The 72,089-nt window shown below is 45.3% G+C and overlaps 2 protein-coding genes across 3 annotated transcripts; one reads left to right on the top strand and one right to left on the bottom strand.

Moving 5' to 3' along the window:
• Nucleotides 1–53,500: 53,500 nt before the first annotated feature.
• Nucleotides 53,501–61,657, top strand: LOC109733180 (receptor-like serine/threonine-protein kinase SD1-8). Of its 2 annotated transcripts, none has more exons than XM_073507747.1 (7): nt 53,501–54,882; nt 59,171–59,287; nt 59,381–59,508; nt 60,150–60,363; nt 60,461–60,707; nt 60,825–60,957; nt 61,100–61,657. In XM_073507747.1, exons 1-7 carry the CDS (start codon nt 53,526–53,528, stop codon nt 61,409–61,411), a joined length of 2,508 nt encoding a protein of 835 aa, XP_073363848.1. In that variant the 5' UTR covers nt 53,501–53,525; the 3' UTR covers nt 61,412–61,657. The 2 variants fall into 2 exon arrangements, with proteins under 2 accessions (XP_073363848.1, XP_020147960.2); XM_020292371.4 differs by having other exon boundaries at nt 59,150–59,287.
• Nucleotides 61,658–67,173: 5,516 nt separating this feature from the next.
• LOC109733181 (uncharacterized protein At4g15970-like) lies at nt 67,174–68,628 on the bottom strand. Its single transcript, XM_020292372.3, has 2 exons — nt 68,379–68,628; nt 67,174–68,281 (listed from the first exon to the last, which is right to left on the bottom strand). Exons 1-2 carry the CDS (start codon nt 68,547–68,549, stop codon nt 67,409–67,411), a joined length of 1,044 nt encoding a protein of 347 aa, XP_020147961.1. The 5' UTR covers nt 68,550–68,628; the 3' UTR covers nt 67,174–67,408.
• Between the last annotated feature and the right edge of the window lie 3,461 nt (nt 68,629–72,089).

Here is a 72,089-nt window from a genome sequence, read left to right as displayed (position 1 = left end):
CGAATGGAACGCGCGTCATATTGCGTTTGCACACACATGTGGGACGGAAATTGAGAACCGACCATAGGCACACTTCCCGGCCCCGCAAGTCGGGTGACTTAATAGAAGAGGGAGACGAGCGATAGTACTAGAGAAGTGTTGCACTACGTTGGTGCCTGGATGATCCCTGCAAGACACGGAAGATTAGTTCGTCCACACATGTGACCAGACTCCAGCAGACACGCCTGGATTGGCTATCGTGTACATATCCTGCATGATGTGTTGTACATGGCTGTAGTTGTGGTGAGAAATCTAAAAAAAGGTTTCTTGTCATCTCGCAAAATTAGGTGTCATGTGCTTCGGATCACTGCGAGGGTTAAACAGCGACAACTGAGTTGGGCTAGTCATTGGGGGCACATGCACGAACAGTGACTACTCTACTGCCATCTAGGTCAAGCCGGCTATGTTAATTAGGACATCTATCGACGGACCCCTTTTCTACGAGTTTATCTTTAATTTGAGCTTTGTTCCTCGTCTAGTTTGTCCGTCGGGATTCATGTTGTCTCCTTTGGGCAGTGAGGTTATGATTTCTTGTCATGTGGCATTGTTTCGTGTTATATATTATAATCCGGCGCTTTAGATCAAAATGACAACTGCCCCTCCGGGCCACATGCAGGAAGACTTCTCGACAGTCATTGACGAGGTCAAGCCGGCTCCGGTAGACAAAAGAAAACTAGTACTACTCCACTATATAGGCAGGAGCCTCCGCGCTTGCTTGCTAGTGTTGCTCTCTTCACACTGTCTCGGCCTCTCCAGATCTAAACACGACAGCGGTGGCCACACTCTCTCTCTCTCTCTGCCCACCGCTGGTCACTGATCCAGCCGGATCCTCTCCACCGGGGAAGGTGAGAAGGTGCAACGTTCACGCGGGTCTTCCTTCGCGACGGCTCTTACCCACTGCTGGGCGCGTCCCGATCAGCCTGCCTTGCTGTTCTCTCCCAAGCACCGCTGGCGAGGGAGGGCCTCCGACCCCTTCTTCCTCGCTGTCGTAGTGTGGGCAGATCCGGCTCCCACCGCACACCTAGCGACATCCCGGCGACCATCAGGTATAACTTCCTTCGAAACCGGCCTTGCTCTACTTCCCGGGCTCCTGACGTCGCTGCATTTGTATCTTTTACTATTTCTCAGGCCCCCTCGTAGATAGGATCAATCGGCTGTTCGAAAACCACCTAATTTTTTTACGTTTAAGAGGTAAAACTAGTTCCTGCACTCGAATCTAGTACTACTTGGTTCAAACAAGGAAGAAAGGGGGTGGGGGTGGGGGAGGATTTGTTACCTGAATCTAGGACTTGGTCGAAAGAGGAAATAATGGGGGCGAAAAGTAGCAGAGACTGGCTATCCAACTGGTCTCTAGGTCTAATAGGGAAATAAAGGGAAACGCAATACAAACTCAATATAAACCCGATCTATTGGTTGAAAAAGGAAAGAAAGTGGGGACTGGGGGACAAGTCAACAGAGTAAGTCCAGCACTAGATTTGCTAGCCTCACACAGTATAAGGTGGCTATACCGAACAAAAATGGGACCAACCCAGATATCCTGTTCTGATGTTTGTTGCCCCGAGCCACTCTTATGTAATGCCACTGGTAAAATGTAGCAGTCACACTGTTAAAACTAAGGACACGTTAAACAAATGTTGTTTTCAATGTAATGCCTCCAGTAATATGAATCAATGGCACTTCTTTACATGTCCTGCTAAAATTTCCCATTAAGATAAGTTGCTTCTTTTCGTTAGAAATGCAACTGTCCCGGTCCGCCTACTCTCCCGTGCCCAAAGTAATGTCGTATTTAACGGTTGTCATAGTTAATCCTAATGCCCACACTAATATCTAGCAATGCCAGTGCTTTAGAAATTGCTATTGTCCTTGTAGGATTGCCATTCAGATAAGGAACATGCTTATTTTCATTTGATGCATGTTTCATCACTTGTTAGTCACCCTCCTTTCCACCTTTTTTGTGCAAACAGAGATATACATTTCACGCTCGATCTTAGTTGAACTGCACAAATGATATCCAAATTATCGTTGAGCATTCCAGGAGCTTCACAACCAACCTTGATGTTGCTCAATTTTATTGCAACTAATGAAGAAGAAGCTCTATGGGTTTCGTTTTCTGATGGAAATGGGACCGGGGCTGGAGCCCTTTTTGTAAAAAAAGTTGAAGAAGAAGCTGCTAGCTCACGGGACATTGCTTCATTTTAGGTGAACTGCACCAAAAGGTCCCATGAATTGAATCATCCATGTTGGTGACTGAAAGAGCCAGCTTCAGCATCCCAGTCTAAGCACCCCCGGCCTCCATCCTTGCGACGCACGGTACACCTCGTTTGCCACCTGCTCGACCCTTGTGTCACTGATAAAATGAAGTAATAATCCAGTTAAAATAGAGCGAGTGTCATCTCTATCATTTCATTTCCAATGTAGATAAAGTAAGTGCTTCTCTTTGTTAATGTATGTTTCATCAACTAGTCCCATTGTTAATGTTTAAGTGTTTCTGGAAACTGGGGTGCTTAATTTTAGTTGATATGTACAAAAATAGAGATTTGAATGTCTCAAGGCGCCTCCTTGTACTACCGTTGTACACTGATGTTCATCACTGGCAGAAGGTGTATCTGGGAGACTTGGGACGATGTCCAGTATGAGGCGTACCGTATGAGGCGTCGCAGGGCCCATCTCGCCCTCGCAGCATGGCATACTATGATACTATCGCAATATTCTCTTCTATTTATTTTGTGTGTTTCATCAACTAGTGCCACTATAATGTAATCATGCTTTTTCATTATCTGTGCAAACAGGGTTATTCAGCTGCATTTTGGTGGAACTGCACAAATGTACGTATGGAACCGGCATATATGCAGAGTGCGAGGTGTGCCAAGTAAAAATTACCGACACCAACCATGATGCATGCACGCATTGGCATCCACCACCACCAGTGGGATGTGTGGCACTCTCTGTGGACGGATCTTTCTCGGCAGCAAATCCCCTAACCAAATACTAGTAGCTTATATTGGCAGTTTTCTAGGGAGTACTCTTTTCTGAAAGAAGCACCAATCTATTTTTCTTTGTTTGTACACTGTGTCACAACTTTGACCCAAAGGTCTAGAGCTATTTTAGGGTGATTGGCGTAGTACTCGGAGATTGATTGTAAGCATGATTTTCATTAGCTGTCACACTGATTGTAAGCATGAGCAGGTGGAAGATTAGGTTAGTGCGAAGCCTACCTTAAATCCTACCGCCGTCGTTGAAACGAGGCGAGCGTCGAGGGAACCGTGGAGAACGGCGGGGAAGCGACGTCGTGCCATCCGGCCTCCTCTTGCGGTGGGAGAACGAATACTCCTGTGGCTCCGGCTGGCTCTGCACCCTCACGAACGGCACACCATACTCGATCGATTCGTTATCCTCTGGGTGCTCGACCTTCGACCTGTACGCCCACCACCTCCGCCTGACTGTCGCCTCGGGCGAATCAGTCTGCTCCATCGCCTAGAGGAGATACTCGATGAACTCGGAGGACTGCAGCATGACTGCCGCCGAGGAGTACATGTACATCGCCGCCCTCATCACCGCCTTCTCGCTCTTTCACATACATTGCCACATGGCCCGCACCGTCCTCGAAATCTCCCACTCATTTTCAAACCAACTAAGGATCTCCTTCAAACTGGCTAACTTTGCCTGGTCGCCGCCGGTGATCTGCCTGATTCGCTGTTGCATCCTCTCCATAGATGTCCTTCTGAGTGGTCCGGTGCTAGCTTTGGAAGATGGGAGGAGAGACGGTGGTCTTGCAATAGAGAAGAGGGAGAGGCGAGATGGTGGTTTTGGAATGGAGATGATGGAGAGGAGAGGAGGTGGTTTTGCAATGGAGAAGATCAGAAGAGGGAGAGGCGAGACGGTGGTTTGGAATGGAGATGATGGAGAGGAGAGAAGGTAGTTTTGCAATGGAGAAAATCAGAAGAGGGAGAGGCGAGACGGTGGTTTGGGAATGGAGATGATGGAGAGGAGAGGAGGTGCTTTTGCAATGGAGAAGAGGGAGAGGAGCGTGCGGCAGCGATTTAGGATTGGACGAGAGGGCCGGGGCGCTGTGACTGGATCAAAATCAAAATCAATTTACCCTTCAATTAAGAAAGCGACCCCACATTAACTAGTCTACCTTTTATTCTGGGTCATAATTGACCATGATTTTCACAAATAAAATATATGTTATACGTTGCAAAAATAATATAATTTGAAAGTACATTCGGATACGAGCCAAACGATACAATTTTTGGTGACATGCATTCACATTTTGCTTGTCAAATACAGTACGTGGTCAAACTTTGACCCAAAATACGCAAAACAACAAAAAAATACTTCCAAGACCAGCGCCGCTCTTCCGCTCTTCTCCTCTTAAACCACCGCCGCTCCTCTCCTGTTCCAATCTAAATGCAGCGCCGCTCCTCTCCTCTTCCATTTCAAAACCACCGCCCCTCCTCTCCTATTCCAGTACAAAACCAGCGTCGCTCCTCTCCCATTCTAATCCAAAACCAGCACTGCTCCTCTCCTCTTCCATTCAAAAACCACCGCCGGCGAGTGAAGGTGCTGTGGAGAAGTAGATCGTTGGAGGAGTACAACCGATACGTGAGGATCGCAGACGGCGACCCTGTGAAGCTAGCTAGGATGTTGGAGATACATTCTTGGTTTGACAACAAGGACCAACTAGCGGCGACGGCGACATCCATGGCCAAATATCTGCAACAGAGCGAAAAGGCGGCGATACTCCCGGAGGGAGTCGCGCCGGAGTACACAGAGCTGCTCCTCTGGGCCATGGAGCAAACGGATTCACCGAATCCGATCGTGAGGGAGCGGTGGTGGGAGTATCGATCCCAGATGGAGCATCCACCAGAGATTGAAGGATCGAGCATCTACAGGGTGGTGGAGTCTTCGTCGACCGAACCCAACTGCAAGAGGAGAAAAGCAGTTGGCCCGACAACGCTTCCCCGCCATCCTCTCCCTCGCCGTTCACATCGTCTCACGGGGCGGTTGTCTGCCGCCGAGGAATAGGAGGGGGCTGCCCCCCCCCCCCCAGCCCAATAGTCGGGCAGGTTGTGAATGTTCAGGAGGAGCTTAGGGTTGTCAGTATTTGCAGGTTGTGAATTGTGTTTTGTGTTGTGTATTTTGAGAGTACTTTCAGATATGAATGTCTTTTGAATTTCAGATTTGCAATATTGAGCATATGAAGTATTTTATGAATTCTAGAGATCTATTTTTAGCACTTAAAAAAATTTAGTTTCATAGGAGTATAAAAGTGCAGACAATGTGATTCTCAGAGAAGAAACTGCAAGTTTTAGTTTCAGATAAGAAACTGCAACTTTCAGACGCAGAGCATTTATATTAACACGACCTTTTCAAATAGGGTTAACATCATGTTGGAAGTTTTATTCATGGTCGAAAATGGAACTACCAGCCAGTTAACATCATGCTGATCAACATTCATGCATAGCACATCTTCATATGATGCACAGTCAAAATGCCCACACAATGTCGAGTGTGCGAAACACAGAGAAAACGAGGGACGAAGTTTTGGCAAGTGTTGGACGTGGTTTTGGGCTGCCCCGTCTAGGCTTTGATTTTTAACATGCGCAGCCCACGACCTCAGATGGGAGGTCCATAGGCCTGTTTGTATTTTCTTAGGGTCGTCATGTATCGACCGGCCTATGGACCTCCCATCCGAGGTTTTATTTTTGGCAGCCCAATTTATGTATTTTTTTGATGAAAACGCAGAGGTCTTTTCTATTTTTCTATATAAGAATAGGAATGCCAGGTCCAACTTATGTTTCCCTTCTAACTATATTATATATATTTAAATTATTTTATATGTTATTATATATTATTTTTATTGTCATCATATATTTAACAGATACATATGTAAGAAAACAATATCCCACATCTTATTAACTTATAAACATAATTTCTTAACAAATAAAATCCTGGATTGTTTTGGCACGAAAATCCTAGTGATTGTGTACAAAAGCTTGGTAAGATTTAAGGACAAATGTAATAATATCACTTATTATTTAAATATATTTATAACAAAATGCTCAGCCCCTTTTTATTTTTTGATAACATTGCTGGCCCAACTCAACATTATAATTAGAATCAGCCCAGCAAAATCATGTGTTTCGAGAAAGTGCAAATGGCCTGTAATTTTTTAGGAAATAAAATAAATGGGCCGCATGGACGCTACATTATTTGTTCACCCAGCCAAGCTAATGGCTGTAATTCAAAAAAAAGATCAAATTGACTGTAAATTCTACCGCGCAAAAAAAAGACTTTAAATTCTGAAAAAATGGGTTGAATACGTGCCACATTTTTGGAGGCTGAAATGTGGGCCAATAGGTCGAAGCCAACGCAAGTCGTTGTCAATTTAGTCAACAAATAATTCTGACATGTTAGCCGTTGGATTTACATCCAACGACCGGCATCCATCTTCAATCTCTCGTTTTCTTCCTCCAGCGCCTCCGGGACCACCTCCCGCTTCCTGCTGCTAGCAGCTCTGCTTAGCACGCTTCGGTATGAAGCGCTACTCCACCGTTGGCCAGGCCATCCCTCCACCCCTCCACACCTCCTGTTCTTCTCCACCGACTGCCGAACCACACCGCACTAGAACCAGTTAACCCTCGTACACCTCTCCGTCTGCGACTCTACTTCCGCGTCTTTCCATCTCCGGCTCGTTGCTGTCCGGGGCCTCGCCGTCGTCCACCACCTTGGATGCGCTCGGCGCGGCGTGGCCAACGTGGTCAACGAACGACACCATCGGAAGTACACTGTGCGTGGAGAGGCTGACAGCTGGGTCCACGGCCGCACACAAGGAAATGCCTCCTTATTACGCGCAAAATAATGATTACTCCACCAGACATCTGGGACCCACCGGAAGGGCCTCCGTATTTCGCGAAAATAACGTGCCCCTCGCTGACATGTCGGACCCACCAGCTATCTTCGCACGCAAGGAAGTGCCTCCTTATTACACACACAAAAATGAATACTCCCCCTGCCAGCTGGAACCCAGCATAGTAGAAGGCTGACTTGTGGGCCTACCAAGTTGACGGGGACGGAGGGCTTTGTCAACTTAGTCAATATGAACGATTCTAGCTCCTGTTACCGTACGATGTTCATCCAACGGCCGTAGTGCTTCTTCAACCTCTGGTCTTCTTGCTCCAGCCGCCCAAACCAGTGCCGGTCGTGCCGCGTGCTTCTGCCTTCCGTGGCCGGCTGTGATGCTGCGGAGGCCTCACCGCCCCCTACTACTCCCACCGCTGGCCAGGCCTTCCCTCCACCCACCCACACCCCCTGTTATTCTGCGGCGACAGCAGCCTCATACCGCAGCCGAACCAGTGAACCATCGTACTCCTCTTCGCGAGGGCATCCACTGCTGCGTCTTCCCCGGCTCCGAGTCATCCCCTTCCTAGTCCTCGCCATCGTCCACCGCCGTGGTGCTCTCGGCGCGGCGTGGTCAACGTGGTCAAGGAACGACTTCCATCGGACGTGGACTGTACGTGGAGAGGCTGACAGCTGGGTCCACGGCCGCAGCAAGGAAGTGCCTCCTTATTACGCGCAAAATAATTATTCCTCCACCTGACAGCTGGGACCCACCGGGCGGGCCACCGTATTTCACGAAAAAACATTTCCCCCTGACTGCTGGGACCCACCAGCTACATCTTCGCATGAAAGGAAGTGCGTCCGGGAAAAAAAAACGATTCGCCCCCCTGACTTCTGGGACCCACCAGCTACATCTTCGCACGCAAGGAAGTGTGTCCGGGCAAAAAAAATGATTCACCCCCCTGACTGCTGGGACCCACCAGCTACATCTTCACACGCAAGGAAGTGCTTGACAGTCGGGACCCACCTGGTCGAAGCGTACGTAGCGTTGTCATTCTAGTCGCGAACGTGTACGTACATATATACTGGTGGATGTAGAGGCGCGCACGTGTCGTAGTAGAGGCACGTACGTGTCCTAGTAGAGGCGCGCACGTAGCATGTACACGTACGTACAACGGCCAGGGTGCAAGAAAGAAAATACGGCCACGTATGTGTACATATAGGCGGGGTCTCGAACGCCTACTCGCGCATACGTACGGCCAGGGCTCGTGTACATGGCTCGGTCGGAACGGAGAAATAGCATCATCGTCGTGTTCATGGGGAGGCAACGGAATGCGTCGTGTTCATGCGGAGGCAACAGAATGCGTCGTTTTCATGGGGAGGCAACGGAATGCGTCGTGTTCATCGGGAGGCAACGGAACGCGTGGGAGCCAACCAATTGGGTCGGAACAGAATGCATGGTCGTGTTCATCGGGAGGGCTTGGACGGAACAGGCGATGGAAACGAGGCCTGGCGTACCGCAAAACAGAGGAAACGGACCTCCTACGTTCGGAACGGGGTCATGTTGATCCGGAGGGGTGTGGCGTACCGCAAAACGGAGGAAACGGACCTCCTACGGTCGAAACGGGGGTCCTGTTGATCGGGAGGGGTGTGGCGTACCACAAAACGGATAAAACGGACCTCCTACGGTCGAAACGGGGGTCATGTTGATCGGGAGGGGTGTGGCGTACCGCTAAACGGACCTCCTACGGTCGAAACGGGGGTCCTGTTCATCGGGAGGGGTGTGGCTTACCGCAAAACGGGACTGCACGCGATACTGTTCATCTCCACCGTCGACCTCCTCCAGCCTCCACCGCGCGCTACTCCACCGGCTACTGTTCAACCACCCCTTCATGGGCACCCGTCCACCGTCTACTGTTCATCCAGCCCTCCACACCACAGGGTCCTGTTCAACCACCCCTCCACCGTCTACTGTTCATCCACCCTCCACACCACGGGGTCCTGTTCATCCAGAGGCAACGCCACCGCTCACTGTTCATCCAACCCACCCCCCCCCCCGCAACGCTCACTGTTCATCCAATCGATCGGCTTCAGTTAGCAGCAGTAGAGAAGGAATCGCTTGATCGGGTTCAGTTAACAGCCATCGATCGATCACTCGGGTTCAGTAACGCGTACCCTGCAGTGCAATCGCTCAGGTTCAGTTAGAGCCCAACGCCTCACTCGGGTTCAGTTAGAGCCAACACCTCGCACACACGCGCGTACGCGTGTACGAGAGAAACGCGCATCGCTCGGCCCCCAACCTCCCACCGTAACCGGGAACTCCCCGAAATTTTCCTCCCCCTCGCTTCTACCACGGTTTTTTCCGTCATGGACGGCCCAAAGAATGTCATGCAGCTGTGTCTCCGGCCCGCCCAGGACGAGAAGCCCATTTTCGGTCATGATTTTTTGTCATAGAAGTAGGAGCCCACCACATCTGTGATCATACCGGGTTTTGTCACAATTATCGTCATAGAAGTGTCATATGTATGACAGGAAAAAAATTCGTTCGGCCCAAAATGTCACGGATGTGTCCTTTTTTGCAGTGTTGCTTCATGAACTTTGGGGTTTGTTAAACGTCATCCGTAAATGGGTGGCTATTACGGCGGCTTACGGGTTCATGGAAAAGTGTGTCAAGTAACTTGATAGCTCAAGATTGGGATTTGCTCCTCCGACGATAGAGAGATATTCTCGGGCCCTCTTGGCGTTATGGTATCAATCATCGTCTGGCCAGACACAGTGTGATTTGATCACAGGGATGCCGGAACACGGAAACGAGAAAAGAGAACAAAACCGGTAACGAGGTAACTTGCATGGTGGACAAATTGTTCGTCCACGGGGATGCAATAAATCTCACCTCGGGTGTTTGTGACATATCGCGAAGCAACATGAATAGCTCACTGCAACTGGAGGTTCACTCCAATATTCATTCGTGTGGGTATAGGGGTCAATATGGGTGTCCACGGCTCCGATGTTGATCATTGACCGGAAGGGGTTCCGGGTCATGTCTATACTTCACCGAACCTATAGGGTCACACGCTTAAGGGTCATCTATCTGCTGAATACTAGACAGGGAGTCTGAGAGAAATTGGCCGAAAAAGTTTCGGAGACAATGGAAGAGTTCCGGAGAGAGAATAGCGAAATAGTTTCGTAAAACCGAAAAGTTGTTTCGGGATATTCCATGAAGTCAAATTGGTTTCGGGACACGCCTGATAATTCTTGGAGGGTGTCAGAATTATTCTGGAAACTTTTGGGAATTTTTCGGGATAAAAACCGGAAATGTTCCGGAGCTACCGGTACCGCTTTGCTTGTTTTTCGCAGATGAAATTCACTTATCTGAAATTGTTTCGGAACGAATACAAAATCATTTTAGTGGTTACTGGGATTATTCTAAGACCCACAGAAATATTTTCGTATTTAATGGACGCGAAAAATTGTCTTCATGAATAGTGAAGACGCATTCTTGTTTGCTTTTTGCAGATGAAAATCACTAAACCGAAATTGTTTCTGAACGCGTTGAAAATTGTTTTAGTGGGTACTGGAAATTTTCTGAGCCCACATAAATATTTTCAGTTCGAACGGACGCTGAAAAATGTTGTCATGAATAGTGAAAGTGCTTTTTACTTGGCTTCTTGGAGAAGCCACCTTGAGGGCCTTTTGGTATTATCCCCTTGGCTTCTTGGAGAAGCCGCCCTTGGGCTTGGCCTATAAATAAGGGTCGAGGGACTGCCTAAAGACACACTCTTTCTCACATACAAGTGCCATGCATGATCTGGCTTCTCTCTCCCTGCCAGCGAAATAGTTTCGTAGAGCCGAAAGGTTGTCTGGGTTCCGGCAGGAACTAGTTCTGGACGGCGAAGCCCTGCCGGATAGATGACACCGTATGTGTGCAACCCCGTAGAGAGGTCGTAGTTTCGATCCTTTTGCCCGAGGGGCTGTTTTGAGAGTGCCTCCTGAAGGGCTGTCCAAGTGACGGTCCGAGTTCTGTGAGTCGTCCCGAAAGGCTGTCCGAGTGACCGTCCGAGTTTCGAAGGTCCGCCCGAAGGGCTGTCCGCAACACCATCCGGGGGACTGTTGGACCGCCTCCCGGAGGGCTGTCTGAGGAGCAGATGAGGGTATACATCCTCGTGGTTGGGAGGTTGTAAATCCTAGCTGCGGGGATCTGCACCCCCGATCGTCATCGACTCTACTTTCCGCTGCGCTACGAGTCGGTAACGAAAAAGATCAAACCTTGTATGCAGTCTCCATAGTGGTCCTGGGCTGGTGCGTAGGTCGGAAATTTTTTGTTTTCTGCTGCGTTACCCTAAAGTGGCATCATGAGCCGTGCTATGCGTAGATGCAGGTTGCGATCTAGAATACATAGAGATGTATGGGTATTGCATAATATAATTAGGTAGTAGATGAGATCTATTGCTGAAAATTATTTATGCGGGTGACAGATGAAATCTGTTACCCGATGTTCTTGTTGCTTCCCTAGAATTTGCGTTTGCTCAATCTCAAGACAGCATGGTGGAATTTGACAAAGTTCTGGCAATCCGTGATCCTGATTGATCATTGAAGTGCTATCAGTTCTTTGGGTTCTGCCGTAGTCAAAAGAAAGATGAAATTCGCAGACGACAGGGCAATGCAGATATGATATGCACGGGGGTCATGCGTATGACGAAGTTTAGTATGGGGTTCGAGATTTTATTGTCTCGTGCTTCATACACCCTGCAAAGTTAATCTAGCGACATGAACTATCATACTTGATGATGAACGTTGGTCGCTGCGGTTTAAGTCAAAACCTTAGAAGCCACGTAAAATAAATTTTGCATAAACCAATTAGAGGCGTCTAACTTGGTTTTGCAGGATGTGCATGTGATGTGGTATAGCAGTGCTCATACTAATTCAATTATGTATGAGATGACTATATGATGTAATTTGATTAACATGACCTGTGTGTCATGATTCGGCATGATGGCTGGAGCCATATGATTGCACTTTAATGACCTCTGTGTCAACCTTATGTAATGCATTAATTTTATACGCTATGGAGATAGCAATATTATCTGGTGCATCGACAAGGTGGTGGCAATCTTCGCGAAGGTGAACACCAACACGAATGCCGAAGACGAAGAAATGAAATACTTCTTCGTCAGAAAGGGATATACCATATCATGCTATTATGAATTGCCTGAGATGTTTATCCCTTATGATGCACCCTTCTTGATTGCGCGGTTGTCGCTTTTTATTAGGGTGATCTCTCACAAAAATACCAAGTAGTTAGTGTTCTCCCAAGTGTAGCACCGTCATGACACCTATCTTTTCGGGGTGCGCCGTGTCACATGGGTACGAACGATTAGAGAAGTGTGAGGCGGGTGAGTTGAGACCTCGCAGCGAGATCACTTGGTTGTCTTGATGTTCAGGCATGACCGTCATGAGCTCGGAACACACACATCGAAAGATGAACAAGAGTCACATAGAGATGTGATTGGCAAGTTGGCCTACCGGTTGAGATTTTTCGTCATCAGTGGTGTTACACCAATGGCGAACAATTGAAATGTGGGTCTTGTATCATTCACAATCAATTTTGAGAGATATTGATTTGAGTGGGAGCGCACTGTTGAATTAACATGTTTAATTCTTTGTGCAACTAACTATGAACACTTTCTAAGTGTTTCTTGCAAAATAGTTGTAGAATAATGGCTCGCGTTTCCACCTTCCCTATTAAAATGAATAGCTGTTAAATATCTGGTTAAAACTTTACGATTGGTAATGTAATGTGAGGATTGTCCTCAAAAGTGCCGAGAAGGACTTTGTCCTATCGCATGCTTTCCGTATCCTCCCGCTAATGCTATGGATCATGTGACTCTCGTCCTTCGATCCAAAAGCTAGAATTCTGTTATGGTCAAGTGGAATATGTTTGCTTCCATGAAACGCAAACTTCGAAAGTTGGGATAGTTATATGATATTCATGGAACTGAAAATTGTTTTCAGATACAAACAAAGCAATGTTTGTTTGCAAGTATTAGTAAAAGTGTTTACTATGCATTTGACTGTTGTGAAAGGGGTCCAGAAGAACGCATGTCATATAATGAAAGGTGAATAAAACAACAACTTAAAGAGAAAGGAAGTGTCCAAAGGGTGTTAGTATGACTTACACACCTAGGAAGTCGGGGGCTAACGCCACTCTTAAGTTGGGTGCTTCTTTTGCGAGTAGGAGAAATACTAAAAGTTAAACTGTTAGAAGTATAAAGGTAGACAGAAACATGACTGGAATATCTAGCTCATGTATGAATGTCATACAAGTTTTTCATGTATAGTAGGCTGGTCAAAGATATAGTTCTTGGGAATTATGGTTAAACATGTTAATCACTAATTCTTGGGTATTGTGAGTTAATCACAAAGATACCCGCTCGATTGCATTCAGTTGCGAATCATTGTAAGAGCTACTATGGCCTAAAAAGACTAGCCAGAAATGAGGTTAAGGTATACACAGGGAACATAGTAAATGTTACTATACCTTCCATCGGTGTATTGCCGTCTGTATTTATTTTCATAATTCATTTAGAGTTTTACAAACTCTAGCCCATTGCATAAGGTATCTTGCAAGAAGGTTGTTAATACAAGAACCTTTTATGTTCGATGTTATGAATAACACAAGGGCCATACTTTCATTATGAATGAGATGTATGTTATGAATATTGATAATAATACAATACCTCTGGGTTTACTTTCATAATTCATTTTAGAGTTTCATACACTCTAGCCCATTGCACAATGTTTGTTGCAAAAGAGTTGTTCATAAAAACAACAATTGTTGTTAAGTATTATGAATAACATGAAGGGCCATGCTTCCATCCAAGATGGATGTATGTTATGAATATTGATGGTAATATAATACATCCATAACACAGACGCTAAATGTCACAAGACTATGAGAATACCACACATGTGTGGCACTGTATTTGGTCACATTGGAGAAACCCGCATGGAAAAATTCCATTGTAATGGATTTTGAAGTCGTTTGATTATTGAATCATCTGACACTTGCAACTTTTCTCCGAAAAGAGAAGTGACTGAAATACCGTTCACAGGCCATAAGGAACGAGCAACAAACTTATTGGTGATCATACATTTTGATGTGTGTAGTTCAATAAATGTTGTTGCAACTAGTGGATTCATATATTTTCAGAAATGACTCAAGTAGATATATGGATATTTGCTTGATGAGACGTAAGTCTGGATCTTTTGAAATCATTCGAAAGGTTTTTAAAAATGAAGTAGAAGTTATTGTAACAAGAAAATTATGTTTCTGCAATTTGATTGCACAAAGGAATATTTGAGTTACATGTTTAGCGAATGTCTGATGAGTTGTGAAAGGGGTTTCATAACTTGCACCTCCCGGAACACCACTGCAAGTGAAAAGTCCGTGGAGATGTAATTTAACCATTTATGACATGGTAAGGTCAAAGATGACATAAATAAATTTGCCATTATCCTTTTTAAAGTGATGCTTTAGAGACTGCGGCTTTTACACTGATAAGAGCTACATCGGGTGTGTTGAAATGAAGCCATGGTATGGTACGCCCAACCATGTTATGTCTTTTCTTAACATTTGGAATATGGGGCTTGTGTAAAAGGTTACAAACCTATTCCAAATCAGACAAGTGCTACTTTGTAGGTCATACCAAAATGTTGGGTATTCCTCCCTCACTATACCGAGGCAAATAGTTTTGCCGCGATACGGTGTGCTTTTAAAGAGAATGGTTCTTCAAAAAGGTGAGTGGGAGAATAGTGCAACTCGACGAGATAAACAGTATCTTCGTCATCAGATCAAAGGAAAGAGACCTTGGAAGTAATGCCAAAGTTTCCTACTGCGACTAATACGGAAGTCTCTACAATAAAATGTATGAACTTCGGTCGAACTTGTAGCTGAACCACGTAGGCAAGGCTTGTGCAAACCTCTCAGGTGCGCAAATGAGATATTGTTGTTAGACAACATTATACCTACGATACACAAGGAAGCGTTGATGGGCCCTGACTCCGGAATTGGCTAAATGCCAATACAACCCGAGTTAGTTTCCATATAAGTGATTCAAGATTAAAACCTTGATACACCTTTCGGAACACTTAGAGTCTAACGAATATTTATGGAACTTAAAACTGATAAGGATAAAAATGTTTTATCCATAAATCTCGACTTGTTGAAATAACAAGTTCAAGAGTTGACTACGATGAGGTTGTTTTCATCGTAGTGATGCTTAAAGTCGGTTCGGGTTGAACTAGCAATTAATACATATTTCAATCATGAGATATGAAACATGGATGACAATAGGATTTCCATCTGATGGAAATGAAACCAAGGACTTGCATGTGTTATAGTCCAAGGAATTTTGTCTATCCAGAGGATGCTAGCAAGGGTGCAAACTTCAGAGTTCCAGCATGGACAGAAGAGAGCAAAATGGAGTTGGAATCTTCGTGCTTTGATGAAATGGTCAAAGGGGTTTGACTTCATCAATGGGTAACTAAGATGCTTGTAATTCAAGAAAGTAAGTGGGAGCGTAATAATATTTCTAAAAACCTTGTGTGCTTGACACATTGTTAATTGGAAATAAATTTCTTGACACGAATTAGGACTTCATTTGAAAATAGTTTTTTCATGAAGTGCTTAAGCTAAATAGCCTCAATATTAGGCATAATGATCTATGGAGATAGGTTTACCTAATAGGGCTAAGCAATGAATACATATTGACAAGGTGCTAAAACCTTTTAGCATTTAAAACCGCCAGGGAGTGATTCTTGCCGGAGTCACATGGAAGAGTTTTTTGCAAGACTCGGTGTCCCAAAACACTGATGAGCAAAATACATGATGCAGATTCCCCACACTTTTGTGTTTGGATTAATCATGTATTCCATGGTATGTAAAACAACCAGATACGTCTGATACTCCCAAGGTGTTGCGAGTATGGATACTAATATGATCAAAGTACTGATCATGGGACAACAGAGAAAGATGTCATTGAGTACTAGAGTAAGTACTGATGATATGTTTTCTCGCAATCGGAGATCATGAAGAGTTCGTTGTAAAATGTTACATCGATACAGTCTTCAGCTTTTCTCCATGCGATTTTCGATTTAAGTTAACGGTTTTGTCTAATACACAATATGGTGGCACGTTAGTTGGAAATTGTTCCAAACAAGTTACTGTGGCGACTTCTATAACATAGGCGAAGTATGTTGCCGCTTTAGAAGCGACAAAGACAAAGATGTTGAATCATATAGTTCATTCATGAACTTAGTATGGTTCCAGGAAGGCTTTGGTCAATGGAACACTATTGCAGATAGTTGCTCCATAACTCAGTCTGAGGAATCAAGTTTCGACCAATGATTCACATATATACAAAGCCAAGTCCACACAAAATATGAATTTTGTGAAAGCATGAAAATGTGAGGATATGCAGAGATACACATGGAGCTGAAGTTGTCAGATCCGATGGCATCAGGCTATACCACATGTGAAGCATTTTTTACACCAGTATGCCATAGGTGTAAAGTGAATTAGCATTAACTAGATTACTGACTCTAGTGCAAGTGGGAGTCTGTCGGAGATATGCCCTAGAGGCAATAATAAATGATATTATTTATCTCCGAGTTCATATTATGTTTATGTTCCATGCTATAACTGCTATGGTTCTCGAGTCCGCAATAACACGAGGCTCAGAGGAAGACTCATATGCACGTGTGGAATAATAAATGGTAAGAAGTATTCCTAGTCTAGCCTCTAAGACTACCTCAAGTGTTGCATGATGGTTCTGTTTTCCTGATCATGGGCATGTCTATGCCAGCAACTTTGAGGGCACAATGTTAAGAGAATATTTGTGTTGAATCGACCCGGATTGATGTTATGCTATGAGATTCATTCGTCACAAGTTTATGGTTGATAACACAGACATGGTTAATGTTTGCATAATTCCTTAGACCATGAGAGTATCGATTTTCTTCATACTTGCTTGATGAACTTTGGGGTTTGTTAAACGTCATCCGTAAATGGGTGGCTATTACGGCGGCTTACAGGGTCATGGAAAAGTGTGTCAAGTAACTTGATAGCTCAAGATTGGGATTTGCTCCTCCGATGATGGAGAAATATTCTCGGGCCCTCTCGGTGTTATGGTATCCATCATCATCAGGCCAGACAAAGTGTGATTTGATCACAGGGATGCCGGAACACGGAAACGAGAAAAGAGAACAAAACCGGTAACGAGGTAACTTGCATGGTGGACAAATTGTTCGTCCACGGGGATGCAATAAATCTCACCTCGGGTGTTTGTGACATATCGCGAAGCAACAGGAATAGCTCACTGCAACTGGAGGTTCACTCGAATATTCATTCGTCTGGGTATAGGGGTCAATATGGGTGTCCACGGCTCCGATGTTGATCATTGATCGGAAGGGGTTCCGGGTCATGTATATACTTCACCAAACCTATAGGGTCACACGCTTAAGGGTCATCTATCTGCTGAATACTAGACAGGGAGTCTGAGAGAAATTTGCCGAAAAAGTTTCGGAGACAATGGAAGAGTTCCGGAGAGAGAATAGCGAAATAGTTTCATAAAACCGAAAAGTTGTTTCGGGATATACCATGAAGTCAAATTGGTTTCGGGACACGCGTGATAATTCTTGGAGGGTGTCAGAATTATTCTGGAAACTTTTGGGAATTTTTCGGGATAAAAACGGGAAATGTTCCGGAGCTGCCGGTACCGCTTTGGTTGTTTTTCGCACATGAAATTCACTTGTCTGTAATTGTTTTGGAACGAATCCAAAATCATTTTAGTGGGTACTGGAATTATTCTTAGACCCGCAGAAATATTTTCGGATTTAATGGACGTGAAAAATTGTCTTCATGAATAGTGAAAACGCATTCTTGTTTGCTTTTCGCAGATGAAAATCACTAAACCGAAATTGTTTCTGAACGCGTTGAAAATTGTTTTTGTGGGTACTGGATATGTTCTGAGCCCACATAAATATTTTCAGTTTGAACGGACGCTGAAAAATGTCGTCATGTATAGTGAAAGTGCTTTTTACTTGGCTTCTTGTAGAAGCCACCTTGAGGGCCTTTTGGTATTATCCCCATGGCTTCTTGGAGAAGCCACCCTTGGGCTTGGCCTATAAATAGGGGTGGAGGGGGCTGCCTAAAGACACACTCTTTCTCACATACAAGTGCCATGCATGATCTGGCTTCTCTCTCCCTCCCAGCGAAACTGTTTTGTAGAGCCGAAAGGCTGTCTGGGTTCCGGCAGGAACTAGTTCTGGACGGCGAAGCCCTGCCGGATAGATGACGCCGTATGTGTGCAACCCCGTAGAGAGGTCGTAGTTTCGATCCTTTTGCCCGAGGGGCTGTTTTGAGAGTGCCTCCCGAAGGGCTGTCCAAGTGACGGTCCGAGTTCTGTGAGTCCTCCCGAAGGGCTGTCCGAGTGACCGTCCGAGTTTCGAAGGTCCTCCCGAAGGGCTGTCCGCAACACCGTCCGGGGGACTGTTCGACCACCTCCCGGAGGGCTGTCTGAGGAGTAGATGAGGGTATACATCCTCGCGGTTGGGAGGTTGTAAATCCTAGCTGCGGGGATCTGCACCGCCGATCGTCATCGACTCTACTTCCCGCTGCGCTACGAGTCGGTAACGAAAAAGATCAAACCTTGTATGCAGTCTCCATAGTGGTCCTGGGCTGGTGCGTAGGTCGGAAAATTTTTGTTTTCTGCTGCGTTACCCTACAGAATCCGCAAGGTGTAAGTTCAAAGAGCAATCATCAAATTCGCGGAAACCTAACAAATCACACAAGGTTTTTGGAATCCTGGAAACACTAGCACCCAAATCACACAAAGCATTGCATTCATGATCTTTAATTTTAATTTTAATAGTAGGTTCCCACTCATCATAAAGTTGTCTAGGGATAGAAACTTCCAACTCAAGTTTTTCTTCATAAGATTGCATCAAAGCATCAACGATATGTTTGGTAAAAGCTTTATGTTGACTATAAGCATGCGGAGAATTTAGCATGGATTGCAACAAAGAAATACAATTTATCAAAGAGCAATTATCATAATTAAATTCCTTGAAAGCCAAAATAGTGGGTTCATTGCTATCGAAAGTTTTGACTTCTTTAATCCCACTTTTATCAATTTTTGCATCAAGATCTAAAAACTCCGAATTTTTGGAACGCCTTCTAGGTAAAGGTGGATCATCTTTAGTCCCATCATTATCAAGATTAATATTGCAAAGACAAAGATTTAATAGGGGACACATCAATAAATTTTGGATCGTCATCTTTATTCTCATAAAAATTAGAAGAGCACGCTTTCACAAAGCAATCTTTCTTAGCACGCATCCTAGCGGTTCTTTCTTTGCACTCATCAATGGAAATTATCATGGCTTTGAGAGACTCATTGATATCATGCTTAGGTGGAATAGATCTAAGTTTCAAAGAATCAACATCAAGAGAAATTTTGTCCATGTTCCTTGCCAATTCATCAATCTTAGGCAACTTTTCTTCCAGCAAAGCATTGAAATTCTTTTGCGAATTCATAAATTCTTTAACACTAGTCTCAAATTCAGAGGGCATCTTATTAAAATTTCCATAAGAATTGTTGTAGGAATTACCATAATTATTAGAGAAATTACTAGGATACGGCCTAGGATTAAAGTTTCCTCTATACGCGTTGTTACCAAAATTATTCCTACCAACAAAATTCACATCCATAGATTCATTATTATTCTCAATCAAAGTAGACAAAGGCATATCATTAGGATCAGAAGAAACACTCTTATTGGCAAATAATTTCATAAGTTCATCCATCTTTCCACTCAAAACATTAATTTCTTCTATCGCATGCACTTTTTTATTAATAGATCTTTCGGTGTGCCATTGAGAATAATCAACCATAATATTATCTAGGAGTTTAGTAGCTTCTCCAAAAGTGATTTCCATAAAAGTGCCTCCCGCGGCCGAATCTAAAAGATTACTAGAAGCAAAATCAATCCGGCATAAAAAAATTCTATAATCATCCACAAATTCAAACCATGAGTAGGGCAATTACGTATCATTAATTTCATTCTCTCCCAAGATTGTGCAACATGTTCATGATCAAGTTGCTTAAAATTCATAATATCGTTTCTAAGAGAGATGATCTTAGCAGGAGGAAAATACTTAGAGATAAAAGCATCTTTGCACTTATTCCAATAATCAATACTATTTTTAGGCAAAGACGAAAACCAAGCTTTAGCACGATCTGTAAGCGAAAAAGGAATTAGCTTCAATTTAACAATATCATTGTCCACATCTTTCTTCTTTGCATATCACACAAATCAACAAAGCTATTTAGATGGGTAGCGGCATCTTCACTAGGAAGGCCGGTGAATTGATCTTTCATGACAAGATTCAACAAAGCAGTATTAATTTCACAAGATTCAGCATCGGTAAGAGGAGAAATCGGAGTGCTAAGAAAACCATTGTTGTTGGTATTGGTAAAGTCACACAATTTAGTATTGTCTTGAGCCATCATGACAAGCAAGCAATCCAACACACAAGCAAACGAGAAGCGAGCGAGAAAGAGGCAAACGGAAGAAGAGGGCGAATAAAATGGCAAGGGTGAAGTGGGGGACAGGAAAATGAGAGGCAAATGGCAAATAATGTAATGCGAGGGATAAGGGTTTGTGATGGGTACTTGGTATGTTGACTTTTGCGTAGACTCCCCGGCAACGGCGCCAGAAATCCTTCTTGCTACCTCTTGAGCACTGCGTTGGTTTTTCCCTTGAAGAGGAAAGGGTGATGCAGTAAAGTAGCGTAAGTATTTTCCTCAGTTTTTGAGAACCAAGGTATCAATCCAGTAGGAGACCACGCTCAAGTCCCTCGCACCTACACAAACAAATAAGAACCTCGCAACCAACACAATAAAGGGGTTGTCAATCCCTTCACGGCCACTTACGAGAGTGAGATCTGATAGATATGATAAGATAATATTTTTGGTATTTTTATGACAAAGACTAAAAGTAAAGAAAGCAAAATAAACAGCGCCAGAAATAGCTTGTTGACGGGAGATTAATATGATGGAAAATAGACCCGAGGACCATAGGTTTCACTAGTGGCTTCTCTCAAGAGCATAAGTATTACGGTGGGTGAACAAATTACTGTCGAGCAACTGATAGAACTGAGCATAGTTATGAGAATATCTAGGTATGATCATGTATATAGGCATCACGTCCGTAACAAGTAGACCGACTCCTGCCTGCATCTACTACTATTACTCCACACATCGACCGCTATCCAGCATGCATCTAGAGTATTAAGTTCATAAGAACAGAGTAACGCTTTAAGCAAGATGACATGATGTAGAGGGATAAAATCATGCAATATGATATAAACCCTGTCTTGTTATCCTCGATGGCAACAATACAATACGTGCCTTGCTGCCCTGCTGTCACTGGGAAAGGACACCGCAAGATTGAACCCAAAGTTAAGTACTTCTCCCATTCCAAGAAAGATCAATCTAGTAGGCCAAACAAAACTGATAATTCGAAGAGACTTGCAAAGATAACCAATCATACATAAAAGAATTCAGAGAAGATTCAAATATTTTTCATAGATAATCTTAATCATAAACCCACAATTCATCGGTCCCGACAAACACACCGCAAAAGAAGATTACATCGAATAGATCTCCAAGAGAATCGAGGAGAACTTTGTATTGAGATCCAAAGAGAGAGAAGAAGCCATCTAGCTAATAACTATGGACCCGAAGGTCTGAGGTAAACTACTCACACATCATCGGAGAGGCTATGGTGTTGATGTAGAAGCCCTCCGTTATCAATACCCCCTCCGGCAGGACGCCGGAAAAGGCCCCAAGATGGTATCTCACGGGTACAGAAGGTTGCGGCGGTGGAATTAGGTTTTCGTGGATGCCCCTAATGGTTTGGGGGTACATAGGTATATATAGGAGGAAGAAGTACGTCGGTGGAGCAACATGGGCCCCACGAGGGTGGAGGGCACGCCTGGGGGGGTAGGCGCGCCCCCTGCCTCGTGCTCTCCTTGTTGATTGCTTTACGTAGACTCCAAGTCCTCTGGATCACATTTGTTCCGAAAATAACGTTCCCGAAGGTTTCATTCTGTTTGGACTCCGTTTGATATTCTTTTCTCCGAAACACTAAAATAGGCAAAAAACAGCAATTTGGGCTGGGCCTCTGGTTAATAGGTTAGTCCCAAAAAATAATATAAAAGTGTATAATAAAGCCCATTAAACATCCAAAACAGAATATAATATAGCATGGAACAATCAAAAATTATAGATACGTTGGAGACGTATCACGGGCCGACATCGGGAAGGCCCAGGAGACGGCGGAGAGCTTGGCCGCCGCAGCCGAGGCCACTCGGGCCCAGCACCAGGCCGCGCTGAACTCCCAGGAGGAGGACCTTGCCGCGCGTGAGGAGAAGCTTGCCCCAACGCTCCGTGGCAAGGATGAGGAGGTGGAGAAGCTCGTCGCGCAGCGGACCCGGGAGCTGGAGCAGAGGCACAAAGAGGCACTCGATGCGCAGGCTCTGGTTCACGCCGGCAAGGTGAAGGAGCTGGAGGTGGAGCGGGACGAGCTGAAGGAGCAGGCCATGAAGCTATCCAAGGAGAAGGACACGCTCAACGGCGCCCTGACGGAGGCGCAGGGCGCGACCGTCAGCAGGGCCGGGGAGCTCTCCGAGGCCAACAACTCCATCAAAGACCTCAAGCTGAAGCTGGAGGGTCTCGACGGGATGCTGTCGGAGAGCAAGGCCCGGGAGGAGATCTTGGCCAAGGATCTGGAGAACGAGAAGTAGCTGCGGAAGAACGAGGCCGCCAACCACAAGGATGTTGTGGACGGTTGCTAACCTACAAGTATAGGGGATCAATTTTAGCCTCTTTCGATAAGTAAGAGTGTCGAACCCAACAAGGAGCTAAAGGTAGAACAAATATTCCCTCAAGTTCTATCGACCACCAATACAACTCTACGCACGCTTAACGTTCGCTTTACCTAGAACAAGTATGAAACTAGAAGTACTTTGTAGGTGTTTTTGGATAGGTTTGCAAGAATATGAAGAGCACGTAAATAAAAAGTAGGGGCTGTTTAGATAAATACACAACTAAATTAGTTTTAGTAGAGAGCTTTTTGTTACGAGAAAGTTATTTGTCCCTAGGCAATCGATAACTAGACCGGTAATCATTATTGCAATTTTATTTGAGGGAGAGGCATAAGTTAACATACTTTCTCTACTTGGATCATATGCACTTATGATTGGAACTCTAGCAAGCATCCGTAACTACTAAAGATCATTAAGGTAAAACCCAACCATAGCATTAAAGCATCAAGTCCCCTTTATCCCATACGCAAACAACCTACTTACTCGGGTTTGTGCTTCTGTCACTCACGCCACCCACGATAAGCAAATCATGAACATATTGCAAACCCTACAGCAGGGATCCCTCACGCTTGCGCGACACGGAGAGCACCATAGGACAACACCAATAATAAAATAGGCAACTCCAACCAATCTTGATCATCAACTAACCCATAGGACAAAACGGATCTACTCAAACATCATAGGATAGCCATACATCATTGGGAAATAATATATAGCGTTGAGCACCATGTTTAAGTAGAGATTACAGCGGGTAAGAGAGAGGTTACACCGCTGCATAGAGGGGGGAAGAGTTGGTGATGATGGCGGTGAAGTTGTTGGTGGAGATTGCGGTGATGATGATGGTGGCCACGGTAGCGTTCCGGCGCCACCGGAAGAGAAGGGGAGAGGCGGGCCCTTCGTCTTCTTATTCCTTGAACTCCTCCCTAGATGGGAGAAGGGTTTCCCCTCTGGTCCTTGGCCTCCATGGCGTGGGAGGGGCGAGAGCCCCTCCGAGATTGGATCTGTCTCTCTCTGTTTCTGGGTTCTGTTTGCTGCTCTTTCACCGTTTCTATTATATCCGGAGACCCGTAACTCCGATTGGTTGAATCTTTCGCCCAGATTTTTCTCATAAAATTAGCTTTCTTGCGGCAAAAGAAGAGCATCAACCGCCTTACGGGGTGCCCACGAGGGTCCAGGGCGCGCCTGCCCCCCTGGGGCGTGCCCCCTGCCTCGTGGCCCCCTCGGGCACCGTCTCGCGTTGATTTTACTTCCCGAAAATCTTAAATATTCCAAAATAATTCTCCGCCCGTTTTTATCCCATTTGGACTCCGTTTGATATTGAGTTTCTATGAAACATAAAACATGCAACAAACAGGAACTGGCACTGGGCAGTGGATCAATATGTTAGTCCCAAAAATAGTATAAAAAGTTGCCAAAAGTATATGAGAGTTGTTGAATATTGGCATGGAACAATCAAAAATTATAGATACGACGGAGACGTATCAGCATCCCCAAGCTTAATTCCTGCTCGTCCTCGAGTAGGTAAATGATAAAAAAGATAATTTTTGTTGTGGAATGCTACCTAGCATAATCTTGATCATATGTCTAATCATGGCATGAATATTAAGACACGAGTGATTCAAATAAATAGTCTATCATTTGACATAAAAACAACAATACTTTAAGCCTACTAATAAGAAATCATGTCTTTTCAAAATATCCAGGCCAAAGAAAGTTATTCCTACAAAATCATATAGTCTGGCTATGCTCCATCTTCACCACACAAAATATTCACATCATGCACAACCCCGATGACAAGCCAAGCAATTGTTTCTTGCTTTTGACGTTCTCAAACCTTTTCAACTTTCACGCAATATATGAGCGTGAGCCATGGACATAGCACTATAGGTGGAATAGAATATGATGGTGGAGGTTGTGTGGAGAAGACAAAAAGGAGAAAGTCTCACATCGACACGGCTAATCAACGAGCTATGGAGATGCCCATCAATCGATGTCAATGTGAGGAGTAGGGATTGCCATGCAACGGATGCACTAGAGCTATAAGTGTATGAAAGCTCAAACTGAAAACTAAGTGGGTGTGCATCCAACTTGCTTGCTCATGAAGACCTCGGGCATTTGAGGAAGGCCATCATCGGAATATACAAGCCAAGTTCTATAATGAAAATTCCCACTAGTATATGAAAGTGATAACTCAAGAGACTCTCTATATGAAGAACATGGTGTTACTCTGAAGCACAAGTGTGGTAAAAGGATAGTAACATTGCCCTTCTCTCTTTTTTTCTCTCATTTTTTTTATTTTTTTATTTTCTTTATTTTCTTTTTTTAATATTTTTTTGGTGAGCTTCTTTGGCCTCTTTTTTTTTATTTGGGCTTCTTTGGCCTCTTTTTTTTTGATAACCTCACATGGGACAATGTTCTAATAATGATGATCATCACACTTTTATTTACTTACAACTCAATATTACAACTCGATATCTGGAACAAAGATATGACTCTATATGAATGCCTCCAGCGGTATACCGGGATGTGCAATGATCTAGCGTAGCAAAGATATCAAAAAACGGACAAGCCATGAAAATATCATGCTAGCTATCTTACGATCATGCAAAGCAATATGACAATGAATGCTCGAGTCATGTATATGATGATGATGGAAGTTGCATGGAAATATATCTCGGAATGGCTATGGAAACGCAATGATAGGTAGGTATGGTGGCTGTTTGAGGAAGATATAAGGAGGCTTATGTGTGATAGAGCATATCGTATCACGGGGTTTGGATGCACCGGCGAGGTTTTCACCAACTCTCGAGGTGAGAAAGGGCAATGCACGGTACCGAAGAGGCTAGCAATGATGGAAGGGTGAGAGTGCGTATAATCCATGGACTCAACATTAGTCATAAAGAACTCATATACATATTGCAAAAATCTATTAGTCATCGAAACAAAGTACTACGCGCATGCTCCTAGGGGGATAGATTGGTAGGAAAAGACCATCGCTCGTCCCCGACCGCCACTCATAAGGAAGACAATCAATAAATAAATCATGCTCCGACTTCATTACATAACGGTTCACCATACGTGCATGCTACAGGAATCACAAACTTCAACACAAGTATTTCTACAATCGACAACTACCCACTAGCATGACTCTAATATCACCATCTTTATATCGCAAAACTATTGCAAGGAACCAAACATATCATATTCAGTGATCTACAAGTTTATGTAGGATTTTATGACTAACCATGTGAATGACCAATTCCTTTCATCTCTCTAAATAGATATAAGTGAAGAAAGAGAGTTTAATTATTTCTACAAAACATATGCCCGCGCTCTAACAAATATACATGAATCAAAAGAGCATTCTACAAATGGCGGTTGTCTATGTGAAGAGAAACAGGCAATCCAAACTTCAAATGATATAAGTGAAGCACATGAAGCATTCTATAAAGCCATACTCAAAAGATTTAAGTGAAGTGCAAAGAGCATTCTATAAATCAACCAAGGACCATCTCATACCAGCATGGTGCATAAAAGAAAAATGAAAACTAAATGCAAAAGACGCTCCAAGATTTGCACATATCACATGAATAAAACGAATCCGAAAACATACTGATACTTGTTGAAGAAAGAGGGGATGCCTTCCGGGACATCCCCAAGCTTAGACGCTTGAGTCTCCTTGAATATTTACTTGGGGTGCCTTGGGCATCCCCAAGATTGAGCTCTTGCCTCTCTTCCTTCTTCTCACATCGAGACCTTCTCGATCATCGAACACTTCATCCACACAAAACTTCAACAAAAAACTCGGTTAGATCCGTTAGTATAATAAAGCAAATCACTACTATAAGTACTGTTGCAAACCAATTCATATTTTGTTTTTGCATTTTTTCTACTGTAATATAGCTTTCTCATGGCTTAATCCACTGATATAAATCGATAGTTTCATCAAAACAAGCAAACTATGCATCAAAAACAGAATCTGTCTAAAACAGAAAAGTCTGTAATAATCTGAACATTCACCATACTTCTGATACTTGAACAATTCTTCCAAAATTAGGAAAAATAAACAATTTGTTTAGAAAGACAGTTCAAAAAGAATCAGAACCATTTTACGTCCCAGTAAAAAATGTAAATTCGAGCACTACAGCCAAAGTTTCTGTCCTGCACCATACAAACCAACACGCATTGTAAATATCCTAAAGGCAAACCTTGGCACATTATTTTTATAATACAATGGAATTGTACAAGGGGATAATTATTTTTGTTGGAAAGTTTCTGTATCAAGATTCACAAAGTTTCCGTGAGCATGAACAAAGTTCAAGGCTAGCTCCCACTTCAACAATGCTTGTCTCTCTCACTTTCACTTTCCTTTTTGAAAAAGTTTTGGGTTCCCCTCTTTATTTTTGTTGTTTTTAAACTATATGAAAGCACTCAACAGAAATAAATGACTCTCTAAAACTTCCGGGTTGTCTCCCTGGCAGCACTTTCTTTAAAGCCATTAAGCTAGGCATATAGTGCTCAAGTAGTGAATCCACCTGGATCCCAAGGTATATCAAAGCCAATTTTAATTAGCAATGATTTGTAATTTAGTAGTGAGCACAAAGCAACATATATCATGTAATGACGAAGTCTAACTCTCTTGCTATGCATCGGCATGTCATAAAAGAACAATTCATGCACACATAGTAAAGGCCAATGCATAGTATAAACAGTTTCTTGCAAAAAAATTATGTTGGAAACATAAAGGAGCGGAGATGTAGTTCCCCTCTCATAATAATTGCAAGTAGGAGCATCAAGCACATGCATATTATATTCATCAAAATTATCACGTGTAATAGTAAAAGGCAACCCATCAATAATAATCCTTAATAAGTGCAAACTTCTCCGATATAGTGTAGTCGGGAGAATTCAAAAATATAATAGGACTATCATGTGTGGGTGCAATAGCAATAATTTCATGTTTAACATAAGGAACTATAGCAAGTTCATCTCCATAAGCATAATTCATATTGGCATCTTGGCCACAAGCATAGCAAGCTTCATCAAAAAGGGATATTTCAAGAGAATCAACGGGATCATAATAGTCATCATAGCAATCATCCTTCGGTAAGCACGAAGGGAAATTAAACAATGTATGAGTTGAAGAGTTACTCTCATTAGAAGGTGGGCACGGGTAGCTAATCCGCTCTTCCTCCTTTTGTTCTTCACTCTCCTCGTCATCTTTTTCATCCAATGAGCTCACAGTTTCATCAATTTCTTCTTCCATAGACTCCTGCAAAATATTAGTTTCTTCTTGGACAGCGGAGTAGTCCTCAATATATGGTTCAACATAGGCATTAGAAGTATAATTATCATAGCAATATTTAAGTATGGCAAAATTTTCAGATTTCTAAAGAGTAGCATCATACGTTTCAATCAAATAAGCAATTTCATAAGCACCCTTAAAAGCAACAAATTCTTCAATTTTTTGAACATCATAGTAATTATAAACACCCTTAGCATACGAAGATAGGATTCCATTATCAATAAACTCACATTGGTATGGAAGGTGTTTCTTAGGGTTTTCGGAACAACAAGTAACATCATATATTTCACATAAATTCCAAGCATAGCATTGCAAATGATGAATTTGACCCAGTAAAAGTTTCCCTTTTTCAGATATGCGGTGTCGCACATAACAAGCATGCTCATCTAAAGATTTGCCCTCAACTAAGCTATTTGGGGTTTCAGCCCGAGCACATAGGGATCGAAGATGATCCAAGTAAAAAGCTTCAGGAGTGTGATAGATTTTGAGTGGTTCTTCAACCATTGGTTCAGTAGGTACAACTTAATTTTTTGGTATTTTGCGTTTCCTACCCGTAACTAAAGATAGAAAACAACTAAGAACAGCAAATAAAAATTACTTAGTGATAAAGCAAACAAGCACACATGAGAATATTCACCCCACGCTATTGCTCCCCGGCAACGGCGCCAGAAAAGGTCTTGATAACCCACAAGTATAGGGGATCAATTGCAGCCTCTTTCGATAAGTAAGAGTGTCGAACCCAACGAGGAGCTAAAGGTAGAACAAATACTCCCTCAAGTTCTATCGACCACCGATACAACTCTACGCACGCTTAACGTTCGCTTTACCTAGAACAAGTATGAAACTAGAAGTACTTTGTAGGTGTTTTTGGATAGGTTTGCAAGAATATGAAGAGCACGTAAATAAAAAGTAGGGGTTGTTTAGATAAAGACACAACTAAATTAGTTTTAGTAGAGAGCTTTTTGTTACGAGAAAGTTATTTGTCCCTAGCACTACAAAAAAATACACTTCCGTGATGATACGTGTTTGTCACAGTAGGTCGCGTTTTTTGTCATGCATGTACATCCATGACAAATTTATGACAGAATCAAGATAGTCATGCCTGTGCTGTCGTAGAAGTGTTCCATGACATTACCACAGTTATCATCACGGAAGTGTCCACTTCCATGACGATAAATCGCGCGTCACAGAAGTGCTTTCGTCAAGGGTGACCGACACGTGGCATCCACCGTAACGGAACGCCATTAAGCTATCGGGTCGGGTTTTGGATCTGATAACCCGTTAACAGCCCCGACCAATGGGGATTTTCCACGTGTAAAATCATCATTGGCTAGAGGAAACACGTGTCGGCTCATCGTTGGGACAGATGTCATCCACTCACTGGACAGAAGGCGCCTATGATATGTCGACATGTGGCACGGCCCAATAGTGGCCCATTCCTGTGAAAAGGCCGGCCCGTTTGACTTGGTCAAAAGCTGGCGGGCCGGCCCATGGAAAGCCTGTTAATGGCCTGTTCGCATATAGCCCATTTACAGCCCGCTAACCCAAGGCTCGTTACGCCCTATCCGAATTAGGCCCAGTAGCGTCATCTGGGCCATCCAAGATGATTCCAGCCCGTTTTCACTTCTGGCCCATGTATAGCCCATGACGTCTTTCGGCCCATATGAGGCCCTTTGTAACTCTTGGCCCATTAGCGGCCCGTGCTGAAACTGGCCCGTAATGAACACTGTATTACTTTACACCCATTAACGGCCCGTGGTGAAACTGGTCCGTAATGAACAGTGTATCACTTTATACCCATTAACGGCCCATTATTCCGTTGGGCCGTTTCCAGCCCAAGTTAACTTTCGGCCTTCTGAGGGCCATTTATTCTTGGCTCATTTGCAGCATTCGGTTACTTACGGCCCGTTACTGTCATTTTCTGCTTGTGGGCCAAATTCAGCCCGTCGTTACAGTCGGCCCGTTTGTGGGCCGTTTGTCTGTTGGGCCATTTTCATAGCATCACCAAATACGGCCTATTAACGGCCCGTTATGGTCAGCCCATAAAACGTACGATTTCCATTAAAGGCCCGTCTACGGCCCATTAAAGGCCCGTACAAGACCCATAAATGAGTCGGCAACCCATGGATCCTACGAGACGTAGAAGGCCCATGGATCCTACGAGACGTAGAAGGCCCATGGATCCTACGAGACGTACAAGGCCCATGGATCCTACGAGACGTAGAAGGCCCATGGATCCTACGAGATGTAGAAGGCCCATGGATCCTACGAGATGTAGAAGGCCCATGGATCCGACGGCCCGTGAAGGGCCATGGTCGGGCGAGTTGGCCCCCGTTTGAACGATATAGCATATTCAAAGAATTATCCTACTCAATACTATACAACAAAGAGATCAAGGCATAGAAAGGTAGAATAATCCTACACTATACAATAAAGAAATTACAGCCGATTATACCCACTGGGCATTATGGTTCGGCACAGGTGATAATAAAGCAACACAAACAGGAAATTACATACACTGGGCAAATACAGCTCATACATCATGGACGCGCATCAACTTAACTCCATCTGAACTATAATCTCTTCAGAAAATAGGATTGGTCGCGAACGTGTACGTACATACTGGTCGATGTAGAGGCGCGCACGTGTCGTAGTAGAGGCACGCACGTAGCATGTACACGTACGTACAGCGGCCAGTGTGCAAGAAAGAAAATACGGCCACGTACGTACATACGGGCAGGGTCTCGAACGCCTACTCGCGCATACTTACGGCCAGGGCTCGTGTACATGGCTGGGTCGGAACGGAGAAACAGCGTCGTCGTCGTGTTCATGGGGAGCCAACCGGTGGGTCGGAACGGAATGCTTCGTCGTGTTCATCGGGAGGGCTTGGACGGAACAGCCGATGGAAAAGAGGCCTGGCGTACCGCAGAACGGAGGAAACGGCCTTGTGTTCGACCGGCCACGTTTGAAACGGGATCCTGTTCATCGGGAGGGGTCTGGCGTACCACAAAATGGAGGAAACGGACCTCCTACGGTCGAAACGGGGGTCCTGTTGATCGGGAGGGGTGTGGCGTACCGCAAAACGGAGGAAACGGACTTGTGTTGGAGCGCTATGGTCGAAACGTGGGTCCTGTTCATCGGGAGGGGTGTGGCATACCACAAAACGGGACTCCACGGGACACTGTTCATCTCCACCGTCGACCCCCTCCAGCCTCCACGGGCTACTGTTCATCCACCGTCGACCTCCTCCAGCCTCCACCTGCGACTGTTCATCCACGGGGCTCCTGTTCATCCAGCCTCCACCACGCGCTACTCCATCGGCTACTGTTCAACCAGCCCTCTCCACGGGCTCCTGTTCAACCACCCCTCCACGGGCTACTGTTCATCCAGCCCTCCACCGTCTACTGTTCATTCTGCCCTCCACGGGGTGGTCCTGTTCATCCTGCCCTCCACAGGGTCCTATTCATCCAGCCCCAACCGACTCGATCGATCGGGGTCCTGTTCATCCAGAGGCAACACCACGGGGTCCTGTTCGTCCACCCCCGCCGAAAACTGTTCATCCAACCCCCCCCCCCCAGCAACGCTCGCTATTCATCCAAAGGCAGCATCGATCGGCTTCAGTTAGCAGCAGTAGCGAAGGAATCGCTCGATTGGGTTCAGTTAACAGCCATCGATCGATCGCTCGGGTTCAGTAACGCGTAGCCTGTAGTGCAATCGCTCGGGTTCAGTTAGAGCCCAACGCCTCGCTTGGGTTCAGTTAGAGACAACGCCTCGCACACACGCGCGTACGTGTACGAGAGAAACGCGCATCGCTCGGCCCCCGACCTCTCACCGTAACCGAGAACTCCCCGAAATTTTTCTCGCCCTCGCTTCTACCATGGTTTTTTCCGTCATGGACGACCCAAAGAATGTCATGCAACTGCGTCTCCGGCCCGCCCTGGACGAAAAGCCCATTTTCTGTCATGATTTTTTGTCATAGAAGTAGGAGCCCACCACATCTATGATGATACCGGGTTTCGTCACAATTATCTTCATAGAAGTGTCATATGTATGACGGAAAAAAATTTCGTTCGGCCCAAAATGTCACGGATGTGTCTTTTTTTTGTAGTGTAGGCAATCGATAACTAGACCGGTAATCATTATTGCAATTTTATTTGAGGAAGAGGCATAAGCTAACATAATTTCTCTACTTGGATCATATGCACTTATGATTGGAACTCTAGCAAGCATCCGCAACTACTAAAGATCATTAAGGTAAAACCCAACCATAGCATTAAAGCATCAAGTCCCCTTTATCCCATACGCAAACAACCTACTTACTCGGGTCTGTGCTTCTGTCACTCACGCCACCCACCATAAAAAAATCATGAACATATTGCAAACCCTACAACGGGGATCCCTAACTCTTGCGCGACACGGAGAGCACCATAGGACAGCACCAATAATAAAACATGCAACTCAAACCAATCTTGATCATCAAATAACCCATAGGACAAAACGGATCTACTCAAACATCATAGGATAGCCATACATCATTGGGAAATAATATATAGCGTTGAGCACCATGTTTAAGTAGAGATTACAGCGGGTAAGAGAGAGGTTACACCGCTGCATAGAGGGGGGAAGAGTTGGTGATGATGGCGGTGAAGTTGTTGGTGAAGATTGCGGTGATGATGATGGTGGCCACGGCAGCGTTCCGGCGCCACCGGAAGAGAAGGGGAGAGGGGGGCCCTTCGTCTTCTTCTTCCTTGACCTCCTCCCTAGATGGGAGAAGGGTTTCCCCTCTGGTCCTTGGCCTCCATGGCGTGGGAGGGGCAAGAGCCCCTCCGAGATTGCATCTGTCTCTCTGTCTCTCTCTGTTTCTGCGTTCTGTTTGCTGCCCTTTCACTGTTTCTTTTATATCCGGAGATCCGTAACTCCGATTGGGTTGAATCTTTCGCCCAGATTTTTCTCATAAAATTAGCTTTCTTGCGGCAAAAGAAGAGCATCAACCGCCTTACGGGGTGCCCACGAGGGTCCAGGGCGCGCCTGCCCCCTGGGGCGCGCCCCCCTGCCTCGTGGCCCCCTCGGGCACCGTCTCGCGTTGATTTTACTTCCCAAAAATCATAAATATTCCAAAATAATTCTCCGTACGTTTTTATCCCGTTTGGACTCCGTTTGATATTGGGTTTCTGCGAAACATAAGACATGCAACAAACAGGAACTGGCACTGGGCACTGGATCAATATGTTAGTCCCAAAAATAGTATAAAAAGTTGCCAAAAGTATATGAAAGTTGTAGAATATTGGCATGGAACAATCAAAAATTATAGATACGACGGAGACGTATCAACGGTCAGAACCGCTGGGTCGGCCGTCTTGTGGACGTCGCCGGCAGGATCACCACGCAGCTAGCTACCAAGGGGATGCCAAATGTGAGGTACGCCCCAGAGCGCAGCGGGACCACCGACGCCAACCTGACCCTGTTCTTCGGGGGTGTTCTCGGGGCCCTGGAGCAGTACCACTCCAACAGGGCGGCTTCACTAGCCGACGAGAACCGAAGGCTCTGCTGGGGCGCCATGACCAAGGTCCTCACCAAGGTGGCGTACTGGAACCCCACCCTTGACTTCGATGCCGCACTGGAGAGCCTGCCGGAGGGTACTGACCTCGCGCCGCTCAAGGAGCGTATCGAGCCCATCATCAGCCTCATCGACGAAATTCAAAGGGTGGAGGGCCAGCGCTGGGATTAGGCACCCTGTTTCTTATCGCCGCTGCAGGTTCATGACCAAGACAATTTCTATCTTTAGTTAGAACCGCAGCAACAATTCAATGTAATATAACTCTGCAGTACTTTTAATATGATGCACGTTATTTCCCTGTTCGATCTCTCTTTTTATGTCCCCCCTACGTTATTGGGTAGGCTTGCCGGCGCGTAAACCCAGGGCGGCGTCTTGAGGACGGATCCCCAATGGCCTGCCGGGTGTGCTTGTAGCCGAGCGAACCACCTTGCCGCCACCAACGCGGCTGCTCGAACTGTCGAGCTTGACTCGAGTCAGAAACGAGAGCTTTGCCGGTTGCGGAAGGCTACCCCGCCACTCTCGACGCGGCCGCTTGAGCTGTTGAGCGGACTCGAAACTGAACAAGGGCGTTGCCAATTGCGGGAGGGCCCCTTGGCATGCAGGTTTTCCATACATAGGCAGGATCTCCGAGGACAATAACCTTATGTACAAAAGGAAATTGCTCAAGGCTCTAGATGACTTAGCTTTTCTGTTGTCGCGTCGGCGTCCTTCGCGCTTGCAGGCGGCGCCGTTTTCTCCTGGTCGTCTTCTTCTTTAGAAGCCATGGCGATGAAGAACTGCTAGGCTAACTACTAGACCAGATTCTCACAATTGCGCCCCCTACCTGTCGCGCCAAAGATGTCGGTGGAAACGACACCTATGGGATCACGGGAATCCCTACTACGGTTGGCGGGGCACGGGGTCGTGAGAAGAGCAGGTCTAACAGGAAGCACACGGATAGTTTCCCAGGTTCGGGCCACGAGGGTGCGTAGAACCCTAGTCCTTGGTGGATGTATTGAGTGTTCTTGAGCTTTCGAACTAGCTACGGTGGCTGTGTAGTTCAAAAGAGCCGAATCCCCCTCCAGTACGCCACGGGCCTCCTTTTATAGTCTAAAGGGGCTGCCACAGTGGCACACAAGAGGTGGAAAGGCCTACAGTACTGCGAGCTTATCGCACGTATTACAGGACAAGACGCATTAAATGCATCGCTTAGGTGTCCCTTAGCTTTATCAGGGACGGGAGCGATGCCCGTTCCGTCCGTCGCCGCTCCTCCTCGCTCCGGCACGCGCCCTGGCTAGCAATGCGTGCAGTGCCATGTAGGCAGGCAAGCAGCTGAGGTGGCGCGGTGGTAGGGTCTTCACGAAGATCTGCATGCCACCACGTAGGAGCCTGCTGAGCTGGCCTGGGAGCCGCATGTTGCCACGCAGGTGCCTTCCCAGCTGGTTGGGCTGGCAGCTGCATGCGAACGGTGGAGGAGTCTTGGTTGACGCGGGCCTGGTTGTGGCCCCGCTGATAGCCTCGGCAAGGGCCTTGCCGGGGGCCCGGCAAGGGTCTTGCCGTGGCGTTGCAGTCGTCCCTGGCAAGGATCTTGCCGGGGGTCTTGTGGCTTTCCTCACCAAGGATCTTGCTGAGGGCCGTTGTCTTCCAATCCTCATCTGATCTTGAGTATTCTTTGTCTTCACAAAGATCTGCATGCCACCATGGAGGTGCCTCCCGAGCCCTGGCCCAACGTGGTTGATGCTGTTGGAAACCGTGGGCTCAAGGGTGGCGCGCTCCGCTGGTGTTGGGTGAGCTGCCCCGGCAAGGGTCTTGCCGGGGCCGCTGAGGGGAACCTGCTTCGTCCCTCTGCTCTTTGTGTTCTTGGCCTTGGCGTTGTCTTGTTTGTCTTGGGCTTTGGCTTCTCTCTGGCTTCCCTCCTTTGCCCTGCTACGTGCGGCCGTGGCGCACGGCTCTGACTGCCCGTGCACAAGTAAAGGGGTCAAAAGGAGAGCCCCTACTTTTGTACACCGACAAATGTCACCTCAAGTATCCGTGGGTATGATTATACGATATGCATCACACAGTCTCAGATTCATCTATTCAACCAACACAAAATACTTCAAAGAGTGCCCCAAAGTTTCTACCGGAGAGTCAAGACGAAAACATGTGCCAACCCCTATGCATAGATTCCCAAGGTCACGGAACCCGCAAGTTGATCACCAAAACATACATCAAGAGAATCAATAGAATACCCCATTGTCACCACGGGTATCCCACGCAAGACATACACATCTAGTGTTCACAAATCCTTAAAGACTCAATCCGATAAGATAACTTTAAAGGGAGAACTCAATCCATTACAAGAGAGTAGAGGGGGAGAAACATCATAAGATCCAACTATAATAGCAAAGCTCGCGATACATCAAGATCGTGCCAGATCAAGAAAACAAGAGAGAGAGAGAGAGAGAGAGAGAGAGAGAGAGATCAAACACATAGCTACTGGTACATACCCTCGGCCCCGAGGGTGAACTACTCCCTCCTCGTCATGGAGAGCGCCGGGATGATGAAAATGGCCACCGGTGAGGGATCCACCCTCTGGCAGGGTGCCGAAACAGGGTCCCAATTGGTTTTCGGTGGCTACAGAGGCTTGCGGCGGCGAAACTCCCGATCTAGGTTATGTTCTGGAAGTTTGGGTATATATAAGTGGTTTTGGCGTCAGGAACAAGTCAGGGGGGTCTCCGAGGCGGCCACGAGGTAGGGGGCGCGCCCAGGGGGGTAGGGCGGGCCCCCACCCTCGTGGGTCCCTCGAGACTCTTCTGGCCCATCTTCGATACTCCGTGGGCTTCTTCTGGTCCAAAAATAATCTCCGTGAAATTTCAGGTCAATTGGACTCCGTTCGGTTTTCCTTTTCTGCGATACTCAAAAACAAGGAAAAACAGAAACTGGCACTGGGCTCTACGTTAATAGGTTAGTCCCAAAAATCATATAAAATAGCATATAAATGCATATAAAACTTCCTAGATGGATAATATAATAGCATGGAACAATAAAAAATTATAGTTTCGTTGGAGACGTATCAATCATCCCCAAGCTTAATTCATGCTCGTCCTCGAGTAGGTAAATGATAAAACAGAATTTTTTATGTGGAATGCTACCTAACATATTTATCAATGTGATCTTCTTTATTCTGGCAAGAATATTCAGATCATAAGATTCAAGGCAAAAGTTTAATATTGACATAAAAATAATAATACTTCAAGCATACTAATCAAGCAATTATGTCTTCTCAAAATAACATGCCAAAGAAAGCTCATCCCTACAAAATCATATAGTTTGGCTATGCTTCATTTTCATCACACAAAATGCTCTCATCATGCACAACCCCGATGACAAGCCAAGCAATTGTTTCATACTTTAGTATTCTCAAACTTTTTCAACTTTCACGCAATACATGAGCGTGAGCCATGGACATAGCACTATGGGTGGAATAGAATATGATGATGGGGGGTAGTGTGGAGAAGACAAAAAAGGAGAAAGTCTCACATCAACGCGGCTAATAAACGGGCTATGGAGATGCCCATCGATTGATGTCAATGCGAGGAGTAGGGATTGCCATGCAACGGATGCACTCGAGCTATAAATGTATGAAAGCTCAACAAAAGAAACTAAGTGGGTGTGCATCCAACTTGCTTGCTCATGAAGACCTACGGCATTTGAGGAAGCCCATTGTTGGAATATACAAGCCAAGTTCTATAATGAAAAATTCCCACTAGTATATGAAAGTGACAAAATAAGAGACTCTATCATGAAGACCATGGTGCTACTTTGAAGCACAAGTGTGGAAAAAAGGATAGTAGCATTGTCCCTTTTATTTCCTTTTTTATTTGGCCTTTATTTTTTTCCTGTTTTTAGACAATGCTATATTAATGATGATCATCACCCTTCTATTTATTTACAACTCAAAGATTACAACTCGATACTAGAACAGAGTATGACTCTATATGAATGCCTCCGGAGGTGTACCGAGATGGGCAATGAAACAAGAGTGACATGTATGAAAATATGCATGGTGGCCTTGCCACATATACGATGTCAACTACATGATCATGCAAGGCAATATGATAATGATGAAGTGTGTCATAATAAACGGAATGGTGGAAAGTTGCACGGCAATATATCTCGGAATGGCTATGGAAATGCCATAATAGGTAAGTATGGTGGCTGCTTTGAGGAAGATATAAGGAGGTTTATGTGTGATAGAGCGTATCATATCACGGGGTTTGGATGGACCAGCGAAGTTTGCACCAACTCTCGAGGTGAGAAAGGGCAATGCACGGTACCGAAGAGGCTAGCAATGATGGAAGGGTGAGAGTGCGTATAATCCATGGACTCAACATTAGTCATAAAGAACTCACATACTTATTGCAAAAATCTACAAGTCATCAAAAACCAAACACTAGCGCATGCTCCTAGGGGGATAGATTGGTAGGAAAAGACCATCGCTCGTCCCCGACCGCCACTCATAAGGAGGACAATCAAAGAAACACCTCATGCTTCAAATTTGTCACACAACGGTTACCATACGTGCATGCTACAGGACTTGCAAACCTCAACACAAGTATTTCTCAATTTCACAATTACTCAACTAGCACGACTCTAATATCACCATCTTCATATCTCAAAACAATCATCAAGTATCAAACTTCTCATAGTATGCAATGCACTTTATATGAAAGTTTTTATTATACCCATATTGGATGCCCATCATATTAGGACTAATTTCATAACCAAAACAAATTCCCATGCTATTTAGGACCCTCAAAATAATATAAGTGAAGCATGAGAGTTCATCTATTTCTTCAAAATAAAACCACCGCCTTGCTCTAAAAGGATATCAGTGAAGCACTAGAGAAAATGATAAACTACTCCGAAAGATATAAGTGAAGATCAATGAGTAGTCGAATAATTATGTAACTATGTGAAGACTCTCTAACATTTAAGAATTTCAGATCTTGGGATATTATTCAAACAGCAAGCAAAACAAAAGAAAATAAAATGATGCTCCAAGCAAAACACATATCATGTGGTGAATAAAAATATAGCTCAAAGTAAAGTTACCGATGAACGAAGACGAAAGAGGGGATGCCATCCGGGGCATCCCCAAGCTTAGGCTCTTGGTTGTCCTTGAATATTACCTTGGGGTGCCTTGGGCATCCCCAAGCTTAGGCTCTTTCCACTCCTTACTCCATTGTCCATCGAATCTTTACCCAAAACTTGAAAACTTCACAACACAAAACTTAACAGAAAACTCGTAAGCTCCGTTAGTATAAGAAAATAAATCACCACTTAGGTATTGTTGTGAACTCATTCTAAATTCATATTGGTGTAATATCTACTGTATTCCAACTCCTCTATGGTTCATAGCCTCCGTACTACTCATAGATTCATCAAAATAAGCAAACAACACATAGAAAACAAAATCTGTCAAAAACAGAACAATCTGTAGCAATCTGATTTGTTCGAGTATTCTGGAACTCCAAAATTTGTATATTGATCTTCTGCAAAAAGAATTAGCATTTTATCACGTTCTGGTGAATTTTAACAATTATTTTCGTGAGCAGAAAGTTTCTATCTTTTTCAGCAAGATCAAACAACTATCACCCAAGAAGATTCTATTGGTTCTACTTGGCACAAACACTAATTAAAACATAAAACCACATCTAAGAAGAGTCTAGATAGATTATTTATTACTAAACAGGAGCAAAAAGCGAAGAACAAAAATAAAATTGGGTTGCCTCCCAACAAGCGCTAACGTTTAACGCCCCTAGCTAGGCATGATGATTTCAATGATGCTCACATAAAAGATAAGAATTGAAACATAAAGAGAACATCATGAAGAATATGACTATCACATTTATGTCTAACCCACTTCCTATGCATAGGGATTTTGTGAGCAAACAACTTATGGGAACAATAATCAACTAGCATAGGAAGGCAAAACAAGCATAACTTCAGGATTTTCAACACATAGAGAGGAAACTTGATATTATTGGAATTCCTACAAGCATATATTCCTCCCTCATAGTAATTTTCAGTAGCATCATGAATGATTTCAACAATATAACCATCACATAAAGCATTCATTTCATGATGCACAAGCATAGAATTTTTATTACTCTCCGCATAAGCAAATTTGTTCTCATGAATAGTAGTGGGAGCAAACTGAACAAAATAACTATCATGTGAAGCATAATCCAATTGAAAATCAAAATCATGATGACAAGTTTCATGGTTATCTTTATTCTTTATAGCATACGTGTCATCACAATAATCATCATAAATAGGAGGCATGCTTTCATCATAATAAATTTGCTCATCAAAACTTGGGGGACTAAACATATCATCTTCATCAAATATAGCATCCCCAAGCTTGTGGCTTTGCATATCATTAGCATCATGGGTATTCAAAGTATTCATACTAACAACATTGCAATCATGATCATCATTCACATATTTTATGCCAAGCATTCTATGTAATTCTTCTTCTAGTACTTGAGCACAATTTTCCTTCCCATCATTTTCACGAAAGACATTAAAAACATGAAGCATATGAGTCACCCTTAATTCCATTTTTTTGTAGTTTTCTTTTATAGACTAAACTAGTGATAAAACAAGAAAGTAAAAGATTTGATTGCAAGATCTAAAGATATACCTTCAAGCACTCACCTCCCTGGCAACGGGCCAGAAACTGCTTGATGTCTACTACACAACCTTCTTCTTGTAGACGTTGTTGGGCCTCCAAGTGCAGAGGTTTGTAGGATAGTAGCAAATTTCCCTCAAGTGGATGACCTAAGGTTTATCAATCCGTGGGAGGCGTAGGATGAAGATGGTCTCTCTCAAACAACCCTGCAACCAAATAACAAAGAGTCTCTTGTGTCCCCAACACACCCAATACAATGGTAAATTGTATAGGTGCACTAGTTCGGCGAAGAGATGGTGATACAAGTGCAATATGGATGGTAGATATGGGTATTTGTAATCTGAAAATATAAAAACAGCAAGGTAGCAAGCGATAAAAGTGAGCGTAAATGGTGTTGCAATGCTAGGAAACAAGGCCTAAGGTTCATACTTTCACTAGTGCAAAATCTCTCAACAATAATAGCATAATTAGATCATATAACAATCCCTCAACGTGCAACAAAGAGTCACTCCAAAGTCACTAATAGTGGAGAACAAACAAAGAGATTATTGTAGGGTACGAAACCACCTCAAAGTTATCCTTTCTGGTCGATCTATTCAAGAGTCCGTAGTAAAATAACACGGAGCTATTCTTTTCGTTCGATCTATCATAGAGTTCGTACTAGAATAACACCTTAAGACACAAATCAACCAAAACCCTAATGTCACCTAGATACTCCAATGTCACCTCAAGTATCCGTGGGTATGATTATACGATATGCATCACACAGTCTCAGATTCATCTATTCAACCAACACAAAGTACTTCAAAGAGTACCCCAAAGTTTCTACCGAAGAGTCAAGACGAAAACGTGTGCCAGCCCCTATGCATAGATTCCCAAGGTCACGGAACCCGCAAGTTGATCACCAAAACATACATCAAGTGAATCAATAGAATACCCCATTGTCACCACGGGTATCCCACGCAAGACATACATCAAGTGTTCTCAAATCCTTAAAGAATCAATCCGATAAGATAACTTTAAAGGGAAAACTCAATCCTTAAAGACTCAATCCGATAAGATGCCTATGTTCATGATCATGCCTAGATATTCTCATAACTATGTGCTTTTTTATCAATTGCTCGGCAGTAATTTGTTCACCCACGGTAATATATGCTATCATGAGAGAAGCCACTAGTGAAACCTTTACTTTACAATCTATACAACAAAAATACCAAAAATATTTATCTTATTATCTTTATTAGATCTCATTTTTGCAAGTGGCTGTGAAGGGAGTGATAACCCCTTTATCGCGTTGGTTGCAAGGTTCTTGATTGTTTGTGCAGGTACTAGGCGACTTGCGTGTATCCTCCTACTGGATTGATACCTTGGTTCTCGAAAATTGAGGGAAATACTTAAGCTACTTTGCTGCATCACCCTTTCCTCTTCAAGGGAAAACCAACGCATGCTCAAGAGGTAGCAATACCCTTTTCAGAAATTTTATGAACCAATACAATACCTTCATTAACCATAAAGTGGCACTTCTTCCAATTCAAGACAAGATTTGTTTGTTCGCATCTCTACAAAACTCGATAAAGATTGCTTAAAAAATCATCAAAAGACTTCCCATAAACAGAGAAGTCGTCCATGAAAACCTCAACAATATTTTCACAAAAGTCAGAGAATATAGCAGTCATAAATCTTTGAAAGGTAGCAGGTGCATTACATAAACCAAAAGGCATACATCTATAAGCATAAGTTCCAAAGGGACAAGTAAAAGTGGTCTTTTCTTGATCAGGTTGAGAAGCAGGTATTTGTGAAAAACCAGAATATCCATCAAGGAAGCAAAAACTGTGTGTGCTTAGATAATCTTTCAAGCATTTGATCGATAAAAGGCACAGGGTAATGATCTTTTCTAGTTGCTTTGTTTAGTTTTCTAAAATCAATTACCATTGTATAGCCTGTAAAAATTCTTTGTGGAATAAGTTCATTCTTATCATTAGGAACAACAGTTATACCTCCTTTCTTAGGGACACAATGAACGGGACTTACCCATCTACTATTAGCTATGGGATAGATTATACCTGCTTTCAGAAGTTTTAATATTTCCATTCTTACCACTTCTTTCATCTTCGGATTTAACCGACGTTGGTGATCCACAACGGGTTTAGCATCAGGTTCCATATTAATTTTGTGCTGACATATAGTTGGACTAATGCCCTTTAAATCATCCAGAGTATATCCAATAGCAACTCGGTGCTTCCTCGGAACTTTCAATAATCTTTCTTCTTCATGTTCTGAAAGGCTAGAACTAATAATAACAGGATATATCTTATTTTCATCGAGATAAGCATATTTCAAAGTGTCTGGCAATTGTTTAATTTCAAACACAGGATCCCCTTTAGGTGGAGGAGGACCTCCCAGAGTTTCAATAGGCAAATTGTGTTTAAGCAGAGGACGTTGTTCAAAGAAAATCTTATCTATTTCATTTCTTTCATGCATATGTAAAGCATTTTCATGGTCTAGCAAATATTGTTCTAGTGGATCAATAGGTGGCACAGCAATAGAAGCAAGGCCAATTAATTCATCTTTACTAGGAAATTCTTTTTTCATGAAGTTTTCTACTAAACATGGAAAAATTAAACTCATGAGATTCATCACCAAAACTAACACCAACAGTTTGTTTCTCACAGTCTATTCTAGCATTAACAGTGTTCAAGAAAGGTCTACCAAAGATAATGGGACAAAAGTCATCTTGTGGGGAACCAAGAACAAGAAAATCAGTAGGGTATTTTATTTTCCCACACAAGACTTCAACATCTCTAATAATCCCAATTGGTGATATAGTGTCTCTATTAGCAAGTTTAATAGTAACATCTATGTCTTCTATCTCTGCGGGTGCTATGTCATTCATAAGTTCTTGAGATAAATTGTAAGGAATGGCGCTCACACTGGCACCTATGTCACATAAACCATGATAACAGTGATCTCCTATTTTAACTGAGATGACGGGCATGCCAACACAGGTCTATGTTTATACTTTTCATCAGGTTTGGCAATTCTAGCAGCTTCTTCATAGGAGTAAATTAATAACATGCCCATCCATATCTTCTTCCAAGAGATCTTTAACCATAGCAATACTAGGTTCTACTTTAATTTGTTTTCATCAGGTTTAGGTGTTCTAATATAGGTTTTGTTAACCACAGTTGAAACTTTAGCATGTTCCTTTATCCTAACAGGGAAAGGTGGTTTCTCAATATAAGCAGAAGGAACAACTGGATCAACATTATAAATTATAGTTTCTTCTTTAACTGGTACCGGTTCTTTGCTTTCTTCTTTAACAGGTGGGTGATATTTAAACCACTTCTCTTTAGAGAGATCAACATGAGTAGCAAATGAGTTACAAAAGGAGGCTACTATCTCAGAGTCAAGTCCATATTTAGTGCTAAAATTTTGAAAAGCATCGGTATCGATAAAAGATTTAACACAATGATACTTAACCTTAATACCTGACTCTTTACCTTCGTCGAGTTCCCGATCTTTAGAGTTGCATTTAATTCTTTTCAAAAGATCCCACCGGAATTCAATAGTCTTCTTCATAAAACAACCAGCACAAGAAGTATCAAGCATGGTTTGATCATTACGAGAAAGCCGAGCATAGAAGTTCTGGATAATAATTTCTCTTGAGAGCTTATGATTGGGGCAGGAATATAGCATTGACTTCAGCCTCCCCCAAGCTAGAGCAATACATTCTACTTCACGAGGCCAAAAATTTTATATATATATATATATATATATATATATATATATAAAATTCCGATAACGATGAACTAGATGATGGGATAAATTTTTTGTTGGAACTCCAATTTCAATCGATTCCAATTCCAAGATCCAATATCATCGCATAGCCTATACCATGCCAATGCTTTTCCCTTCAAAGATAAAGGGAAAACCTTTTTCATAACTTCATCCCGGGGTAAACCTGCAAGCTTAAACAATCCACAAATTTGTTCTACATATATCAAGTGCATATCAGGATGTTCGGTTCCATCTCCCGCATAAGGATTAGCTAGCACTTGTTCTATCATACCCGAAGGAATTTCATATTCAATATTTTCAGTAGGTGCAGTAGGTTGAGGGGTAGCTAATTGTGGTTCCAGTCGAGGCGAAGATACCCCGAACAAACCCCTCAAAGGATTGTTTTCCATAGTAACAAGTGACAATAAATTTCAGCACACTATATAAATGTTTCCTTACCAAATTCCACTTACCAAAGGAGCTTCACTCCCTGGAAACGACGCAAGAAAATAGCCTTGATGACCCACAAGTATAGGGGCTCAATTGCAGCTCTTTTTGATAAGTAAGAGTGTCGAACCCAACGAGGATCAGAAGGAAATGACAAGTGGTTTTCAGCAAGGTAATGTCTGCAAGTGCTAAAATTGTAAGTAGCGGAGTATTTTGATAGCAAGATAATTTGTAACGAGTAACTAACGATAGTAGTAACAAAAGTGCAGCAAGGTAGCCCAATCCTTTTGAAGCAAAGTACAGGCCAAAACGGTCGCTAATGATAAGCAAAGCGTTCTTGAGGGTACACAGGAATTTCATCTAGTAACTTTCATCATGTTGGTTCAATTTGTGTTCGCTACTTTGATAATTTGATATGTGGGTGGACCGGTGCCTAGGTATTGTTCTTACTTGAATAAACCTCCTACTTATGATTAACCCTCCCGCAAGCATCTGCAACTACGAGAAAAGTATTCAGAATAAATTCTAACCATAGCATTAAACTTTCGGATCCAATCGGTCGAACACAAGAGATGAACTAGGGTTTGAGATGAGATGGTGCTGTTGAAGATGTTGATGGAGATTGCCCTCCCCAAGATTGGAGAGTTGTTGGTGATGATGACGACGATGATTTCCCCCTCCGGGAGGGAAGTTCCCCCGACGGAATCGCTCCGCCGGAGGGCGAAAGTGCTCCTGCCCAAGTTCCGCCTCGAGACGGCGGCGCTCTGTCCCAAAAGTCCTCTCCTTATTTTTACTAGGTCAAAATGACTTATATATCAGAAGATGGGCACCGGAGGTGGGCCTGGGTGAGCACAACCCACCAGGGCGCGCCTGGGCTCCCTGGCGCGCCCAGGTGGGTTGTGCCCACCTGGTGGGCCCCCTCTGGTACTTATTTGCTCCAATATTCTTCAAATATTCCATAAAAATTCTTCGTGAAGTTTCAGCTTGTTTGGAGTTGTGCAGAATAGCTAGCCTGACATAGCTTTTTCAGGTCCAGATTTCCAACTGCCGGAATTCTCCCTCTTGGTGTGTACCTTGCAAATTATAAGAGAAAATGCATTAGAATTACTCCAAAAATCATTATTATTTATAAAAACATCATAAATAACAGTAAGAAAACATGATGCAAAACAGACGTATTAGACGGGATGCATGCAGCGCACATGCGAGGGAGACAGAAGCAATGTCCTGTATCTGGCCTAGAATCGCGCCCGAGCAGTGCGGTGGCTGTCTTGGCCATATCCCTTTGTCGTCTTGTAATTGGATGTAGTTGCCCGTCCAGCTGCCTGCGCATGTGCCTCCTAACTGGACGTAGTTGCCCATCCCCCGATCACCGCTTCGTCGGACTGCTATTGGTGGGTCGCATATCCAAGCAATGTGTTCTAATTGGTCTGCATGCATGCGGTGACTTATTTGCCCACGTTCCTTTGCTGAGCATCGATTTGCTTGTTTCTTGTCTGTTCCGGATGACGAAAGAAAAACTGGAAACCAACACACCGCACGTGTCAACAGCCGAAACGCCCATAGGTTGCTTTCAAGATCAAACAATCATATGAACCAAGATCGCTAAAGACACCCCAAGTGCACACGGGAAAATGCAAATCAGTTAACATAATTTCCATCGAAGGCATACGGCCACCACGTGATTCTACACGGTAATCTACCAAAATAATGCATGTGTCGCCATCCAGCTGATCAAGAAGTCACTTTCACACAAGTAGGTAAACCTGGAGGCAAAAACTTTTCAAGATATAGTGGTTTTGGTATTTGGCTGTGTGGCTATGTGCGCCATGCAGCTCTGCCCCTTCTCTGAAGGGAGGCAGAGTTGGGTGGTTGGGAATCCTAGTTGTTAGGTGTCCGTTTGGTTTCGTTTGAACTCCCTTATCGAACTGCTATGGTTTCCTTAATGAAAATCGGAAGGGGAGAGCCCTTCTTTCATAAAAAAAAGGCGTCCAGCCCCGCGTCAACATCGTCCACCTCCGGTCCGGTTATCTCAGCCCTCCTCTGCGGTTCCCGTTCGGCTGCTCTTACCACATCTCGGCCTCCTGTGACTGCCTTCTCGTCCTCGGCAAAAACCAATTCTGCAATCCGGTCACGCCACACACCGTCACTGTGGGAACCGACAAATCGAGGCGTGTCGACACGGTGGTCGAGACGTTCCGGTACATGCGGTCACTGTATGCGCACTGCTTAACATGGGTGGCAAGCTTGCTGCGTCCAGCAGCAAGGATAACATGACTGAGATAGCCATCTTTATGCTGCAGGAATATGAGCACGGTGTCTGGGCATTTCAGTACCGGATCAAACTGCTGGTGATGGAAATCAGGCGTTTCCAGAAGCAAGGTGATTGGTGGGCGAAGGTTGTCTATGAGGAGGGAGACGTGCTTGTCAGCTGCCATGAGCATTTCTTAAAATAAAGCTGCATCTCTTCCTCCCTCCCCGTGGATCAACCCCGGTGTTTGTTCCACAGCACAGTCCCTTGGTGTCCTTTCTCTGTCAAAAGGTATGATTAGCTACACCGCATGCAAGTGTCCTCCTCGAAGAAAGTAGTATACGGATTAAAGCCGTATTTATAACTCCGCTAAACTCCTAGGCTTCCACCCATCCGTTTTATCTCCCCGAGAAAGAAGAAACACACACGCACCGTCCCTCCCGGTGTATATATCCTCCTCTTCACGCGTTCGGCGCTCTACTTCGCACAGTGATCACACTGATGCTGCACCTGCGCGCTGGAGTCGAAAAGATCAGGTGAGTAGTCTTCGATCTTGTTGCGCTGTGTTCTTGCTTAATGGCTCCCAGTTGTTGTTTCAGTTGACCGCACTGATCGAGCACCCAGCCGGCGATCGGTCACCATGTCTGGCAGCAGGGGCGCAACCGTCCTCGACGACCTGCCGGAGCCGATCGTCGTGGAAGAGATACTCGTACGGTTGCCGTGTGAGGATGTCCTCCGCTGCCGTGCCGTCCGCAAGTCGTGGCGCAGTGCCACCTCCACCAACGACTTCATGCTCGCGCGCCACCTCCGACAGCCCGCGCTCCCCCTCGTCAATATCTTCCAGGAGAATCTGCGGTGCAACTGCACCCAGTGCTACAACTCCATAAAGAACGGGGATGCCTACGACAGTTACGTGGCCTTTAGTCGTGCCGCTGCCGGCATGGCCGATCCCAAGCTTCGGCCCGTCCTCCGTACCAGCCCTACAACGAACTGCCCTATGCTCCACGCCGCCTGTCACGGCTTCCTCCTCGTCTCCAACATCGACCCTGTCGGCGATAGAGCCTTCTACGTGTGCAACCCGGCCACTCGCCAGTGCTCTCCTGATCTGCGGCAGCTTGCAGACTGCTGTCTCGGCACCTTCATACTCGGCTTCTACCGGTATCATCAATCCGGAGAATATCGGGTGCTGTACATGTCGGACGACGGACGTCGGGTGCTTTACTACATCCTCACGGTAGGATCTTCCCATGAGCCAAGATGCATCTACGAAGGAAATGCTCATAAATCTGGTGCATTTTCGGTCATCGGATCCACATTCGAAACTGCCTCACGTACGATCAACTGGCATACGATTTGTACGAGAAGAGACAGGCCCGTTTTCTGAGGTCTTGGCCCACCACACCAGATGAGTCTTGTCGTACACAGATCCTACAGAATTTGATCGTACGTATAGCAGCTCTCATCCACATTCGTGGTACGTTCTGTCGACCAGGCCTTGTGGCTGGGGTTGCCCCCTTCATTCAATGATCCACCGGTCCAACACCGTGGCAGCCTGCACTGGGAAACGGGACGGTCCAACAACTCTAACAACGTCGTATGCGACAACATACTGGTGTTTGATACGATGGCAGAGACATTTCGGTGGATGCAGCGCCCTGCCGCACTGGGTCCTTTGGCGTGGCTGATGGAGATGGACGGCGCACTAGCCTTGTGCAACACCATTGATGATTGGGTTGTCTTAGATATTTGGGTGATGCAGGACTACGAGGCCGAGATCTGGGCTTTGGAATTCCAGATTCACTTGTTGGAGGTGGCGGCACCGCTGCTGCTCCATTCCTCGTTGCACCTGCCTAGTTCATCATCAGGTGGATATAACTACCCCAAGATGGTGACGGTCAACAATCGTGAACTGCTGATCAAGCTTCCAGGGACCAGGTGTCTATTGCATTGTGACGTCGATGGCAAGCTCTTAGGAAGTGTGGAAAGTAAAGATGCCGATTACTTGGGGATCACTTCCAAGTCCATCGGAGTTGGATGTTCTGCGTGGGATGAATGTTTGGTTACATCGCTTTTCCTCCAGGAAAGTATTTTCCCCCTTCCATCCTTCGAGATACGAGGGGGAGATAGTGTGAGCGAGCCACATCCATTTATCCTAGCCTCGTAGGGGGACTGCGTTCTTTTGAATGCAAGAAGATGGTGAATAGCCGCGCTAAATAAATCAGTGTATAATGTTCCGCTAATAGCATGCTAATACCGTATCTTAAGGATGACGCTATTTTGCTATAACGCACTATTTTTTTCATGTGGTCCAACAACTTTATAAACCTCCCAAGAAACGAAGCATGCTGGTGCATTTTGAACTGCCCCCACTTTTAGAGGGAGAGGGAGGGATGGACGCGGGGATTCTAAGTTTGTAAATGAAGTTTTTGTCTTCTAAGATTCTAAATTTCTTAGGAATGCTTCGTGGTGTGCTTCAGCAGAGCTTCGTTGGCTTTTTTTTAGGAGAAAACTTTCAAATCTATTCATCTTCAACCATGGTAGTACAACGAACACCAGAAATAATAAAAATAACATCCAGATCCGTAGACCACCTAGCGACGACTACAAGCACTGAAGCGAGCCAAAGGCACGCCGCTGTCATTGCCCCTCCTTCGCCGGAACCGGGCAAAACTTGTTGTAGTAGACAGTCGGGAAGTCGTCGTGCTAAGGCCTCATAGGACCAGCGCAGCAGATGAAGAGTAGCGTAGATAGGAAGGATCCAACCTGAAAACACATGAACGTAGACGAACTACGACCATATCCGAGCAAATCCATCAAGGATAGGTCCACCGGAGGCACACCTCCACACGCCCACCAATCTAGACACATCATCGAGACAGGGGCTAGGCGGTGAGAACATTATTCCATCTTCAGGGAGCCACCGTGGTCTCGTCTTCCTGACCAGGACACAAACCCTACCAAAACGGGAAGAAACAACTGCAAACAAAGCGCTCCCACCGGCAAGGGCCCAGATCCACCGCACCGCCATGGCCCTAAGACCACCGGAGACGACTTGGACCCACGGCGGCACCGGCGGGAGGCAGGAAAACCCTAGCCCCTGGTTTACATTCTACTGTTTTTTTTTCTATTTTGAGTTTTGTTGGCTTTTAATCACATGGTTTCCTGCCAACAAAGTCAAAAAGAAAAAACACAAACGTGATTAAAAGCCACGAAACTCATGTCGCCATCCAAAACTTCTGCCGTATCCCCGAAACAAAAACCAACGGAACCATGGAGAAATGCAAGGAAGCCAAAAAACACAAGCGTGATTAAAAGCCAACAAAGCTCAGTTGAAACATACAACGAAGCAAAAAAGACAGGCTTAACTCATGACTGAAAAACGGCGCGGCAAAGTGCTCGTCACCCACTAGTCACCTTAGAACCCGTTGAGAAAACATTACCTTAGTAAACAATCAACAAGATCCAAGATGTAAGGCTTTGTGTTGAAGAATCCATTCTTGTTAACTGTCGGGGATAAAAGAACATGGTTACTGTTGTACTTTGATAGACACAAGGGTGAAGAAATACAACAGGATTGTCACAGAGAACTTGCTTAGAGCAACTCCAACCGGTTGACCCAAACGGACTGTGAGTTTGTCCGCTTTTGTCCTTTTGGATCAGCTCGATGGACACCCATGTTTGCTTTCGTGTCTGGGTCGGTGTTTGTGCCCAACGCTGGCCCGACCCAGTTTTGAGGTCGCTTGAAATAAAAAAATACCGCAAACATATTCAAAATATAAATATGTTAATTAAATATTAACGCCGGCCACAAAGGCCGGCAAGAGTCCATGTGTCGATTTTACACTAAGTTAAAACATTAAATAAAACTAAAAACTAGGAGGAGACGCGTAGCCCGAGGCGTCCTCATCCTCGTCATCTGGGCCGGTAGGTCGATGAGTGTCGGCGCCGAGCCAGCCCAGGGGAACGCCTTCTCTCAGACTGTGGCGACCTCCTCCGCCGCTGGCTGTACCACCGCCGGCTCGGCTGGCCCACTGCGGGCACGGCGCTCCTCCTCCGCCACCTCGTGGCGCTCCTCCTCCGCGTTGTGCTCCAACTCCTCGAGTCGCTCGCCCTCACGACGCTCCTCCGCCAGCCTGCGCTGCCACCATTGCTCCAGGTAGATCTGCTCCTGCGCCGGCGTCGTCCCAAGCCAGAACGGGGCGCGCTGACCCACATGCGCACTTACCCGTGCCATGTGTAGTGCTCGGGCTTGACGGGGGTCGGCGGTGGCTCGGCGATGGCTCGGCCTTAACGGTGGATGGTGGCATCAGCAGCGGCACAACGTAGTCGCCGGCAGCCGCGCCTCATAAGCCTCCTCCTCCTCCTTGCGTCGCTCCTCCTCCTTGCTTTCACGGAGAGCAGCCGCCAGCACCGCCTGGTAGGCGGTCTTCGCCTCCAGGTCCTGATCGCGCACAACGAACGGCGGCGGGGTGCCAGCTTGCACGTCGCGGACGCCGGGCCGACGCTGCTCCTCGTGTTCAAACACAAACCAGACTTCCAAATCGGGAGATTCTGATGCGTAGGCGGGGTTGAGGCACTGCTCCGGCGTTAGCTGCTGCCGCCGGCGCCACACCTCCTCCGCGTGCGCCCGCGCCGACTGCGGCACCGCTGGCACTGGGATTTTCTCCGGATCCAATTGCTAGTCATGTGGCAGTGTGACGTCGGGGTAGGGGAGGGGGATGCGGTGCTCCTAGTGCCACTTCGCTTGGTGCACTGGGACGCTAATGCGCTGCCGAGGCCGGCGGGAAGACGCCGGCGGAGGCGCGGGAGCGCGCGCGAAGTGCCCTTGTTCTTGCCGGAGAAGAAGCCCATGGTGGCTAGGGTTGTCGGTGACGTGGGAGCAGAGGGGTGGCTAGCAAGTTATATGTATGTTACCATGGGGGCATACATATTCTAGTGAATCAACATCAATATTGTTCGACATATATGTTACATGTATCATATTCTAGATTTTGTTAAGATTTAATATGATTTGACTATGAGTATAGGAGTTTCACTTTCTGTCTATCTTTTTCTTCTCATTAAATGCTTTTATCTAGGAGCACGCATAGAGCCTGTCTCTTGCATGAGAGCCTACTCTTTTACTTTTTTCTTACATAAGCAAAAGTATCATGTAAGCGGACTTATAGCCCTCTATTATACTTGCTCTACTACCTTCACCCGGGTTTATAAAGCCCATTAGCCAAAACTCAAGGATCAAGGAAAAGCATTAATAACCAACGACACGTACTTTCATGGAATAGGAGCAGCCAATCAAATCGCTGGCAGTTTTGCATGCAGCCAGCTGCGTCGTTCACTTTTGCATGTGACCAATCCAGCACCGGCTAGCATTTACAGCATGCAACCAAGGTTGCCTCTTTGGTTTTAAGATATAAATTAGGTGGCATAAGCAGGCTATAAGAAATAGAATAATATATCTTTGCTTACTTGGAGGAGCGAGAAGAAGAGAGAAGAGAAACAGGCTCTTAGTTAGTAGCCAGCTGCAACACGAGACCCAAGACGCTTTGTGAGGACGTAAGGTGGGCCAACTATTGATAAACTAGTAAATATTTAAAATTTACTATTGTACATGCCGGCTGCATGCGGCCAGCGGCCATGAAAAAACATACGCAGCTTGATGGCTCAGGGGACTTGTATACCCGAACTAAGGTAGTAGCAAGACAAGATGAGTCTATAACCTAATAAATAAAGTGTTACATGACACCACACATATGTTACTCTATAGTATAGAGGTAGTAACATAGACTACTAACGTATACATGTTACTACTCTAAATTACTCCACATTGTGGCTAGTCTACCCCCTCAACCACCCCCCCCCCCCCCCCCCAATCTATATCTATACCTAAAATGTCAAATCAAATTAATCTCGGCCATCAACCCATGTCAATTCAATTACCTAAATTGCTCCAATGACAAGCGATCAACATGTATACGTGCAATTAATATCATATTAAATATCATTATACTCCTTCCGTTTCTTTATGTAAGGTGTATTATTTTCGACACGGTGACCAAGGCACAAAATTATAAACATGTTAGAACGAAATTACCCTTGACAAATTTATTTGTTAGTGGCAAGTAAATCAATTAGTCGAGGAAAGTATGAGATATATGCAATTGACAGAAAGATAGTTTCTTTTTTTTTGCTACAAGGAGAGACACAGAAAATCAGGAGAGAGATACTTTCCCTTTTTCTGAAGGGCTAACAAGGGAATTATGAGAAATTAGAAAAAATGCACCTTACATACTGAAATTTTATCAAAAAACAAATACACCTTATATAAAGGAACGGAGGAACACGCAGTTGATATCCTATCTATAAATTAACATGCAACTTACATGCAATTGATATTCTACCTAATATAATCATGGAATTAATTTTATCCCTAATATTAACATGCATTGCAAGTACGTACTTACTAGTAGAGATATATAATATATATTTAAACTCAGCATGTTGTAGATAGTGTAAAATAGTCAAATTAACCACGTGTTCAGTCAGCAAGAGTTCTCTGACCAAGTCTTCTTGATTGCTGCATGTCTGCATCTGGGAATAACTTGTAATGCGAACGGAACGTTCGCTCAATGCATTATTCTTCATTTTGATTCGTTCCATCTGTCAGAACATTCTCGGAATTCCGTGGAAGTCTAGTAGGATATGAGACTGAGACTTGGAAAAAATGTACTTACTCTCAGTGAAACCGTGGTCTCCGCATTCAGCTGGGAGATTATGAGCCACCGCCGACTCTTCCTCGCTACTCTGTCCGTGCTGCTTCTGGCAGCGTCGGGCGTCGCCGCGAACAACACATTGACACGGCGGAGTGCCATCGGCGGCGACCAGAGGCTGGTCTCGCCGGGGGACATCTTCCAGCTCGGCCTCTTCCCCCTCGCCAACGGCACCAAGTGGTACCTCGGCATATGGTTCACCGTCTCCCCGGCCGCCGTCATCTGGGTCGCCAACCGCGACCGCCCGCTCAACGCCTCCTCCTCCGGCACAGTCACGCTCAGCGGCGCAGGAGACCTCGTGCTCCTCGACGCCGCAAGCAACAACGAGACCGTCTGGTCGTCCAACTCCTCGGCCGCGGCGCCGTCTGCGGTGGCGCAGCTCGACGACAACGGCAACCTCGTGCTCGCGGACGCGGCCGGCGCCGTGCTGTGGCAGAGCTTCGACCATCCGACCAACACGTACGTGTCCGAGATGCGGATCGGGAAGGACGTCGGGACCGGGGCCGAGTGGTCCCTCTCGTCGTGGCGCCACGCCTACGACCCGTCAGCCAGCGACTTCCGCTACGTAATGGACACACGGGGCTCGCCGGAGCTGCACATCTGGAGGAAGGGACGCAAGACGTACCGGACGGGGCCGTGGAACGGGCTGCGCTTCAGCGGCATACCGGAGATGGCCACCTACAAGGGCATGTTCGAGTTCCAGTTTACCGACACCGCCGACGAGGTCTCCTACATGTACCACGCGTGCGACGGCTCGCCGCCGTCCCGCGTTGTCCTCCATGAGTCTGGTGTGATAAAGCGCATGGTTTGGGACAGCGCGGCGCTCAGGTGGAGAAGCTTCTGGTCGGGGCCGAGGGACGAGTGCGACCGGTACGGCGTGTGCGGCGCGTTCGGCGTCTGCAACGAGGTGGACGCCGTGGTGTGCAGCTGCGTCTGGGGCTTCCTGCCGAGGTCGCCGGTGGAGTGGGGCATGCGGAACGCGTCCGGCGGGTGCGCCCGCAGCACGCCGCTGCAGTGCGGGGGCGGCGCCGGCGACGAGGACGGGTTCCACGCCCTGCGCGGCGTGAAGCTGCCTGAGACGCACGGCAGCAGCGTGGACGCCGGCGCCTCGCTCGAGGAGTGCGGCCGGAGGTGCCTGGCCAACTGCTCCTGCACGGCGTACGCCGCGTCGGACATCCGTGGTGGTGGTGGAGGGAGCGGGTGCATTCTGTGGTTCGGCGAGCTGGTGGACACGCGGTTCATCGACGGCGGGCAGGATCTCTTCGTCAGGCTGGCAAAGTCCGACCTAGGTAATTAGCTCCCTCCAATATTTTTTTCCCCGTTGGAATTTCCTGTAACCGGCCAACTACCCCCGAAACCGTTAGACAAACATTGAAAAACCTATACATATTTATCTCATAAAAAACCGGGCTGGAATAACCGATTTTCTTATTCAAATTTGTTCAAATCATTTCGAGTAGTATAAATAACCAAGATTTCTGAGATTTCCAATAACCGGTTATTTCAGCCCTTATCGATTGAAGATTGAAAAAATACTTTGGCTCTCACTGCACTAAGGTGCATACTCGTTAGACTTTCTTGAATATATGATCAAATGGGATTGACCCGATCATAGAGCATGTGTAGAAAACACTACTTCTCCTTACCAAACAGACTAATGTTTATACTGAAAAGACTCTTTGGCGTTGGCTCGCTCCAGCGAGCGAATCGACCAAACCCGCAAGCGCATTTCAGACAAACTTGTTTTATGGTAACTCAATCGTATGAAGTAGGACCCACCATGAGGCTAGTTAAAACGCTCCATCAAATCCACAAGGATTTTCAGGTTGGGGGGGGGGGGGGGGGGGGGGGGGAGGGGGGGCACCCGAATTTTGTCTAGTCCCAACTAATCACGCCAACTAGTTCTTCATCCCCAGTCTCGTATTTGGATGGTCTGAAACCGATTGCTCGAACGCAAGCGCGCATTAGTCATTCCCTGTTTATACTTATCATAATTAATCTCTTGAATTTTCCTTCCTAAAGAAGTGTCAATGGGTTCCGCAACCAGACTAAAAAAACTGCGGTGAATGATGTCCTTTCACTTTTGAGGGAAAAAAGTCCAACTTAAAGACCAAATTTGAGGGCCATCCAGGGCTGCTGGCGCAATCCGAGTGTATTTTTATATTTGCACACTTGTCGCGAGAGTTTTGAGTACTTGTGGGCCAGATACAAACTTCCTATGATAAAGTTATAACCGTTTTAGTGAACACACATCTCGTCTTCCCCTTTACCAAGAGTTATTTTTTTAGAACGAATGCTCAACTCGAGCCCAACTTTGAATTAGCAAAGTCATCAACTGGCCAGGATTACAACAACCAAAACTTAAAAATCGAAAGAAAGAAACAACTAGAAAGGTACATAGTGCTAGGCAAGCAGCTAACAAGCTTCCTACCATCAACAAGCAAAGATGAAGAATCTAAGGCACAAGTGCAGCTTGAAGATGATGAAGCCCTCCACCAAGAGTTGATTTGCAATAGCTCAGTGCTTGGTAGTTGGAGTGCCAAATAAATGTTGTTTTTCTCCACCAAACAGTAACATAAAAAATACCATGAAAGCATATAAACATACTTAGTTATATATAGGATAACTAGCTAGCAGACCTGTATTAGCTGGACCCCATTCAAACCTATCTAAGAAATGACAATAAACGTACTTCTTTTCCCCGCAAAAGAAACATATTTCTTCTTTTGGGAAACAACTATTACAATAGATGAACAGTACACACTCACACCGCTGAACGTACTTAAAACATTCTACGACTCGCGTATCTCAGGAAATTAGGCCATGCAAAGAAAATAAATACAGGACTCCGCAAATGTTTGGAATAGTTTGAACAATAGATAGGAATTGAACCAAATCAATTTGACCAAGTAGGATTATTTGTCCTAAATAGATTGGTTCGGTGTCACAGGACCCATCCCATGCTTCTCTGTCAAGACGTAGTGTCACATTAATTAACCTGCAGTACAGTGAATGTTCTAAAATACTAGTACCAGTCTTGCACGATGCTGTTTGTTTGACTTTGCTCCTTCTCCCTACCAATCAATTCCGAAATGGACACCAGCTTATTCTGTAAGAATTTAGTGTGACTATTCATGGATATATCTCCCATCTTTATCGGTGTCTAGCGTGTGGTTGCAGAAGTGCTCGCGTGTTGCCTCCGTAGTCGTGTACATCCTTTCCGTAGTCGTAAGGGAAAAAACACATAAGAAAGACCTGCAACTTTCAGGTCCACGACTCACCCGAGATGCACATCCAAAGAAAATTATGCAACGTCTCTGAACTAGGTAAATAGTAAACTATGTAAATAAATTTGCAACGAAACCTCTCTTTTTTTCTTTGAGAATTTTTCCGTTCATATCACGAATCAGTACAAAGTAGTTCACCCTTATAAGCACACTGAAATGCAAACACAAAGGACCATGAACACCAAGAGTACCCTAAGACAACCATAACACAAGAAGATCTCCCGAGCCCTGTGTCATCATCCCTGAATCTTGAGAGAAGACCCCTGCAGCAGAAGGATCTGCAACCAGTCGCAAACAGGTCATCATCTTCGACCATGGTACAATTGCCGTCACGCTGCTTCCTCCTTTCTTGACACCAGCGTTGAGAGGGCATGGACATCAATCCAACACACCTGCAACAGCCGTTGCCATCTTTGGCTTTGAGTACCGTGAAAAGTGTCGCTTCCGGAAGGAAGAGAACTCGAGTCATCCGACCGGCCCAGCACCGCGGCCGGGCCATCCGCCCGGACAAAGCAGGATCTCCCACCAGTATCAACGCAGAGGAAGGAGAAGAACAGCAACAGAAAATCATACCAACAAGGAAGAAGAAAGGTCTTCGTCTCCCTGCATCCATCGCCCATCTGAGGACCCACACGGCCAGTGCCGATGGACCTCCAGCCACCATAGACCGTGACCTTGACGAAATCCGGGGATCCCCAACCCCGCTGGCTCCTAGACGAAGGCAAAAGCCTCGCCTGACCGCGAACGGAGCCCGGAGAAACTTATTCCGACGCGACACCACCGCAACGGCCTCGGCAGCGTCTCCCTCAACCCTAACCCTACCACACACCCACCTAGCGAACAGACCCGAGGTTCCCCCTCCCTCCCGCCGCCGGAGCGGCCGACGGAGAGAGAGGGAACCGGCGGCGTCACCGGCAGCGCGCAAGGGAACCCTCGTCGCCTCCCTTGATCGCCTCGTGCAATCCTACTTTTCCGGGGCGGAACCGTTCTCTCCCTTTTAACGAAACCTCTCTCTATGTTACCTTCATGTTAGTTTTTGTAAGGACAAATAATTAAACAATTACTCCCTCGGTATCAAAATATAAGACATTTTTCGACATTATTGCATTGTAACATAACATCTTGTCTTATATTTTGATATGGAGGGAGAGTACTATGCAATTTTTGGAATACAAAATCATAACCAAAAAAAAATTTGTTGAAAGACAAATCTTGTGACATCAATTTTATGTTACATGAAGTATATATTAATATACCCCACAAATAGGGTATATATTAATAGAGTAATTGTTGGTCAAACGGTTGACCTAACGAGACCAAATACACTGCCTTTAACTATGGATTAGTCAAAGGCAATTCATGTTGGAACTTCTGGTTCAAGAAAGGTAAGTCGATCTTATTCATCTTATATCTTATATTCAATAGTTGGGGCACTTTTCGAGCCATCAGTTAATTCTAGAAAAGAATAGTCTGACCAGTTGATGTTATAAGTTAAGTCAATCTTTATAGTGCAAATTTGCACCAAGTAATCTCCACGTCCCGCAGCCGTGTAATTCACCGAGATACCAAACAAAAATTATGGATGACTTCTACTCCCTCCGTTCCCAAATATAAGTCTTTCTAGAGATTCCAGCAAGTGACTATATACGGAGCAAAATGAGTGAATCTACACTCTAAAATATGTCTACATACATGTGTATGTTGTAGTTTATTTGAAATGTCTAAAAAGACTTACATTTAGGAACGGAGGGAGTAGTTTATTTTTTTGCGGGAAATGGATTACTTCTTTTTTTTTTGCGGGAAATGGATGACTTCTAGTTAATCAAGGCTGCCCATGGAATTTTGGCACTCTAGATGTGCTTTAGCAAAACTGTTTTTTATAAAAGAGAGGAATCATGTCCAGTTGAGTCGTAAATAAATATCATATTGGTCAATGACGATCTAGTCTCCACATAGCGTCACTACTTCAAGATTATAAAATTTCACATAGTTACTTAAACAAATCATACACTAACTAGGACTCTGAATGAGGGTTTAATTTTCATTTTCCTCTAAATAGGACATTATCGAAGGAAAACAATTAACTTTGACCCTATAGCTAATCAAACATTGCCACTGTAAGTGCACGGAATGATATTTTCAGGAACTGCTGTGTACTTATCAATAGCCTACTAGGACAAACATGTCAAGCTCAGACATTATGATCGGTGCACTTCACTCTTACTCATGGATCCCGCAATTTTCACCCATTATATTTAACTCAACGCAGACACTGCGACTGCATCTACAGAGCCAGTCAAGACTAAGAAGTTTGTCGCAGTCATCACTATATTGATAATAGGGTTTGGGTTACTTCTGCTATGGCTTGGCTTCTTGATTTGGAAAAAGGTCTGGCGCAGAAAAGAAGGTGAGAGTCCTTGGTGTGTTTCGGAAGGACAATCTGAAACTGCTACTTGCTCTATTGCTCATGTCATGTAGCTTCCTTCTCAAAAAAATTCAGCTACCATGTTTGATGACATCATGAGAGGCGACTGCCCGACATACCATTTTGAAACCATTAGAGCCGCCACCGGTGGATTCTGCCCCGAGAATGAAATCGGGCGTGGTGGCTTCGGCATTGTTTACAAGGTGATAATGATTTACACATTGCAATAGTACAATCCATCTATGTCAATCAGAACTGAAATTTCCTGCGGTCATATAAACAACAGTTAGATAGTAGCTAGTACTAGGCATGTAGTAGTTGTATGACACACTAGATGATTCCCCTAAGAAAGTAGCTAGGAAATATTTTTACTGCAACCCAATAAAAATTGATTTACATTATAACCTTAAGGTTTAGAATAATTTTGAAAATAAATTAAATTTAACACATTAATGGAAAAACTTCTCAAGTCTGATTAATATATTGCATTCCCTCTTTCATTTTCTTCGACCCATCTCCAAAAAGTCTTGTAGCAATTTAGAATTTCCAGGAAAATTTGCTTCAATATTTGTGAATAGAGGACCATGCAGCCAATACTGCTATTAATGTCTTGCCTTCTTCGCTTCCAATTTTCACCCTTTAATCCAATCCCAACGATTAATACGTAGTGCCAACTCCAGTCAATTTTCCGTGCCACATGCATAAGATGATAGGCTAATGACATGTGTTTGTCTAAAAACATTATATGCATTATTGCAAGGATTAATTATGTTGTGGCACTCATGCATGACTTGGTGAGATGGCAGGCTGCGTGTTGAGAGACTAAATGAACTAAATTTACCAGGGTCAAATGCAAGATGGCCAGGAAATTGCAGTGAAGAAGTTGTCAACTGATAACAGAGTGCAAGGCCTGAAAGAGTTCAAGAACGAGGTGGACCTAATTGCCAGGCTGCAACATCGCAACCTTGTACGCTTGCTTGGCTGCTGCATCCATTGCTCTGACAGGATACTCGTCTACGAGTACATGAGTAACAAGAGCTTGGATAGCTTCATCTTTGGTGTGTGTCTTTTTACCCCCAGTTAGCAAAACACTTGCCACCATTTGTACTGTCAAAACTCAACTCGAAAAATTAAATTATGCAAAATTGCAAACAGATCTGAGGAGGCGTGCCACTTTGAGCTGGAAGACTAGGATGGACATCATCCTTGACATTGCCAGAGGGCTTCTCTACCTTCACCAGGACTCGAGGCACACTATGATCCACCGAGATCTCAAGGCGGCCAATGTTCTCCTTAATGGGGAGATGGCCGCCAAGATATCGGATTTCGGAATCGCAAAGCTGTTCAGCAGCATCGGCAACAACCAGGATTCCACCGTCACGGAAAGGATTGTTGGGACATAGTAAGAACTACAACTTTGCATAACCGAACCAATGGTCAAGTGCTATAATTTACATCAAATTTTTATTTCTATAGCTGGACTTTCTTACACCTTTTGTATGGTGTCGTGTGGTGACAGTGGTTACATGGCACCCGAGTACGCCATGGATGGCATGGTATCATTCATGCAGGATGTGTACAGCTTTGGTGTGTTGCTGCTGGAGATCGTCAGTGGGAGGAGGAACCAACGAAATTTCAACCTCATAGCTCATGTAATCAATCAATTACCTTTCATGCAACTGAAAAGAAGAGATTTATGTGATTCTATAACACTTATTCTAATTTGAAATTCCGTGCCTCCACACCCAAGTCTCAAGCTTGTTGACCTTAACAAAATAGAATAAAATTTTGCAGGCATGGAAGCTATTTGAAGAAAACAAATGCCTCAAGCTCCTTGACCCAACTGTGCGCGATCAATGCTTCCTAGCGGAGCTAGAGCAGGCGTCGACGTGCATCCAGGTAGGGCTGTTGTGCGTTCAAGAGAGCCCGAGCCAACGCCCGCAAATGGCTGTTGTGATCCCCATGCTGTCACAGCATCAGGTGCCATGGCGGCCACTTCGGCCGGTGGTCTGCGTGCCGGTGAGCACTCCGGCCGACCTTCGCGACATGAAGGAGGACACGTCGGGCAACTTCGAGATGATCATTACGGACCTTGAAGGCCGGTAGCTAAAATGCATGGATGGACAAATGCATGTCAAGCTGGAACCGAAGATTGAAGACATTACTGATGACTGTTTAAATGTAATCGGGTAGGACAGGTGCATGCACTTGGTGGCATGGATCTACACAAGTGTGACCTCTTAATCTGTAAAATAATGCCTAGGTTATTCGCGGAGACTGCTACCAAATTTGATAATAGTGGATCAAGGGTTAAGTCATGGCCCATAATTTGTGTCTAAGAGATGCCTATTCGTAAGACCTGGGCCACCGATGCCATGCAAATTCGACTTCCTCTATGTCTATAGCAATTGTACTGGTTTGTGCAAGCGTGATAAAGAGTAGAATCATGTTGGAGTGACACATGTCATGTACCTTAGTTGTAGACCAAGTTTGAAATTGGCATGTAACTTACAAAACTAATCTAAGTTACAAACCTAGTTTAGGAGGTAATCATCTAAATTACAGTGCATATTTTTTTGTTTACCATTTAAGGTTCAGATATTTCATTGTCTATCTTCTCCAAACAACATGGACATAGGGGAGGTTGACTCGATCTATATCGTCGGCTGAAACTAAGACCGATGGTGGGAAGGTCAAAAGGAACGAGATGAACCTAAAGGGGGTGATGAATAAGTACAATTACAAATTTTAATTGATTATTACAAAGTTCTAAAAAAATGTGGGATATAAAGTCGAGCCTAAACAATTGCTAGGTTAGATAACAAGTGTAGTGAACCGGTCACAATGCAATCATGAATAAGCAACAGAATATGATATATCAAGTGCAAGGTCAAGTGACTAAATTAAACCATAATTAGGTAGTTAGAGTTAGGGATAAACAATGATACGAAGATGAGGATGTATCCTGATGTTCACTTCCTTTGAGGGAAGCTAATCACCGTTGGAGGGATGAGTGCTACCACAAAGTCACACCAATATCACAAAGGTTCACCCTATTACCCTTGAGATATCGCAACAAATGCGATTCTCAACCACTAGTGCTAGGCCCATGTCTTTTGTCATGGCAAAATCTTCAATCTAGATTAGATTTGATTAACATGATACAAGGACGGGATGTTTTTCGTTGGAATCTCACTACTTCTAGGTCATTCACAGTCGACTATGTATCATGCTTTTTCGCATTCTGAGATCCCAGTGAAAAATAATAAGCAAATTTGAAAGTCAAAGATTTCACTAAAAGTCAATTTTTTTTTTTGTGGTATCTCTAGAGGGGAGTTGTGATAACCAAAGACAACTTGTCTCGTCCCAATTGGCAAGGAAGTAAGTAGTGTAGGTTTTGTACTCACGATGAGACAATCAAATAGCTTTTTTTAGTGTAAATTTGTATGCTCTACGTGGTCAGTCATCCAAATAGCGTCCAATTTGTATATGTCGACAATATTTATGGTCATTGGTTGGATGGAATTTCAAATAGTTTTAGCACACTAATAAGGGTGAGAGCGTCTACCTTATTCTGGTCGATATGGCCAGGCCTAGGCCGGGTGTGCGGCCGGTGCGGCCGCACAGGGCCTCCAGGTGGCAGGAGCCCCCAAATTAGCAGCACATCAGCAGCCGAAAGGGCCTGATAGCGTCGCATGCATAGGTCGCTAATCCATGGCTATCCTAATACCCATCGTTCGCACTAACCCTAACGACGCAGCAGCCGTTCGACAGATGCAACCTGACGACGCAGCAGAGGGACGGCGGCCGCCGGCATCAGCAGCGCCCGCAACGCTGACAGCAACAACCAGCAGGTAAATAGGGCAGTCACATGGCTGTATCCCTTTAGTCTTGTTTTCCCATCATTTATACTCTTTTATATTAATTGGTCTAGATGTCTTGTGTTTCAAGATACAAGTTATGTCCTTTAAAAATATATCTGGAGAATATGAATCTGGTTACTAGAAATATAAGATTTTTTTTAGAAAAATTAGAGGATTTAATTCAACATCATAAAGGAGTTATAAATAACTTGAATATACACTGGTTTTATTTTTTGTAAGAAAGTAGGCCTCATTTTAGCGTTTGGCACAGGGCCCGAATTTTGCCGGCCCGGCCCTGGATGTGGCTATATAGAAATGATTAGATATTCAATGGCAAAAACTCTATTCCTATGCACTGACATCGTACATGGTCTACACTAGGCGAAACAGAGCAGCAACCGTTGTTTAAGACGGTGTGTTTGCGGCTGGAGTAGGTGGTCAGGAAGGTTTTAACCAAATATGGGTAACAGCATAATCTTCGAGTCGGACCACTACCTCCTTAGACATAAGCATAGTGTCGGTTCTCCACGACTTTACTGGTGCCAATATGTTGGCTTTTATTTTATCACTTATCAGATTGTCGGTGTTTGTTGTGTGCATTCTAACTATGCAGAGATTGGGGCGTTACCCATGATGCTACATTTTTAGTTAATAAAAGTGTCCTTTATCAAAACAGTTCATGAGACGGTCTCCAAACCTTTACAAACTATTAGGGGTAAATAACAAGTAGATTTCTCACCATAGTACTCCTATAACCTACAAGAATAACAAGATCAAGGAGAAAAACTCAAGAATTACTCAAATCATAGATTGCTTTGGTCAAAATACGGAGAGGAGCAGATGATCAATGGGTGAAATATCTCTCAAGAACTCCCACAAATATCTAAAAATCTAAGATTTGGTGAATGAGAAGTGAGAGGTTACCTATAAGGTTCGTTTCAATGTGTTGGCCAACCCCTTGAGCACCGCCCCAGCTACTTGTCGGGCGGGGCATGCTCCATGCGTGAATTGTTGGTGTGTGCTGCAAAAACTGAACAAAGGCCCCATGCTGCAGCGTTGAGGAGTCCGAATCCCGTGCTGCCCTGTTGGCGCTTCAGGAACTAGCCGAAATCTTCAGGGGACAGGATGATCCTAGAGATGGATTGTGAGAGTATCGCCAAAGAGCTTGCTACCCAGGCCCCAACGAAGTCTGGCCTGTTATGGCATGTTAATGGACATCAAGCGAGCTATGTCCATAATCAACTGGGTGAAACGCAGCAACAACGCTTTGGCACATGAGTTGGCAGCCTTCCTGTGGTGATCAGAGGATCCTAGATGACGTTCCCTGCAGCCTGCGAGACCTAATGTTGTCTGAATGTTCTGGTCTGTCGGAGTAGTGTTTACTGCTCTAGTCCTCAAAGAAAAAGAAAAAAAAACTGAACAAAGGTACTAGCTCCTATATAGTAAGATTTTCTTTCCCCAACGCGTGCACACACGCTTCAATGGGCCCACTCATCAGTAGTGGTCCGGATTGGGCTTTGGCCTTTCGTCCCCCGCTTGGGGCTGCTCTGCTCGCTAACGCGCCGCTCCTCCTGCCCTCTCCTCCGCTCGAGGGCTAGCCGGCCGCCGCCCCGCCGCTTGATCCCGCCCCGACAGGGCCAGCGTCCAGCCCCGCGTTCACGCCGCCCACCTCCGGTCCGGGGATCTCGGCCCTCCTCTCCATTTCCCGTTCGGCTGCTCTTACCGCATCTCGGCCTCCTGCGACGGCCTTCTCGTCCTCGGCAACAACCGCATCTGCAATCCCATCACACGGCAGTGGGCTGCCCTCCGCCGGGACGGGGAGCCTGTTGAAAACCTCGTCGGCCTCTTCCGGCACCGACCTTCAGGGGAGTACCGCATGCTGTACTGGACAAGATCATACCTTCCTGTGGCTCAGGGTGGACACGGTCCGGGCCCTGACCGAGCCGTCGTTTGGACCGGCCGTCGGCGGTCCGGAGCGGACCGGACCGAGCAGCGTCACGGTCCTGTTTTCAGGGACCGGACCGCAGCAACGAAAGCCCGAGCCGGATCGAGCGGCTCGTTTGGACCGGCCGGTGGTCACCCCAGAGCTCATGCCGGAGCACGGCGACGCAGGGAGGGCGCTGCAGGCAGCGGGGCTCGTCGTGGAGGTGTCCGGCGACTGCTGTGACTCACGCTGGACGGCACGGCGGCCAAGCAGAGCTCGGGTAGCAACAGCGATGAAGAATCTGGCACGACGGCCGGTGCACGATGACTGGTGTACAACGGCGGTGTAGGGCCTCCCGCTTCAAGTTCTACCTTCCAGGTCATAGATCCGAGCATGGCGCATCCATTAGACATGCTTGCCAGCGTCATGCAGGCCCATGGCCGCGCGGATGAACGACGGCGGCGCTGACCAGCGCACGACCGACGCGCCCGTCATGCAGCTCCGGCCACGCGCTCGCCACGCCCCCGCCTCGTCCCGACATGCCCCTGCCACGCCCCCGCCATGCCATAGCTCGTGTTCGTCGGTCCGCTCGGTCCGAGCTTTAACCGGACCGGACCGAGGGATTTTCGGTCCCGTTTGCAGGGCCCGGACCGGCTGGATTTTATGCCGGGCCAGGACCGAGCCTGGCCGGACCGAGCGGGCCATGAGCCGGTCCTAAAGACCGCTCGTGTCGTCCACCCTGACTTGTGGCTGTGCACTGTCCAGAAGAGCACCGCGTCCTCACCGTGGGAACCAACAAATCGAGACGTGTTGATTGTTCGTCGATCAGTCGGAGGGGACTACACTCCACCGGCACGCCGGTCCTTCTCAATGGCAGCCTGCACATGCACTGGATCGTGGTTTTCGACGCGGTGGCGGAGACGTTCCGGTACATGCGGCCACCGTCTGTGAACCCCGGCCATGTTATGCACCTGCTTGACATGGGTGGCAAGCTTGCTGCGTCCACCAGCAATGATGGCATGACTGAGATGACCATCTTTGTGCTCCAGGACCATGAGCACGGTGTCTGGGCATTTCAGTACCGGATCAAACTGCCGGTGACGGAAATCAGGCGCTTCCAGAAGCAAGGTGATTGGTGCGCGAAGGTTGTCTCTGAGGAGGGAGACGTGCTTGTCTGCTGCTATAACTATCACCTGCAATGTGACAGAATGGGTAATTTGGTAGCAGACGTTAGGTATTGTTATGGCATGCGCCGCCTGCCCGTGGTAATTTCTCATAGTTTCAAAGAGAGCCTTATCCAGCATGCTTTTTCCAAAAGATGACGAAGAAGACCTGATTCCTCCCCACTCCCAGAGATCTCATTCTGTGTCATGTCAAACGGAAGTAAGTAATTTCTTTGTTACTACTTCTAAATTCCAACTAGCACACTGTGCGTGAAACGTCTTTAATCATCCCTAATTTATTGACCACACATGTTATTTGCAAGAACACCAACTTACAACAGAATATGTCATTCGTATGTGCTACTAGATTATTAGAATTAAAGTTTGACATTACAAGCTAGCGGATGTAGTTGGCAAGACCCTTTTATGTAGTTTGGTTGTGCAAAATTAATCGTTCCTCTGCAGTATTGGAAGTATCACAACTTTAAAACTGACTTCAGAATTTTTCTTCCAAATAAATTTCATCAACACAATATAGGTAACGGAAAGAGTTTATGTTCAACTTTTAGCTTCTGATTTCGATCGTACCGCTGAGACCTAAATATGCCCATACGCCCTGATTCGTATCAGCAGGAAAATTGATACATTTGGTATATTTTGTTGCAAAATCATACCAACTTGTTCTTATTCTTAGGGAAGACACACATCTGTTTGTGATTACAGACACGTCTCCAATTTATTCAAAAACAAATGATTATATCTTTTGCTATTTGCGCATTCACAATTTTTTAGTTAACTTGTGTAGATCATTTTGGTTCTGGTAGTACCAAACATCTTGGATGTTTCCAGTACCATTTCTCCTATGGGGCTTATGAACATAGTACTGCTTTCATTCATTTACATGGTCCTGGTTTGGATGAATGACCAAGAATGCAGTTAAAATTCAAGGTGGTAATGCTGCATGGTTCACCTTATCACCAATGAAAGCAGTCTTACTAACAGTACCAAAACAACTCAATCCTTTTCATCGATCCGTTGCACAAGTCCGACCAATTTCGTCCAGTAGAACAACTGATTACTCCTGTTATCCAAAATAAAAACTTGTCTAGCTAAAATCTCGAACAAACACAAGCCACAGTCCACGGACAGCGACTCAGTAGATGAGCGTGGTGGTGCTGTTGCCAAGCAGCTCCTGCTGGGCCCTGAATTGCTTCCACTCGTCGAGCACGCCGGCAAGCGTGTCGATCTTCTTCTGCAGACCGATGAGGCAGTTGGCGTGGTACGTGCACACCTCGTAAAAGTTCTTCTTGTTCTCGCACACGCCGCTGAAGTAGACGGTGTCGATCAGAATCAGTGTCACCCCATGCCGTGCCGACAGCTCCTTCTTCACCTCGCCGAACACGAACTGGTCGTGCTCCCCGGGGAACCGGTTTCTCGCCTCGTACCAGTCCTGGAAGAAGGCCAGCGTCCGCGCGTTGGGCCTCGCGTACACGAACCCGCCGTTGGCCGCCTTGTCGAGGTCATAGGGATTGTTGCCCAAGAACTGGTCGCACGCCAAGGCGATGTCGGCGGCGACGGGGAACCGCAGCAGCGGGTTCCGGAACCACACGATGTCCACGTCCGTGAACACGAAGCCGAAGCCCAGCCCCAGCACCCGCGCCTGGAACCGGTTCCGCGCCCACATCAGCTCCACGTAGTCCTTGCTCATGAACGTCACCTCCCCCGCCGTCGTCCCTCCAGGCGCGCCTTCGTCGCTGCTGTGGCCGCCGCCGAGCGGGTAGCAGAGCGGGTGCATGTGCTGGCACCGCTCCAATGCCTTGGCATCCATGGCCACGATCACCAGGTGCTTCAGCAGGGGCTGCGTCCGCACGCCCAGCCGGAAGCTCTCCAGGAAGAGCTCCAGGAGCGACCCGGGCAGCGTCAGCGCCTCGTTGACGAAGGTCAGTATGACGGTCTTGTCCTCCATGGCCGCGCTTCTCAGAAGCTCCGCAAGGCTGTCTTCTTCTTTACTCTTCACGGCCGGAACCTGCAGTGCCAAAGTTCTGCAGAGTCTCAGACGTGCAGAGAGGAAAACTAGTTAACCAAGATATACAGTGATCAAAAGAGGAAGATAATGCATGTACCGTGCTGAGGTTTTTTGTGCTCATGAGATGTGCTTGGCTTCCATTGTTGTCCAACGCCAGCTCGGGGCTGCACGGGCAGTTGGGAGCAGACGACGGCACCAACAACACGACAAAGGCGGCCGTGATCGCTGCTCCCACAACGAAACCCAGTAAATCCCTCGGCGAGTACATTGCTGCTGCCGTGCCTGCTGTTGATGGAACAGAGATTCCAAACTGTTAGGCAGTCTCAGCTTCCAAGAGTGCAGAGCACAGTACAACTGTACCCTGTGGTATTAGGCGTACTTATGAAGTGGACTTCGATGCGCAAGGAGGCCAAGATTTCAGATCTTCTTCTGTCACAACGAAGAAAAAGGAAAGGAAAGGAGATCTCGAGACGTTTGGGCAATTAATACAACAGTTGACTAGACTTGATCTTTCTTTCTTTATCCCATTAGTCAATCACCCCGTGATGCAGCTGATTAAGCATGAATGTCAAATTAGGAATTTAGTACTACGAGTAGGAACAGCTCACGCACGCAGAATCCGATGAATTTGGGGGAGCTAGATCCGTCGATTGCTGATCTGGATTGTCGTGAGATGCGCAACTTGGCAAGTTATTTACTGGGAGTGTCTTCTCAGTTTATTTTTGGGACGGCAGAGGAATCGAGGTGCTGAGATAGAATTGGTCTGACTAGTATAAACTCTTTATTCCGAGGCTCCTGTGCTGTTGATGCCTCCTTTGTTTCATCTTCTTTGTACAGATTTTTGTTGTCGTATACATCAGCCTCTCAGTTAAATTTATTTTCACTGTTTGTGTTTAACGCTTTCAGCAGACCCATGCACAGATCTAGACTTCCGTGTATATGACTGACTTTAAGTTTCAATTTATTAATTTGGTTCTACTTGCTGCTTTCAGGCAATGGCGAAGTACTTCAATTGTTGCCCATTTCCAGTGCGTAGTTCTTTGCTACGGCAGGAAGATCAATTAATACAACAGTTGACCATATTTGATCTATCTTTCTCTATCCCATTAGTCAATCAACGAGTAGCAAGTGAAGTGTACAAGTCGTCGCAGGGCTGGAGACATGGTGTGCTAAGAACTGGTGGCTGGAAACAAAGATGCTAGCGATGATGACGAGCTTGTTCGTACTTCGATTTGTTGCTGTGAAGACGGTGGCTGCCTCTGGTCTTTGATCCTCTTTATATGAAGACTCTATGCCGTGTTTATGTTTTGTAGCTTTTGCGCTTCGTTTCGTCTCTCTGAAGTTTGGTTGCTGCTGGTAATGCCGTGTTGCTCAGCGAGTAGTGTGCCCCTTTTGGCTTAGCCTAGCTAGCTGGTTGCGGCGCTGGTGCTGCTCATGTATAATCTATCATCATGACGTTCTTGTTCATGGTTGTTTACTTTCAGCAGTAGTTTGTACTAGGATTTCTGGACCATATGGTTTTCTTTCAGTCAAAGAAAAACCCCATTAGTCAATTATTACATGACTTCCACCCCATGATGCAGCTGATTAAGCACGAATATAAAATTAGTAGTATGAATAGGAATCACTCATGCACGCAGAAACCAGTGAATCTGGCTGAGCTAGATCCGTCGATTGCTGATCTGGATTGTTGTGAGATACGCGATTTGGCAAGTTTACTGGGAGCATATGGTCAGTTTATTCATGGCTTGGCAGAGAAAAAATCGAGGTCCTGAGGTAGAATTGGTCTGACCAACATAAAATAAGAGAAGATGCAGAAAACTGGTCACAGGGTTCACTAACTAGGTTGCTGTTCAGTGCGGATTTTATGCTGAAATTTGCATGATAGACAATTCTTATGGATTAATTACACTACTCTTTATTGTGAGGCTCATGTGCTGTTGATGCCTCCTATGTTTCAGCTACTTTGTACAGGTTTTGTTCTTGAGATGGTCAACTTGGCAAGTTATTTACTGGGAGTGTCTTCTCAGTTTATTCGTGGGATGGCGAGGAATCGAGGTGCTGACATTGAATTGGTCTGACTAGTATAAAATATAGTTGCAGAAAACTGACAACAGGGTAATTAACTTGCTGTTCAGTTCAGACTTTATGCTGTAATTTGCATGAAGTCAGTTCTGATGGATTAATTCCATTACTCTTTATTCCGAGTCTCCTGTGCTGTTGAATGCCTCCTTTGTTTCAGCTTCTTTGTACAGATTTTGTTGCTGTAGTTTACAAACTGTACTGCAGCCTAAGTGAAATTTCATTCCACGGTTTGTGTATCGCTTTGTTAGCTGACCCCTGCATAGATCTAAGCTTCTATGGATATAAATGACTTTAAGCTTCAATTCATTGATCTGTGTAACTTACTCTCTGTTTGCTGCTATCAGGCAATGGTGGAGTACCTCAATTGTTGACTTTGTTTGTTACGGTGGAAAGATTAATCTTTATGTTCACCTGTTGTGCTTACCAAGTTATACTTCTTCACCCTTGTGTCTACCAACTTAAAGTACATTAGTAATCATGTACGTTATCCCCGTAAGTAAATATAATGGCCATGAATCCATAAACACACAACTTAGTATCTTGCTGATCGCTTCTGTTAGAATAAATCCGAGCCGCGTCATCGATCATCTGAGGATCAAGCAATCACACGAGCACGCCACCGAGATTTGTTAACGAGATTCGCCGATATGGCTACACCTCCGGGGCCTGACTATGGGCACTCCTCCTCATGATACCGCTACAATACCAATCCCGGTCGCCCTGGACGCCGGCACATGCCGCCGGCTTCTCCTGCGTTCCTGTGCTATTATGTTGGCATAGGTTACATCGTGTGTCTATCCTCGCTATATATGAGAGGCCTAGGATACAAGTGTCCTACTAGGACACGACTCCATGTCCTATCTAAACACAATACTACTCAGAATCTAACTGTAACCTATCTTGTACACAATATTCGACACAACTCTAACAGCTTTGGCAGTAAGGAGAAGCATGCAATGCACATTAATATTTCAAATTATAATTGGATTTCTTGATCATTCATCCAAAAGTCAGTTACATAGACCAATTCCCCATACTCCAGACTTCAGAACATACATGATAGGGAGTAGTTAATGAGCACCATATGATGATACTACTCCCTATCATTTCTTAGATGATAGGGAGTATGTCAGATGCTACTGCAAACATCTCAGATGTACAATACTACCAGCAACAGGAACAAAAGAAAACTGTGCAGGAGCCTTATGAGAACAACAACATCCGTAAGACTAGGAGGCTAGGATAAACGGATGGGACTTGCTCATACCATTTTCTTCTTGCAACTCAAAGAATGGAAGGGGAAACATGCTCTCTCAGAGTAAATGCAGAGTAAGTGAACATTCATCCCATGCGGAACATCCCACGGACCTGCAAGTGAACCCCACATAATCGACACCTCTACTTTCCACACTTCGTAAGAACCTGCCATCCGTGTCACAATGCAACAGACATCCATATCCCCAGGAAGCTTGATCAGCAGCTCACGATCGTTGACCGCCGCCACCTTGTGTCCGTTATATCCACTTGATGATGAACCAGGCAGGTGTAGCGAGGAATGGACCGGTAATGATGCCGCCATCTCCGACAAGTTAATTCGAAACTTGAACGCCCAGAGCTCAGCCTCGTAGTCCTGCATCACCCAAACATATACAAAGGCCAAATCTTCAACGGTGCTGGACAAAGCTAGTGCGTTGTTCATCTCTAGCAGCCACGCCGAAGGACC

Source organism: Aegilops tauschii, chromosome 2 (genome assembly GCF_002575655.3).
Source record: "Aegilops tauschii subsp. strangulata cultivar AL8/78 chromosome 2, Aet v6.0, whole genome shotgun sequence".
NCBI lineage: Eukaryota > Viridiplantae > Streptophyta > Magnoliopsida > Poales > Poaceae > Aegilops > Aegilops tauschii.
This window is presented reverse-complemented; position numbering and strand designations above follow the sequence as displayed.

What these genes read in the sequence shown, in the direction of transcription:
- LOC109733180 (XM_020292371.4), top strand. Translation starts at nt 53,526, where the DNA reads ATGAGACTGAGACTTGGAAAAAATGTACTTACTCTCAGTGAAACCGTG. An exon ending in GCTTCGGCATTGTTTACAAG is followed by an intron (nt 59,509 to 60,149) that starts GTGATAATGATT and finishes TAAATTTACCAG; the next exon opens with GGTCAAATGCAAGATGGCCA. An exon ending in GAAAGGATTGTTGGGACATA is followed by an intron (nt 60,708 to 60,824) that starts GTAAGAACTACA and finishes GTGTGGTGACAG; the next exon opens with TGGTTACATGGCACCCGAGT.
- LOC109733181 (XM_020292372.3), bottom strand. Translation starts at nt 68,549, where the DNA reads ATGTACTCGCCGAGGGATTTACTGGGTTTCGTTGTGGGAGCAGCGATC. An exon ending in GCACAAAAAACCTCAGCACG is followed by an intron (nt 68,282 to 68,378) that starts GTACATGCATTA and finishes TTGGCACTGCAG; the next exon opens with GTTCCGGCCGTGAAGAGTAA.